This window comes from Dreissena polymorpha, chromosome 3 (genome assembly GCF_020536995.1).
Source record: "Dreissena polymorpha isolate Duluth1 chromosome 3, UMN_Dpol_1.0, whole genome shotgun sequence".
Classification (NCBI taxonomy): Eukaryota; Metazoa; Mollusca; class Bivalvia; order Myida; family Dreissenidae; genus Dreissena; species Dreissena polymorpha.
This window is the reverse complement of record NC_068357.1, coordinates 12093381-12164857: the sequence shown is the minus strand read 5'-3', so window position 1 is coordinate 12164857 and position 71477 is coordinate 12093381. Positions and strand designations below refer to the sequence as shown.

The 71477-nt window shown below is 35.3% G+C and overlaps 1 protein-coding gene across 1 annotated transcript; it reads right to left on the bottom strand.

The window, feature by feature from the left end:
* Positions 1-20901: 20901 nt before the first annotated feature.
* Positions 20902-69289, bottom strand: LOC127873002 (WD repeat-containing protein 81-like). The gene is made up of 28 exons (XM_052416538.1): positions 69115-69289; positions 63986-64164; positions 63278-63434; positions 61492-62775; positions 60835-61005; positions 59508-59542; positions 59238-59382; positions 56557-56750; positions 54842-55668; positions 51514-51713; positions 50093-50675; positions 48839-48978; positions 48184-48303; positions 46826-47111; positions 46187-46378; positions 44571-44688; positions 42556-42656; positions 41147-41342; positions 40085-40155; positions 38635-38694; positions 38242-38362; positions 37197-37299; positions 36031-36161; positions 35023-35084; positions 34101-34240; positions 33337-33442; positions 31439-31539; positions 20902-26392 (listed from the first exon to the last, which is right to left on the bottom strand). The coding sequence occupies exons 1-28, from the start codon at positions 69199-69201 to the stop codon at positions 26264-26266; spliced, it is 6039 nt and encodes a 2012-aa protein (XP_052272498.1). The 5' UTR covers positions 69202-69289; the 3' UTR covers positions 20902-26263.
* Positions 69290-71477: the final 2188 nt, after the last annotated feature.

Below are 71477 nucleotides of genomic sequence, written 5' to 3'. Positions count from 1 at the left end.
ATGCTAATCCTCAACGTTTAAACAAACGAATTAACACGCTTATTTCAATATTGACAACATCCTGAAAATGTCAATTTCAATGTCAAGGCAAGCCTCGCCGTTATATTATTCTAAGCCTTGCCTGATATATTACAAAACGATGGGACAGTAACCTGTTATTCTCTTTATAGCTATCGAATACGCACTAAGAGCTATCGGATGTGCACGTGCGCTTGGCTGTCGCTAAGTATCGCTAAGTATTTTAATTAATCAATGAGTTAAGAGTTTTATTTTTATTATTTGTATAGTTCAAAAATGTTATGTCATCTATTCTTCTAACGACGCAACGTTGAAAACTGTTTTTTTAACCCATTTATCCCTAGCGTGATGCGGCGTCTCATCAGGGTCTGCGCTGTTTGCTTAAAGGAATTTGTGTAAGAAATATTATAAAAATGGAAATAAATATACCAGACAGCCCTAATTTTGGAAATGAATTGTTCCAATTTAGAAGGATGGGAGAGTCCACTCGGCATAAATGGGTTAATTAGAAGCTAAATTTATCAAATCACCACCTATTCGCCGTATCTTTAAATCGCACTAGCTGGTCGTATTCGTTTCGGACCTGGACTTAAACAAATTATCTCAAGCCATCAAAAACTGTATGTTCCGGGACAGAGAGGCGCAATTAACTTACATCCTATTATTCCAAATGTAGCTAGAAAGTAGGTCAGGTAAACAACAAATCCGTTTCAGCGATATACAAACGCAATGGCTTTGTCGTCCTGAGGTAATCTTAAAAATTGGTTTAAATCAACTCAAATGTATTTAGCATATTAACTTAACAATGCGCCATTTTCGGCTTGTTTCAAAGTGTAAATGAAATGGTTGCAGTTAATACAGTGACCATGTATTCGGATACAAACTTACGTTCGAATCAGATGCCAAATGTTACGAAAAATATCTCAATGTTGCCTTAGGTGTAAAAGGGGCCTTTTTACAGATTTTGAAATGCTTTTAATTGATAAATTTAAAGATTGGACCTAAAAATCTCCAGTAAAAAGCAAGAATACAATTAACAAAAAAAAAGTAACCCTCCACTGGGCTCGAACAACTGGCCCCTGGAATCCTGGAGTAAAAGGTTTTCCGCTTAAACCACTCGACCATCCGTGCTCCTGCTATGTGTGGATGTATTTTTTATTTTTAAGCGTAAAATCACAAATAATGCAGACGGAGTTTTGCAAATCAGTATGCCTTAGCTACGCTAGGAACAGTAACCCGTGACTGCCTGTGTGGATAACTCCAGTAAAATTTAGCAGACGACAGAATGCTAAAAGCGTCTGCTTTAACCATCGCATCTGCCTGTTCTCACTGGTACAGTACATAGTGTGTATTTAACAGCTTGTAAGACAATGTTGGCCAGTCTAGTGTTTATCATTGAAATATGTACATATTGGCTGCTTTCAGGGAAAACGGGGCTTTATGCAGATCAAATAAGATTAGCCTGTGCACACTGATTAGCTGTATCAATGATTTGAGAAAAAAAAACACATCTCGACCTGTGTATTAAGACACACTCTTTATAAATTTGAATGGGTTGTGGTCATTTCAAACTTGTAACATAAAAAGCTATAACATAATTTTGAAAACTGAGTTGCGTCTAAGATTATACAACAGCGAACAAATTCAGTGCCTTCAGCGCTTTGATTACTTATATAAGCAATCCTCATAGTTTCCCAAAATATAACGACAACAACAGAACTCTCCAAAGTATTCAATCGTTTCGCGTCGCAACGCTTTATAATGTTCAGGTTTTTAAAACGTAAAAAGATGCATATAATGGCTATTTTAGAGATTGGTAAATGTTCAGTATTACTGTTTCCTCACAAATATCATAACTTAAACGAAAATTTGCGATTCTGAAACAACTTTTTTCAATTTTGTCAATTTACCAAAACGTGAAAATACCCCTTTAATATATAATTATGTATAGAATTGAAACAGAAATTACAAAAATGTGTTTGTTATTCCTCTTTAGTTTTTGTTTGCCAGAAGATGCGAGTTAAACCAATATGAAGCCATAATATGTATGAAACGAGAATTATTTATGCTAAAGTTACATTAAACATGTTTGTGTACGGTTTTAGCCCTGCCGTTGAACAACCACCATATCTTTGGTTCGCACACGCTGGTGGTATCCGTTTCGGATCCGGAATGTAACACATTATCTCCATCAATCAAAACATGTTTGTTCCAGGGCTAAGTGGTACATCTTATGTATGAAGTGAAACATCCTAAACGTGGCCTGATCCACGCCATACATTACGCTGGTAAAATACTTTTAGAAAACAAACATGTCATACGATAGACTAGTTGGTTTTAAAGGACAATGATTTCTAGTTGTTACCAGATTCAAGGATTTGCCATTTAATAGGGTTAATATGAAAATAACACGACAGTCGAACACATTAATTATTAACCATGTTATAACGGTCGCCTCCATAGCAGAATACCAAACATACAAAAGTAAATATTTTTCATAAGAAAATAAATCGGTCCTACTAAATGCTGCTAAGACGCACAAAGACACACAAAGACACACAAAGACGCACAACGACACACAAAAACGCACAAAGACGCACAAAGACGCACAAAGACATACACAATACATTTGTTGTCAATAACGGCAACGGTGTTTTGTTGGATTATAACTAGTCAAATTGCAAGCTATATGATATTTGTAACTACACTATAATATCTGGATTATTTAAATGCTAAACTGGTGGCACAGAATTGGTCTATAGATTTGTCCATGATGATGATTTTACTGTTTTCCAGATTGGTCTTTTTATTTTAACATTTTTAAAAAATCATTTTATTAAGAGACGTCTTTTGGTTACTGACCTTGAGTGGTCTCTTAATACAAGATTAACCCTAAATTTACAAAATTTGTGTATGTGTCAAAACACATTTAATGGGTGCATTGCTGTCTATGACGCATATAGTTGATAAATTATGAGCTTTAACATCATGCAAATATATTGTTCAACAAGAGTGGAGTATTTAAAGGATTGGTATAAAAAATATAATAGTGCTATTGAAAACGCCATGTTTAAATATCGCGTCATAAAAATTGACTTTGCTGAATCTAGTTAAACAAAATATGTGCACGTATATATTTTATAATAATGTTAATTTGAGTACCCCTAGGTATGTAAAGCATTGCAAACAATTTTGATTCGTCACGCAAGAGAGCGTGTTGTACACTTCTGCCATACAGGTGCTGGCATCTCCAGTATGTGTTTAAAGCAATTATTATGGTACATCCTAAGCAGATTTCATGCTTCAATGGAAACCATTTCTAGATTTATTGCTGATATGTAAATGTAATATAAGCTGCAAACGTGTATAAAGATATGGTGGACCTTTAATGGCCAGATAATTTAGGGATGGTATATCTCATGTTCTAAAGGAGGACAGGTGTGTAATACCCTAGAAGGCACCTAGCCAGTCATTAAAAGCATGATAAATTATTAACATGTCACATTTCAGTAATATTTAATTACTGTTGCACTTATTACAGAACGTATAAGAATGTTGCATGTTGGTGTGTATTTGGTATTGCAGACAATTTACCCATGTTTACTATCGATGAAACTCTATAAGCAAGAAAGACTGTGGACAGAAGAAACAAGAAATATCTTTTTAAAAAAGATATACGGCGTCTATTGTGGTCGGTGTTTATGAACGATCAAAAGTTATATCTATGAGATCAAAAATAGCGAATGCCTTTTTTCTGTGCAGTACACGCACATCAATTACGAGGTGTTGCTTCAGATTTTCCCGGCTTATTTCGCTTTATTAGATATTATTATGTCTATATTTACAAAATGGAAAAACACAAGAAGCATAAAAAAATGAAAGCATATAGGTCAACCGGCAACACTCGAATCTTATTTGATTCCATTATTAATAGTATCGTGAATTATCTAGCTCATGCTTAATAAATTCCTCTAAATGGATAAATATTTCTAATTAAATTAATCAAATTTGGTACGTATCATGCTATTGTTGAAAACACATTAAAATCTATGCTTGACATACCATAATAATATCGCCGAATATCTTTATTTAGTATCTTTCTGATCAAAATAAACTTCAGGTGCACATAGTTTACTCGAAAGCGTTTATATAACGATTTCTGTAACTGATCGCAAACTGACCTTGATACCTTGCGGGTTGGAATGCAATGCATTAAAGTGAGGTAACAATTCCACTGCTGGAACGACGGCTTGTGTAAAGCTTTAAACAATAACGCGTTTAATGGTCAATTTCGAAAACAATTTTAAATAGTTTCGTCAAAGCGTATATCAGGTTACTGAACAACAATACTTATATGATCTAAACTTCATGAGTGCACAGAATGCAATATCGTAGTAATTACCAAATATGAGAACACAGCCTTTAAGTGCAAACGCTCTGGCGCTGACGTTCTTCTAAATATAAAGGGGCACACACTCTGTATTGATGTCGAGAATTGAGTGTGAAACTGCTCTATCTCTCAAACCTTATTATTAGAGATATAATTGTTTCATGCTGAATACGCAGTTGACATCGTTGCTAAACGAACTGTAGTATCCCTTTTCATACCCTATTCTTCCCAAAAATAGAAAGTCGATGGAATAACATATGTTAATGTAAAATCTGTTTGTAGATTGCACGCTTTTTTACTGCGAAAAGTTGCAGGCCTACCGGCGGGAAATTTTATATTCAAATTGATTGGTCGCTTACAAAGGACAGGCTAAGGTGAAAAGCTGGCGTATACAGCTACGCCGAAAAAATGCATGTATCTAATACCACTAATATCTTACAAATACAATTACTCAAGAATCTTGAGTCAAGATGATTATTAAAATACACTTTGTTTTCAAAATGTTGTTATATATACTTGATATGTATCCACATTCCTTTATGCGAATCATGACTTACGATGAAAGGTATTTATTGGAGTTGATATAGTGTTTTTAATTTAGGGTGCCAATGTGGAGTTCTGTTAAGCCTGCAAAGTATGTTGTGGAATGCAAATTGCCCAAACCACTAGAAAAAAAACGCTAATAGGGTTAAGCACGTATTGGCATTGGGCCCATTTTACTATGCTACGTTTGCATATCTTAGACTAATGTACACATAACACCAAAATTCACCAATATAATGAGATGAAAACACACAATTTTGGTACTATATATCCTTTACTGGAAAACAGAGAATGGATCATAGTTCTGCCAAAATATATCATAGCCAAAATTCCTTTCTCATAAATCATATGCACAGGGTGGATCTTGTTAAAACACAATGCCCCCTATTGCGCCGCTTTGAAATAAAATTGCTATTTATCATTTGGCAGGTATAAAAATCATCTCCCTTTAAATCTTATCACTTCCCTTGAATTTTGTCCAATCCAACCGGGGGTGGGGGGTGGGAGGGTCTCACAGTCAATTATGACCATGTCAATCATCACTGACAACCAAGGCCTGTGGTTTAAAAGAGATCATAGCCAGAGTTGATCATATATCTATGGACATAAGTCCACAGTTATGTGATGAACATCAAAGAAATTATAATTATATCATTTTAAAAAAACAAATCAATCATTTGAGTTATAAATAATCAAAATAATAAATATGTACAGTAAATGTGAAAAGAACTTCAATTCTTGGTAAGGAAATATATAATACGAGATTTATAATTATATAAATTACTTCCCTTGAAAATAATTGTCTCTAACAAATCTCTATTTTTAGTAGCAAATAATTAAAAGCCACTACCGTGACTGTGATTGACCACTCGAAATGTGCAGCTCCATGAGATACACATGCATGCCAAATATATAAAGTGGCTATGTTCAATATTGAATAATTTTCTCCCTTTTTAAAGCTTATTACTTCCCTTAAATTTGTATTTTTTACCGTAGACCGTAAAGGATGACCTTCACCTTGACCTTTTACCACAATGTGTTTGTCAGAAACACAATGCCGCCTACTGCGCCGCTTTTATTTATTTAACAAAAATATATACGTGGGCAGGTCAGATAACTATGTCCATTTAAAGCTTATTACTTCCCTTGACTTTGTTTTTTCGACCCTAGACCTTGCAGGATGATGTTCACCTTGAAATGTTACCACTCAAAATATGCAGCTCCATGAGATACACATGCATGCCAATTATTAAGGTGGTATCTTCAATATTCAAAAAGTAATGGCCAATGTTAAGGTTTTAGCACGACGGCGGACGACGAGCTGGCTATGACAATAGCTCGGGTTTTCTCTGAAAACAGCCTCGCTAAAAATGAGATAAAGGGAAATATAAACGATAATCCAAACGCGAAAACCACTGACAAGGTTAATTAGTTAAATCAACAACTTAGGCGATGCCGATTTCTATCTTATTATTTTTTCGGAGGCCTTATATGTCGAACTCTACACTGACAATTAATGGAAATAAGTGCGCAAAGCGAGCGTACATTGTTCACACAGTCTACGTTGCTAAATATAAAGTGACGTCACAGCACTTGAAATTTTAAATATCGGTCATTTAAAGTACACGTAGTTTTGTCGTTTTGATGTTATTGATTGATTTGTACTGGACGTTTTCTGACACATGTCCCTTAATCCCAAACACGTCGAAGAACGTGGTGAAGTAGGCAGAGGTGATTTGTCTTGGTGTCAATCATGCATTTCATTAGCCGCGCAGACTTATTATTAATTATTGTGTCAAGTGCAATAAACGTTGTACACTGGACCATGAATGCGCATATTTTAATATACTTGTCCTTTACCCGTTAATCGTAAATTATGGGGTAAAACGCGCACATCTCTACATGTATTCCCAAAAAACGTTCCATCTTCAGTGCAAAAAATGGATATTAATTTTATACACAGTGAGCATTTCTACACCCTGTTGAATGAAATGAATAGCTTTATAGAGAATATTGCATAAACGACAATAAAAACAAGTCCAAAGAGACAGACACCGGTACTGACGACAAATATGATTTTCAAATTTCGAAAAAACTGCACGAATTAATGAACCTATACGTGTAACTTTATTCAAGCAAATATGTTTTAACTTTTACAACTTTGGACAAAATCGCAAAATAACCTTTTAAAAGTGGTGAATTGAGGCACAGTACCGCTCACACATCTCTTTCTAACACCATCAATGTAATTTGTGCGTCGTTATGTGTTTGATTTGCATTAATTAACATATTATAATGATTTATTGTAATATATAATAAAAGTATTAATAATTAGTTTTATGTATGTCATTGTGCGTCTTTGTGTGTCTTTGTGCGTCGTTGTGATTCTTTGCTTGAGTATTTAACTCTCTTTTTTCAAAAATGTTTGATTGGCATAATAATATTATAATGATTTATTGTAATATATTATATCGTCGGCTCCGTACGAAAATGTCGTAACTAGGTTTTGGCGCTAAAACAGATTTTTAAAATATCACGGTGATGATAAAAACCCGCTTTCCGTGCAAAAATGTCTAACCTCCTAGCCAACCAGGCGATTAAGCAGTAACCATGTGATTATTTGGGAATTTTTCATTTAATGCCGTACTTGTCCGTCAAAAACTCGTATCTCTATCTGTACTAAGTGCGGATGATCGATTTTGTGTAATCTCAATTCTTTTTGGAAGAACAGCTAATGTAAGTATTCTTAATATGTGTTGTATGTATTTAATAACACTTATTCACCGAATGTTATTGTATTTGATGGAAAATTTGTAAAAAAAAACAACATGAACATGAACATTGTAACAAGTGTGCGCTGTATTAAAAAAAATTGAATACATTTTGCATGCTGTATCTTCTTTTTAACTCGTAAAAAATGAATATATTTGATTCAACCGATGTAATGTATAAATTTGCAGATCTGTAATTTTGAGTGTTGTATAATAATAGTGAAGTGAAAATATCCTACTATCAACAAAATAAACGAGATACGACCTTTTCGCACAATGGCTTTTGTGACTTAATCGCTAACAGATTTGTTTGTCTTTTTTGTTTTCTAATATGTATATACATTGAAAAATACGAAATTCTACATATGTGTGCATCCGTCTGTAAGGTCTCGGGCATCTTTTGATGTTTGCTTTATATATCACATTACTATTGCATGGTACATTACTGAAGAGTGAACACATTGTTGAAACAGAAACTTAAATCTATCGTTATTTAAGATTATTTCTTTTTAACGACAACGCTATTAACTTAAAAATATAATAAGTTCAATTGCACTTCTGTGTTATTTCAGGACTAAACGTGTCGCCATAAAGTAGGCTGTCGTATTTCAGAATCTTTTATTTTTCAGGTACATGGCTGTTTCATATGGCTCAACTGGGTAACCTACCCGAATTCATTTGAGTTAAAATATTTTGCTCTGCGGATCCGCACGAACTACTTCAAAGTATAGCATTGACAAACATGAGATTTCACGAAATAGTACATACTAATTCAATTTAATGAAGGCACTTTTCTATGGACAATCAGCTTGAGCTGTGATCGATTTACAAATCATTCTGAAACTTTCGGTCGCATTCTTAGAATTTCTTTTTCCGTGTGCTCAATTACGTTTTCATTCCGCAAATATAGACTGTTTGATTGTTAAAGAACTCTGTGATGCCAGACGGTTGTATTGGTTGAACCTCACTGAGTGTACATTATCAATTGTGTGTTCCCTTCCGTGTCTGCCAAACATTCAAATACTAAATCTATCAGAATGTCGAAATTTGGTGGAATAAATCTTTGGAGTGATTTTGTCTTTGCAAAAAATCACCTGTACGTGCCATTCACAAACATAGGCACCTGAAACAATCGTTACTATATGTGATCCATTGACTTTAACGGTTTTGGATACATCAGGGATTCCATTAACCATTCAACATCGTTCAAGAATACTGAAACCAGGGTTGTTGCATTTACAATTAACACTGGCGAGTCAAGAAGATGAGATTTCGCTAAACAGATTTGTAAAAAGACGGTACAAAACGTTGTCTTTACATTTGTACAGAATTCGAAAGTAAATATGTTTTCTAGAGATAGAATCTTAGTAAATCTGGCCTTAAAAAAACAATCTGAGCCTCATTTTAATACTGACGATTCTAGGTCAGAGAGGAGAAGTTTTACTATACAGGGGCCAAAAAATGAGGAACGCGAATCTACAAGTGACGAAAAAGACAAGTTAACTGAAATCGACAAATCAACTTCTGAAACAAATGAAACCAGAAACGAACCCATTTCTATCGAGACAAAACTTGGTAATGATGATGAAATGTTAATAGCTACAAAACTTGATATTAAAAATAACAACCACCTATCGGATAACGATGAACCTTCTGATATATCATTTGATAACGATGTAGCAGACCCAGCTTCGAAAGACCCTGATCCTCGAAGCTAAGATATATGACTACACTATGGACAACAATGTAATTGACCACCAAAAAGTGATAGAAACTAATGTTACTGAAAGAAAAGGTTGCAAAAGAAAACAAGTTCCGAAAGATCATTTCAAAAGAGAAGTTAGGGGTGTTGAAAGATAAAGATTCAGATGTAAAATCGTATTGCGTTGAACGTGATGGACGATTGCTTTGTCCAAGAAATTGTGGGACAAAAGTGCACTAAAACCAGCAAAACAAGACAATGTCCAAACGTAGATGATGAACACAGAACGATGATTTTTGATAAGTTTTGGATAAACATGGATTGTAAACAAAAGAAATTAAACGTTGAAGGAGGTTAAATTTTATTTACACTTAAATGTATCATGCATATTGCTGGGCCAAGCGTGAGGTTGAGAGCTCTAAAACCGGTTTATACCCCAAATGCTTTGCATTGACCGTTCCAAGGCGGTGACCCCAGCTTTATTCATTTATGTGTTATGTATGTTGTTTTGTATTGTGCTGTTGTGTGCTGTTTTGTGCTGTTTGGGCAGTTGGTCACTTGCCTTGCCTTAAATAAAGGACCAACTAATTGTGTATAAAGAGAATTCAATACTGCTCCAGCAGCTGTAGTTTCACTTCTTTATATTGTTGTATTCAGGGGTCGGCTTAGTGTCAAATTTTAGGGAGAAGTCACTTCTCTCTTGAAAGGAAATTAGGGAGAAGTCAGAACGGATCAGGGAGAAGTGACATTTGCTGCTAGTTATACACGACTTGTATTGTATTATATAATTGTTATATGCATGCCTTCTAGAAGTACTTCATATGTTTATTTTATCCAATTAATACAAATAAAATTAAATAATCTTTAGTGTTTTTATAGCTAATTGTTGCTTCATAGTCCATATTTATAATCATTCCTGCTACACCCTACCCACCTACTGCTCACAAATGACGAATAGAATAATGTTATGCTTGAGTTTTTCAAACAGTATGGCATTAATATGGTTTAGACTATAACACTTTAAAAACGCTACAAGTTAACAGAGGATCTTACATAATAGTGAGCATTTTTTCCGAAAATAACACTTTCGCAATGCCAATTATCTATCATATATATATATAGATAATTTTAGGCATTGCGAAAGTGTTATATGTTTACTTCATTTACATCAAATAACGTCACAGCGTGTGAGTTAAAATACACCATCTCACTGTAATTCCAAACACGTGTTTTCGTTAAAATTAGCTGTCCATGGCATCTGCATTTGTAAAATAAATACGCGTTCTGTTCATTGCTATTTAAGAAATCATTGAAATTGGATTGTATGAAAATTTTGACTGGATTCACGATCATGCGTTATTATGTTTAGACTTTGCGAGTTATTCTCCAGTATGCAATACATACTGGTAATGTACCAAATTCTAGCCTGTACGATAAATGTCGTTTATGTTCCAGGGCTTTAGATAACTTTTGGGGTATATTGGGTAATCACCCCCTGTTTTTGAAAATAGGGTTTTTGTAAATTCAATAGAGTTTTAGCAAAAATGTTTACCCCTTACTTTTGAGCTTAATTGTTTTTTTTTATTACTCAATTGGGTTATTTAGGGAGTGATATATAAAATATAATAACAAAATCTACTAAGGTTACTATATTATTTATACACATGGAATTCAAAAAAGTCGTGTACATAACATCAAACAATTACGAGTGGCCATTTTGATTATTTCAGAAAATGAAAGTAGAAATCGGACGGGTCTACGAATAATTACAATAATATCCAAAAGATTGATAACCGCTCGAAAGACTGCCTTCTTTTTTTCATAGGACGGTATATTAACTATCTATCTATAAACTAACAGTCTAAAAAAATAAGCCCGGTGTTCGTAAGAATTGCGTTTCGTGACGCAAGTTTTTTTTCTGGAATTAAGTTATTAAATTTGTATTTGCGTTTTTGTACGCTTTATTATGAATTTACTTACGTTTTTGGTTATTTTGATTGCAAAATAACGCAAATACGCTTGTTATCTATAGCCTAGTGTAACTTTCATTACCGCCAGTTTGGCTAAAAATAACAACAATGTGATTTTGTACCAATGATTATTGTTGTAAAGTTTAATTGTGAACAGTACTTAACTTTATAAGATCTCGAAAAGTAAAACATCGTAAAGTGGCCAGAATCACCCACACCACCAGTATGTAACTTATCATATAACTAGTTAATTAATGTTGAAAACAACACAAAAAGCAAAAGTTAATTATTTTTTTTTACATTTTTGCATGTCTGCAATGGCTTGTAGTTTTTGATAGTTGAAAATACAAACGTGAAATGATCGTTAACAACTTTTTCCTCCTTGATATATACGCTGATGGTGTTATTTGTTTGCAGTAACTGATAATTGGAAACATTCGCACGTTTTCTTCTGGAATTAAATAACAAGTAGGTGCAATTTGTTATAATTATTTTCTAAAATAAAAGAAGTCCCCGTAGTGTGCGAAAAGGATAAAACTCTTTACTCAATACAATGAACCCACCCGAACTTCAATGCTAATCAGTTTTTGTTAGTATTTTTAATTGATGAATTTACACAGGATGAGAGCTTATTCTGATTGAAGTTGCAGAAGACCATATGTGGTATGTTATCACAGATCTGATTGGACATTCAACAATCTGATGTGGTATGTTATCACAGATCTGATGGGATAGTCAACAACATATGTGGTATGTTATCACAGATCTAATTGGATAGTCAACAACACATGTGGTATGTTATCACAGATCTGATTGGATAGCAACAACATATGTGGTATGTTATCACAGATCTGATTGGATAGTCAACACTCTGTTCGCTAATCAGAGACGTTAACAATGTATTGGCAAATCTGATTTAACCAGGTCAGTTACAGCGGGCACAGTCTACGGACTCGGTAGCGTAATTGACAGGTATGTTGCACTTGCAGATCCTCGTGTATTGATTTGCTTAGTCGCTCCCTACTGTGAACATGCGCTTGTTATTTATAGTTTGCAAATGGATTTACTCTGAAATTAGGGCGAAGTTTTTTTCTCCCTTCTTTATTTAAAACGCGAAGTTTGCTCCCCGTGGATGAAATTGTTTTGCCTCAGTCGCCCGAACCCTGCCAAGCAGCGAATGTTTTGCCCAATTTTGGAAAAGTACCAGGCCAAGCCCAATTGGGAAAAATGTGTGGAAAAAAAACTGAAATTTGGAAATATTGCATCGTAAGTCTTCAGATTGGGAATTTTGTGTATTTGGTTGTTTGCTCACAAATACTTTAAAATTGATAACTAAGTGTTGTCAAGTTGTCAATATTATATTTACTTAGGTTCAAGCCATAGGGATGCATAGGTAAAATAACTTAATGTTGCATTTTATTAAAAAAATGTTTTAAACCTGCAATTGTGACTTTTTTGGACATCAGTTGGGAAATTTGCATTTTTTCACAATTCGGAAAGAGCCGTTTTCCGGACCTTTATACAGAAGGAAACAAATTGCTGTCAAGTTTATGAAGGTTGGAAATAAATGAGGCCACTAGAGTGTATACAAGTTTTACTCACAGTATATAGTTACCCAGTTTTTGAGACTTTGTTACCAAGTTTAACACTCAAGCAATATATAACTAGGATACTAATCTGACCAAGTTTCATGAGTTTCCACAAGCTTTTCCTTTAATTTGACCATGTGAACTACATTTTCATCTCAGGCGAAACAGTCTGTATATAGTCTCAACACATGGCCTTCACAGTGTTCACAAGTTTTACTAAAATGTATTATAAGAAATACTGCCATTTTCAATGCACCATACACATTTGTACTCAGTTGAGATATCATAAGACTAAATGTTGTAATGATATTCAAGTTTCATAATGATTGGCAAAACAAGTTTTGAGTGTTAAGAAGGTTTTACTATAGGCATACCAAGAAAACTGTTACGCCCCCTGGTGGCCAAGTATTTCAATGTACTGGAACCATACACAAACATGAGCAGAGAAAATCTTGAGACAAACATTTTGAAAAACGTTTCATTAAGATTGAGCATTGTATGTAACATCACAATGTTCCAATATAACCATATATGAGAAACTGCTCAACTCCCTTGGAGCTATGTTTTTAAACAGCCCGTTACCTCTTTCGAACTCAACCAAGATTTCATTGGGAAACATTTTGTGACAAATTTGCATGAAGATTATGAATAAATGTGCCCTTTACTGAGTTAAAATGGCAAATTGTAGACAAACAGCGCACAACAGACAAAAGTGAATCATAAAAGCTCACCATGAGCTTTGTCATGTGCAGGTAAGCTAAACATGTATAGTATGCATAATAACTCAACACATTTATCTTAGAAATTACAGACTGGTATTCAGTGGAATGAACGCTGTCATTTTAAGAAGAACAATCAACCCAACAGACGTTAAGCTAGACGCAAGTGTAAAATTGAAGTGCAGGGAAAGAAGTTATTACCGAACCTTAATACTTATATATATATATATACATTTGTAAATGGTATTAATGTATAGCAAAGTATGGCAAGCGGTTCGACGCATAATCCCAAGAAACTAGGTTTCTCATGAGAACCTAGGTTCTCATAATGAGAACCTTGGTTCTCAGAATGAGAACCTAGGTTCTCATGAGAACCTAGGTTTTCAAATGAGAACCTTGGTTCTCATGAGAACATGAACCTAGGTTCTTGTGAAAACCTAGGATACCAAACGAGAACTTAAGTTCTCAGAATGAGAACCTAGGTTCTCATGAGAACCTAGGTTCTCATGAGAACCTAAGTTCTATGTGTCTATGAGAACCTAGGTTCTCATGAAAAACCTAGTTTCTCATGAGAACCTAGGTTCTCAAGCGTAAACCAAGGTTTTCAAATGAGAACCTAGGTTCTCATGAGAAACCTGGTTTCTTGGGATTTCATAAACCTTGGTTCTCATGAGAACCTAGGTTCTCATGAGAACCTAGGTTCTCGTGAGAAACCTGGTTTCTTGGGATTTCGTAAACCAAGGTTCTCATGAGAACCTAGGTTCTCATGAGAAACCTAGTTTCTTTGGATTATGCGTCGAATCGCTTGCCATAATTAACCTCCAGTTGTCTCCCATTGCTTGGTACACGCTGGCGGCATATGTGTAAAATGAATAGAAATAGGCGTGAAACCGTGAATGTTTCTCCCCAAGAGCATTTTCTGAACAATGTTCAGACAATGCTCAGTAATATTCTACGAAACTTATCTGTTGAATATTTGTGACAACAGGCATTAGCCGTCGGTGACCGCTTGTTGTTCATGTTTCCGTGCATGGGTGTTGTTGAGGAATGAAATTAGTAAAGTAATCGGTCGACATTGGTCTGAACACGTAAATAAAAAATTGAACTGTTTATGAAATACATCTTTAATTGTAAATATTATTTTGAGACTAAAAATTCAGATCAATCGTTACATAATACATTGTTACAGCATTGAATGAGTTTCAAATATTCAGTTCCCTTGTTCGGGCCTCAAACGACTGTACGGTACAGTTTTCTATTTTAGGTACGTCTGTGACCTACATGTAGGAAGCAATCATTATGGTATAAAGTTTTATCTCTATTGATTATGTGTAATAATGTTTTATTCAATCGTAAGATATCGGCAACATTGCAAGAAAAACTTATGCGCTAAAGACTTTGCAAACATATTTCAATAACTTGAGATATCTGCAAAAATAAAGTTCTTAACGGCGTGTTTTCATTCTGTCCAGCCCGTGTGTAATCATATGTGAACCCCAGTGATCCTGCGCCCTGAATAATGTGTCCCGTATTCCAAACGAGCAAGTTTACGCCGTCCGACGCGTAATTCTGAAAACCTAGGGATCTAAAAACCTAGGTTCTCTGAGAACCTAGGTTCTCATGGAACCTAGGTTCTCTGAGAACCTAGGTTCTCAGAGAACCTAGGTTTTCAGAGAACCTAGGTTTTAAGAGAACCTAGGTTCTCAGAGAACCTAGGTTTTCAAAGAACCTAGGTTCTCATGAGAACCTAGGTTCTATGAGAACCTTGGTTCTCATAATGAGAACCTAGGTTCTCAAGAGAACCTAGGTTCTCTGAAAACCTAGGTTCTCAGAGAACCTAGGTTCTCAGAGAACCTATGGTTCCCAAATGAAAACCACGGATATGGCAAGCAGCTAGACGCATAATCCCAAGAAACTAGGTTTCTCATGAGAACCTAGGTTCTCATTCTGAGAACCTAGGTTCTCATGAAAACCTAGGTTTTCAAATGAGAACCTAGGTTCTCATGAGAACCTAGGTTTTCAAATAAGAACCTAGGTTCTCATGAAAACCTAGGTTCTCATTTGAAAACTTGGGTTCTTGACGCCATGTGCAATCTTCAAGCGAGAACCTAGGTTCTCATTCTGAGAACCTAGGTTCTCATTTTGAGAACCTAGGTTCTCATGAGAAACCTAGTTTCTTGGAATTATGCGTCGAACCGCTTGCCATAGCAAAGCACATTATTTAAACTGTAGTTTAAACGTCCCATGGTGCTTATTATCAAATTGACAGTATGTAACCTTTGTGTCAGGACTTCTTGCTTGAGAATCTGTAAGCTTTAAGAGAACACTTACCTTTTGAATCTGAATAATAACAATTTATTCCCATACAAATAATCTGTTTCAAGGAAAAACACTAAGTACTATGACCCTAGTACATAGATTTATGGGGGGGGGGGGGGGGAAATAAGATTAAAAACATCATATACAATTGCATTTCACTACAAGAATTTAGCCCAAAAACATATTCAAGGGTACTTCTTTGAACAACCAATGTAATCAGATTTAAGAAGGGATTTTGCTTTTCAAAAGGCAAGCATTTGCAAAACATAATACCAAAAGTGAAAACTATTCTCTGTGGCGTTACACGTATCCTTACACAGGGTGCTTAGAATTCTGAAAGAAATACTTTTTGTCATATTGAGCCTTGAATGGGGTAAACTCAGTGTAAAAAGTAGCATTTCAGAGGTCATTAGACCCCAGGAAATGGCGTGTTTATACATGTGTATGGAAATTGCTGGTGCCCTTGAATATCTATGTCGAATAATTCTCAGTCTTTGGGCACATAAGAGCCTGTCGGTAAAAAGGGGTGAACTCCTTGTCAGCAAGCATCAGTCTGTATTATATACTCTATTGCTTGTGATCTGAACAATTGTGAACAATTAAAGGTTTTCTATTCACATATTAAATCAGTTTTAGGTCACTGAAAGTATTATCAAACAGTCTTTTTTATTTTCTAGATAAGTGATCAAGTGCTCAAATAGAGCTGAAAATCGTTAGTAAGTATTGTTAAAATATCATGAAACAGTGTATCATAACATGTACTGGCCCTTTATTGTCCATGTATTAGTACTGGTGACATACGCGAAACATTTAAATCAGAGTATGCAAAATCACAGACTTTTCATATGTAACCAAGCTGATAATGTCAATCCCATATTGTAGCTACCGGTATCTTAGTTTGAGATAAATGTTCAAAGTCAACAATCTGGCCTAAGATGTTTCGACAATAATGATGTTGATAACCCAAAATGCCCTATGGACGTTCTAACATTAAAACTGTGTTTTTTTTCATGTCAGGTGATTTTATGACATGATAACGTTCATATAGTTGGAGTGAATGTAAGATAATTGAAATATTATCTGACTTTATCTATTGTTTTTTTTTCCATGTATAGAACATCGGATGATTAACCCATTTATGCCTAGCGTCCTGAAAAAAGGACATTGCAAACAGCGTAGACCCAGATTAGACGCCGCATGATGCGGCGTCTCATCTGGGTCTGCGCTGTTTGCTAAAAGGATTTTCAGTAATTAATATTCTAAAAATAGAAATAAGTATACTAGACATCCCTAATTTTCGAAATAAATTGATCCAATTTAGAAGGATGGGAGAGTCCATTGGGCATAAATGGGTTAAACTATTTGTACTTTGCCCTAACATGTGATATACAGATGAAGGTTGCAAAATATTTGTCTGAGAAGCAGTTAATATTATTGTGTATGCAATCTTTGGGTTGATTTTCATGTCACAGTGGACACACTGATCCCAAGAATAAAATAGAACAAGCTAAGTAGTTCTTACAAATTCAATAAATGACATGTCAAAATATTGACTGAAAAATGGCCACAATAATTTTTGTTTCATATTCATGTTTAAACATAACTATTATTACACTATACAGTTCTTTGTGATTGCGCAAAAGTTTTAAAAAAAAACACGTTTTCAATAGATTTTATAGATTTTTCTATGATCTTGAATATTTTTATATAGAAGCAGTTCATTTCATGTACTTTTTGTGTTATCACTTTCTGCAAGCCGACTAAATGGTTCTAAATTTGCTAATTAAAAGTTTGGAATTTATAAGTACAGTTTTCCATTTTATCGCTTAATGTTTTCATTTTATTTTAGACTTCTATAAAAAGAGTGCTGTAACACGATTTTGAAATACCTGTTGTTTCTTGTTATGCATACTGCTTTTTAGTGCAGATAATTGGTCACAAAACCTGTACAGGTACGTTGTGGCGACTTAAGATAATGTCCAAATATATCTTTGTGCGTTACTTAATTTGATGATAGCCTACAAGTTCATGTTGTGGACATACATGTATGACTGTGACGCGATAGCATTTGCATGCTTTTATTTCATTTGAATTATATGATTTATTCCGGTATCTTTTTCTTCCGTCGACTTTTTTTAACCAGTCACGCACTCGAATGACTATTGCCGCTTATTTTAACATGAGTGGTCCATAAATATACAACATCATGATAGGTATCAGAGTTCCTTAGTGGATAGTATGGACATGTGACTTGGAAAAACAAGAAGTACGTTGTTAAATTAGGAGTTTCCATGATGTGTTACGTTAAATGTCACATTGTAACAGAGTACCGAGCAAAAGATGGTCATGTTTTTTAATTGTTTTATCTCATAGTCGAAAAGTTTTTTTTATAAATATTGGTTCACTTCTAAAAATAAATAACATTAACATGTTTTCTTTTATTTCTATGACGATTTAATTTATCACACAAAAAATGTTCATCATTTGTGCAGTAACGATTTCTCAGTCAGTGTGATGAGTATGTTGACATCAAATAATGTCAAATAAACGTTAAGAATGTGATTGTTTGTTACGCTTCTACGCTTCAATCTGACAGATATCAACATGAAGGTATAGATATATGGAAATACGCATTCAAGTCGCAAGGATAATTACATATTTCGAGGGAAAACTTCATATATACCCCCTTAAAAATGTCGTATCTGGCGTATCTTAATGATTCGTATGAATTGTGTTAATTGTTTCTGAGAAACTATCTTATCTCAATATATTTAAAGACGAAGCAAATCACAGCAGTTTCCAACATAAAATTTCGTAATGTTAAAGATGACCATTTGACAAATATTTCCTAATTTCAGCAGCTTTTAAAAAAGTCTTGAAGTTTTTTCCTCCTCCTGATGTGTAAAGATTTTCTAGTTACTACATTTTCGCACGGAGCCGACGATATTAAGTATTAATGAATATTTTGTATGTCTTTGTTGGTTTTTGTGCGTCCGTGTGTGTCTTTGTGCGTATTAGCAGCATTTAGTAGGACCTAAAATAAATATAAATATGTCGCAGCTCTATCTCGCAATTCATGCCAACTTCGTGAGTGTACTAAGTTTATTATTTAGAATGATTCTAATAGAAGCTACGTGACACACTCCAGTTCCTCATACAATAAGCCCCAGGTAGGACCTAATATACGTCGACATGCACTCACACGGAGATTTGTAATGGAGGGAATGTTGTATATATTACAATCCCGTGTAAAACGATTTCCGTTAAGGGCTAGAATTTAAAAATAATACAGTGATAATTGTAAATAATTTATTTTTAAATACAAAAAGCACAACAAAACATTGCACTAACCTTGATTATTCAAGTACATAATAAACATGTAGTCTGTAAACACACACACACACACGCGCGCAAATTAACAAAACGAGAACACTTAAGTAACTTCCATTCGGAATGTGCATATATTTAAAACAAGAGTTCCGCGGTCGGATACAGATCCCCCCCCCCAACAGGGCATGGACACAGTGACCCCAATTTCATTAGGGTTCGTCTACTGTCCAAGGTAAATGAACATGTGAAGAATCAAGCCAAAGGTCTATTCGTTGACACCCTTAGTGTGCCAGTGACCTTTGACCTAGTGACCCCAATTTCGATAGGGTCATCTACTGTCCAAGGCCAATGCACATGGGAAGTATCAAGCCAATCGGTGTATCAATTTACTAGTTAATGATCGGAAACGATTTCACACTAAGTGTGAGTGACCTTGACCTTTGACCTAGTGACCCCTTTTTCAATAATGCAAATGGGTGGTATCATTGTGTATCAAGCCAATTGGTCAATCCGTTCAAAAGTTATTGATCGGAAACAATCTATTATCTCTTAGTGTGACAGTGAACTTGACCTAGTGACCAAGATTTCATTATGCACATGGGAAGTATCAAGCCAATTGGTCAATCCATTCACATGTTATTGATTGGAATCAAACTGGTCTACAGACAAACCGACCAACATCCAGCAAAACAATATACCCCCTCTTCTTCGAAGGGGGGCATAATAAATTTAAAACAATAAAAATAAGTAAATTCCTACTGGATTATGATGAAAACTATTTTATCCACACTGAGTATTTTATTTGAATCTCATCAATGTAGATAACAGCGTTCTTAGTAAGGAAACCCTTCTTTACGCTTTGAACAATTGTTTTTATGCATTTACTTAAACTTTTAATTTTGCAATCACTAGAAGTTAATGAAGATTCATCGTCTCAACCCACGTTTACGCAAATACGCTATGCTTCCTGACTTACGGTGAGATATTTGGTAAGCAAACAGTGTATTTATCAATAATTAATGAGGTATAAAATTGGGTTCGTGCCCAATTCGGCACAGAAATTCAACAAAAGAAACAACGGATTATTAAGACGTTTACATACAGGCACTGTTTGGTTGTCAAATTTAGTCACCCAAGCTTTCTAGACCCCCTTCTCGGAGGATTTATACGTGAAGTATTAATTAATTGGTCTTATGATGGCTCATTAATATAAATGAACACGAAATTCTCTCAGCTTGTTCTCTCATGGCTTAAAATATTATATTGAGAACATACAGTGGGCTTCGACATTGAAATATATCATATTCTTTGGAGTCCTTGTCCTTCTATATATATATATATATATATATATATATATATATATATATATATATATATATATATATATATATATATATATATATATATATATATATATATTATTTATGTACATGCATATTAGTTTGCTTCCGAAAATGCTCACAGAAAATAAATTGTTTCTTTTTTAATTTTTTCTAATATTAAATGCTCGTATTCTCATTAAAAATGTCAGACAAAAAACAAGCCACAGATACTTAAACAATATTAATTAGAGCTGTTATCATGCTGAGAATATAAAATGAAATATCAACAAACAATCTACTATCTATTGATTTCACAGCATACCACTTTCAATACCCATTCTTGGCAAATATAGTGGAAAAATAGGCCACACTTCACAAGTTTCGGTGAAACGAACAGTAAAAATAGCCCAAAAGGTAGAACAAATCATTTCTCATTGTCTCTAGTTATTGTGGGGATTGTCACTTGACCTAATTGTCCAAAATCGGAACTTAAGTAGGATATAGATTAACGTTCTTGTTGATTACAGCATGGCAACAGCTTGGAATACCGAAAGTCATGGGCGTCAGCAATTGTGCCGATCTTAGTCTTAACCCTTTGCATGCTGGGAAATTTGTCGTCTGCTAAAATGTCGTCTGCTGAATTTCTAAAATTAGCATTTTCTTCATTTTTTTTCAAAGAATACTATCAAAATAGCAAACAGTTTGGATCCTGATGAGACGCCACGTTCTGTGGCGTCTCATCTGGATCCATACTGTTTGCAAAGGCCTTTAAAATCCGGTTCCAGCGCTTAAAGGGTTAAAATCAGCTAATAGCTAAAATCGTAAATAGTGTTTCAATAAGCTTTCATAAGGATTCATTTACACTTGTAAGCCATTTGGATGCATAACCCATTAATGCCTAGTGGACTCTTCGATTCTAATTAATTGGATCAATTTATTTCCAAAATTAGGGATGTCTAGTATATTTATTTCTATTAATAATTTAGAATATTTCTTACAGAAATTCCTTTAAGCGAACAGCGCAGACCCAGATGAGACGCCGCATCATGCGGCTTCTCATCTGGGTCTTAGCTGTTTGCCAAGGCCTTTTTTCTAGATGCTAGGCATAAATGGGTTAAAACCAAACACTTTGCAAGAGGGCCAGATTGGTCATAAAGTGCTCACCTGAGTTAAAGGACACCAATTGTTGAAGTGTAACTCAGCCAGAAAAGTTCCCGACCATACTGGGGATCCAACCCGGGACCTCCCGGTTCTAAATCAGGCAGACACTCTACCGCATCGCTATAAAAGCTAGCTCATATATCAAGGCTGTATAATTTCTCCTTATACCGAACCCTGCTACAGAAGACCTGATAAAAGGTCCCTTATTCGTAAGAGGGCCCTATAATAGACCTGAATGAACAAACCCCTGCGTCTATAGCGCACTGACTACACCACAAAACACTTTTGTATAACAAACACTGCTTTTGTCAAACACAATCTGTTGATGGTCAGAATTGAATTTCGACCTCTAAGTGTGACCCTTCATCTGTGAGGTAATGAGACAGGTGTTATATGGGACATTCAGTGTCCTCAGTCATTGTGGTAAAATGTTTCAAAATTGGATTGGTGAATGAACAAGAGCTGTGTTTGTGAAACACAATGCCCTCTACTGCACCGCTTTGAAGCCATATATTTGACCTTTGACCTTGGAGGGTGACCTTGACCTTTCACCACTCAAAATGTACAGCTCCATGAGATACACATGCATGCCAAATATCAAGTTGCTATCTTCAATATTGCACAAGTTATGACCAAGGTTAAAGTTTTGGGACAGAATGACAGACAGACAGAATGACAAACAGACAGACTGGCCAAAATCAATATACCCTCAATCATTCGATCCAGGGGCATAAAAAGTAACAGCCTGTATAAAATGCTTCATGGTCAAAATTGACTTATGACCTCTAATTGTGAACTTGACTTCTGAGACAGTTTTCACAAGAATTGCAGTCATCATGGTTGTCATACGTTGCTAGTTATCTATATTGATCATGATCAATAACAAAGTTATAGTTGAAAAAGTGTTATAGCCAACATAGATCTTTGGACTAACTTTGATCTTTGAAGTTTGACCTTGACATTTGAGGTAGAGAGAAAAGTGTAACACACGTCAGGTTGTCTTGCGAGGAATGGAATTTGTTATTTTTAATAATATTTTGTTCGTCAATATATGGCAAAGTTAAAGCTGAGAGAGGAAGGTTCAAGCTGTTTTATTGCCAAAGTGACCTTTAGACCTTAATGTGTGACCTTGAATTTTGAGAAAAGAACACTGATCTTTCCCACGAACTGCCTCATGGTTATCATTCCTAGAAAGTACCTTAAAATGGCATGATGATTGATAAAGTTACAATGCAAACCAGCTGTTAAGCGGCCAACTTGATCTTTGACTTCTTAAGAATGACCATGAACTTTAATGTCCAAAGCTATGTTTTAAACACAACTTTTTGTCTTATGATAGATTGCATGAGTGTCAAGTTATTTCACAGTCAGTCAATATATGGCTAAGTTATGGTGGAGACAGGATATTTAAAGCTGTTTTATGACCGAATATGAATCTCGACATTTATGTAATATCTTGACCATTAAGGAAGGGAGACAGTAATTGCTTAGATATTGTAAACTCAAGATGAACATTCTGACCAAGTTTTAGCAAGATTGAGTCTTGAATTGAGCTTCTCAAGTGATAAGATGATGTGACCCGGTAACCTAATTATTGGATGCACAAGACCAAGATAAGATCTCAATTTACATATTATCAAAATAAATTTTTGGATGCATGTGACCCAAAGTTACATGCATGAGACCCAAAGTGAAACTCCACCTAGATATTGTCCAGATATCAATTCAGACCAAGTTTCTTCAAGATGAACAAGATGTGTTTGTGAAACACAATGTCCCCCTATATGATGTTTGACATTGTAGGATGACCTTGACCTTGTGAAGGATGACCTTGACCTTTCACCACTCAAAATGTGCAGCTCCATGAGATACACATGCATGCCAAATATCAAGTTGCTATCTTCAATATTGCAAAAGTATTCATAAAATAAGCGATTTGGGCCACATATATTTGACCTCTGACCTTGAAGGATGACCTTGACCTTGACCTTTCACCACTCAAAATGAGCAGCTCCATGAGATGCACATGCATGCCAAATATCAAGTTGCTATCTTCAATATTGCAAAAGTATTCATAAAATGAGCGATTTTGGCCACATATAATTGACCTCTGACCTTTAAGGATGACCTTGACCTTGACCTTTCACCACTAAAAATGTGCAGCTCCATGAGATACACATGCATGCCGAATATCAAGTTGCTATCTTCAATATTGCAAAAGTATTCATAAAATGAGCGATTTTGGCCACATATATTTGACCTCTGACCTTGAAGGATGACCTTGACCTTGACCTTTCACCACTCAAAATGTGCAGCTTCATGAGATACACATGCATGCCAAGTATGAAGTTGAAATCTTCAATATAGCAAAAGTTATTGCAAAATGTTAAAGTTGGCGCAAACAGACAGACCAACAGACCAACAGACAGGGCAAAAACAATATGTCCCCCACTATTATAGTGGGGGACATAAAAATTTTGCCTCTAGAGTGGTAATGAGCTAAAAGATGATAAAACAAACCCCACATGGGATACAGGACACCAGACCAGGCCAGATGCCAGACATGTGGTGATCACAATAGCTCATCTTAAGGAAGCGCACCCGTAATGGGCACATATCCAAATATAATCTATGGTATTATTTTCTTAATCAGTATCATTTCACTGAACTACATGCAAATTTTTAGGTAGGCTTTCCATGCTTAAAAAAAATACATATACTGATTTTTTCAAAACCACCCCCACGCTCGGCTTTTGTCCAGTTTATTTTCACCCCTGGGGTATATAAAAGTTCCATAATTCATTCAAATTTCCAAATATGGGCATGCAGTTGGTGTGTACAGATGCAGTTAAGGTGTTTAAAGTTTAAACAAGATGAAATAAGTATTCTTTTACAGACATTTATTTTTTACAATTTTTTATCTATGGAAGAGCGCCATGAAATGTAAGTGGTTTCAGCCAAGTAAAAATTGGGTCGGTTAAAAACAAAGTGTCATTAAATTCAAAATAGTATCATTTAATTTATATTTTTTACTTAGATTTTATAGATACACTATATACAGCAAAAAATAGACAGATTTACCGTTTACTTTTTGAAATAAAAATAAAAATGGAACATGTATGATTCGTATTTTCAGCAGTAAATTACCCAATTTAGCCAAAACGTTGTTTTAATTAGAAAAAAAAAGAAGAATGTGCATGAAAATTGCAACATATTTACAATAAACATAGCCTATATGCTATATAAAATAAAATAAAGTTAGAAAAGAAATAAAACGTGTCGCAAAAAGTATGCGATGTCTGCAGGATTTGAACCTGCGCGGGAAGATCCCAAAATATTTCTAGTCCATCGCCTTAACCATTCGGCCACGACAACTTCAAATTTTTGAATGCTTAAATTAGATATTTATAAGTAAAAAGGTAAAAAGGGTCTTCGATCTTTGAAAAAATCGCGAAAATCATTTTTTCAGATAATATTAGGATCAAAGTCGATATGTATTGTGAAAATACTGTATTATTAAGGAATAACGTAAAAATATATCGAAATGCGAAGTTTGAAAGAAATAAAATTCATCTCTCGGAAATAACCAATCATTGAAGATCGGCAAGGATCGTAAAATAAATCGCGGGAAATCATTACGGGTGCGCGACCTTAAACACTTTCAACAACTAATTCATGAATGATTACTTATAATGAGGGTCTAATAAAAGGGTGCCCTCTTATTAAATGATTTTTTTTTACGCATTTTAACAAATGCACCTTCTAAGCCAATTGTATTTGTTAGTCATGAACCATGTTAACATAAGTAGCCTAAGGGTCCATTTTTGTAATTGGTCATTACTCATGTTAACATAACTGCATACTGAGTCCAGTGTTGCAATTGGTCATGAAGCATGTTAACACAGCAGCGAGATGAGTCCATTGTTGTTATTGGTCATGACCCAGGTTAACACAGCAGCGGGATGAGTCCATTGTTGTTATTGGTCATGACGCATGTTAACACAGCAGCGGGACGAGTCCATTGTTGTTATTGGCCATAACGCAGGTTAACACAGCAGCAGGATGAGTTAATTGTTGTCATTTGTCATGACCCAGGTTAACATAGCAGCGGGATGAGTCCATTGTTGTTATTGGTAATGACCCAGGTTAACATAGCAGCAGGATGAGTCCATTGTTGTTATTGGTCATGACCCAGGTTAACATAGCAGCGGGATGAGTCCATTGTTGTTATTGGTCATGACCCAGGTTAACACAGCAGCGGGATGAGTCCATTGTTGTTATTAGTCATGACACAGGTTAACACAGCAGCGGGATGAGTCCATTGTTGTTATTGGTCATGAATAATGTTAACAGAGTAGTCTATTTATTCATGAATAATGTTGACAGAGTAGTGTATTTATTCCATTCTTGTAATTGGTCATGACGCAGGTTAACACAGCAGCCGGATGAGTCCATTGTCAGCACCTAGGAGTAGTGTGCGGTTAAGTGGCAGGATCTCCATGCACGTGAGAACCCCTTTGAACACCTCCGAACGGAGTTTCGTTGAGGAAAAATTAGCCTGAAAATGAATACAAAGCAAAATTGTTTTAGCCTGTGAGATATTTACCTACACAGATCATAGTTAAGTCAAGGAGTAATTCACAGGAATGAAACAAAAGCTTTGTCACAAATGTTAGTGCTTTATTGTCTTTATTCAAGGGCAAATACAGTCGAAACCCGATGGCTCGAACTTGCTTAGCTCGAATTTCCGGTTGGCTCGAACTCTCATCAAAGCATAGATTTTTTATTGCTGCATATTCATATATAGAGAATAATAGATTAGTGTTGGTTATAGATCAGTTTATCATGCGAGGCTTAGAAAACAAAAAGCACGAGCCTTGGCTTCTTACATACATATAGAGAAAACTGCCCCATCCCCTGGCGGCCATGTCTTTTCACTGATCACGACCATTTTAAAACTCATCCAACATATCAATAAAAGCAATGTTTTGTTGCATGCGGTTATTTCATAATAGATCTTAGTTATGTATATAACTCGACTAAATTAAGAATAGGTTATCATTATCAACATATATGTGCCACGGAATACATACGTATAGTGAATTCATGCGTTTTTTATGGATTATCCGTGTATATTGTGTTAAAGGAATGTGGGTCCAAGGCAGCAAGCAATTGAATGTGATAGTTGCCAAAAATGGCAACACCGAACATGCGAAGCCGGTAAGTACCATTCATATCATTGTATACTATAATATTTCATAACTTAAGAAAAAGCCTATTTGCCGACTGCACTAGAATGTCAAACAAGTGGAAAGTGATACTCATTTTCTAAAGCTTGTCCGTTGCAAAACTTACATTTTCTATTTTCGCGTATTATGTTATTATAACGATCTCTTTAGATTTCTAATTAATGTAAAGATAATCGAAATCGTGTTAGTGGTGTGTTGTATTTCTTATTTCTGATTTGTTATAAAGTCAAGTAGTTATCTCAATGTACCAGCTTTTCTCAATATACCAGCTTTTCTTGAAGTTATTTAATAAACGTTCTTTATTTGTATTGTAGATGAAAGTCTGTTTTTGTGATACTGTTATCACTCGATCAAGTATTTTTAACCAATATCGGAATATATGTAATTTGCAATTATTAATTCAAATACGTTTAATTGTTCGCATGTTGATTTATAATAGTGGAAAGTCTATGTAGAGCTCTATTTCCGCGTTCATGTTTTTTGTTTTTTAATTATTTGTATTCTAATTTCTATTTAATTGTTATAAATTTTGTATAAGCTTATATTTTTTACTTTTAATGAGCTATGAAAGATATTGAACACAGCTGTCACCTAATTAGTAACAATACCCTATTTCTCACCACTAAAATTACAATAAACAGATAATCTGTCAGTCATTCAGAGCTGATGAGGGTTCTGATTATCGAGGAGTAGATAAGGCTATTACTGATAGGGGGTCTTTGATTATGTGTGAAAATATTGAAAAAAATATTTTAAAAATATAACGATGTATGTCTCATTGTGTACATATTGTAAAGCTTTGTTAATGTATGTAAATATTGAAATAAATATTAAAAGAAAAGTATGTAGATGTATGTCTACTTGTGTACATATTGTAAAGCTATGATACTGTGTGTAAATATATTTAAATACATATTAAAATAAAAGTATATAGATGTATGTCTATACTTGTGTACACATATAAAGCTTTGATAATGTGTGTTAATAATGAAATAAAAATTAAAATAATAATTAAACCAAGATGTGTTTGTGAAACACAATGTCCCCCTATATGATGTTTGACCTTGAAGGATGACCTTGACATTGTGAAGGATGACCTTGACCTTTCACCACTCAAAATGTGCAGCTCCATGAGATACACATGCATGCCAAATATCACGTTGCTATCATCAATATTGCAAAAGTATTCATAAAATGAGCGATTTTGGCCACATATATTTGACCTCTGACCTTGAAGGATGACCTTGACCTTGACCTTTCACCACTCAAAATGTGCAGCTTCATGAGATACACATGCATGCCAAATATGAAGTTGCTATCTTCAATATAGCAAAAGTTATTGCAAAATGTTAAAGTTGGCGCAAACAGACAGACCAACAGACCAACAGACAGACCAACAGACAGACCAACAGACAGGGCAAAAACAATATGTCCCCCACTACTATAGTGGGGGACATAAAAATATATAAAAGTACTTGAAATGTCTGTTATAATGTGCCGATAACGTTACGATGGTGTAAACAATATTTTGTGAAAAAAAAATTGTTGTTATTTTGTGAATATTTTTCGTTAAAAAGTATTGAACTTAAATCTGAAAGTATGTCTCATTTGTTTTATGCATAAATAACTCATTTAGAACCCATTAATACATCAATATTTTGACGAGTTGACTTCCGTGCGAGTTAACCAAAAAACGTGCGAGTTGACTACCGTGCAAGTTGACTACCGCGCGAGTTGACTTAGGTACGAGTTGACTGTAAACCGACAAAAATGCCCCGCCACCTGGCAGCCATGTTTTTTCACTGATTATGACCATTTTCGAGTTGTCCGAGATATCTATAAAATCGATGTTTAGACAAAATTTCATGATGATTAGGCAAAAAATGTGACTTCTAGAGTGTTCACAAGCTTTTTTTACCATATAAACATAAGGAAAAAGACCCTCCCCCTGGCGGCCATGTTTTTTTACCAATCCAAACCATTTTCGAACTCAACCGACGTATCCGGGAAACAAATGTTCTGACCATATTTCATGAAGATTTGACTTAAAAATGTGACTTCTAGAGTGATCACATGTTCTCATTATATACATATAGAGAAAACTGCCCCGCCCCCTTGTGGCTTTTTTTTCACCGATCTGGACCATTTTCGAATTCCTCCGAGATATCAATGAAACCAATGTTTTGTGACTTCAAGAGTGTTCACAAAGTTTCTCTATAGCAATATTAGGAATACTGCCCCGCCCCCTTGGGGCCATGTTTTTCAGTGGACCGAAACCACTTTGAACTCAACCAACATATCGTTAAGACAAACATTTTGACAAAGTTACATGAAGATTGGGCATCAAATGGGACTTCTACAGTGTTCACAAGGTTTTTCTTTTTTTGACCTAGTGACCTAGTTTTTGACCCAGCATGACCCACTTTCGAACTTGGTCGAGGAATCATTAGGACAAATGTTCTGACCAAGTTTCATGAAGATAGGACAATAAATGTGGCCTCTAGAGTGTTCACAAGGCAAATGTTGACGACAGACGCACGGCGGACAACGGACAAAAGGAAATCACAAAAGCTCACCATGAGCATGTTGTGCTCAGGTGAGCTAAAAATGCCCCAAAATGTTGATTTGCACAAGTTCACATCCAATTTAATGTGTTTGTAAGGTTTATCACTCAAGTAGAAGTACCTTTTGAATTACATACTACAGAAATGAAAAACAGAGTTTTTTCTAAAAAAGGGACATAACCTGGTTTTTGCAAAAAAGGATGTACCATTGTTCACATGCTGGTTAGTAGGTTTTGTAATTTCCATTACTATTTTCGTAACTACAGCAACAAAACTGAATGAGTTACATGTGACACACACAAACATCTGGCGAAGGGCAGTAAAAGGCCAATTTATAGGTGATCCACTGCACAAGTAGGGATATAAAAACACACTAAAAGATGTTCTGTAAAAAACATGAAAAAATTGCCGATTGGAAAAATGCTTCACCTTTTTACATTTTTTTTGCTGCTTGGGTGCACATTCACTAACTCATTCTTAGTACATTGAACACTTCACACAACACCTGCATTTGTGAAATACAATCCCCCTCCCCCCCCCCCGCCCCAATGCGCTTTGTAGCCAAACAGCAGCTATTTTAGAGAAAATTTCAATGTCCAATACCCATAACTTGGTAAAATCGATGGACCAGAACAACACACAAACTACATCATTCTGTAAGTCATGTAGGAAGACTAACCCTTTGCATGCTGGGAAATTTGTCGTCTAAAATGTTGTCTGCTGAATTTGTAAAATTAGCATTTTCTTAATTTTTTTTTCAAAGAATACTATCAGAATAGCAAACAGTTTGGATCCAGATGAGACGCCACGTTCTGTGGCGTCTCATCTGGATCCAAACTGTTTGCAAAGGCCTTTAAAATTCGGTTCCCGCACTGAAAGGACTAACATACCAAAAATCAGCTCAATATCTAACAGCATTGAGTAAAAAACCTCTGGAAAACGTTTATTAAATATAAAATGTATAAGTCCAAGCCCCATAACTTTTCCAAAAATCAATGGACCGGAAAAAAACTCACACTTTATCTGTAGGTCAAAGAGGTAGACTAACATACCAAAAATCAGCTTATTATCTGAAAGCATTTCAGAAAAAAAAACTCCACAGAAAAGAACATTTGGAAGTCCAATAACTTCGCCAAAAATCAATAGATAAGAACAAATTAGTTCATCAGTAAATCATGAAACTTGCATACCAAAAATCAGCTCAATATATGAAATATCTGAAATATCTGAAAGCATTGCATAAAAAAAAAAAACTCTGGCAATTGGTCATACTAGAGAAAATATCCAAGGCCCAAAACCTGGCCAAAAATCATTGGACCGAAACGAAAGTCACAATTCATCTTCACATACCAAAAATCAGCTCAATATCTGAGTGTTAAAACCCTCCAGAAAACAGAATGCAGAACAGACCAACTGACAGCATTCTGACTAACAGACGAACAATGTGACTGTTTTATGCCGTCCCTACTGGTAGGCATAAAAATGAAGACGGTTTGTGTAATCTCTTTTTGGAATTGATCTCTTATAATAACACCATTAGTTTGTATCATGAAGAAATAGAGTAATGGTTCTGGTTCAGTAGCATGTATAAAATATTCAAAACCAACCAAACGTCTTTTGTTTCACTAAAATGACAAGATTTTTTAGACTAAAAAAATTTAACAATAGAAACATGTAAAAGGGTAAGTAACAATGTGAAATTATAAAGGTCTTCTTGCTGGAAAATCTTCATATTACATATTATTGATGGACATTGAAAGATTGCATTATGAAATAATGATCTACGCATACCTGATTATCCACTGACGTGTGCACGCCTATCTTGTTACTGGTTGTGGCACTCACTATCTGGTTTCTATAGAAACCGACACAATGAATAGGTTCAGTTTGACCTAAAATGAAATAAAGCTGGTTGAATCGCCCATAGATTTAATATTAACAAAATTAAACAACTGATTTTTTAAAGCTTCCATTGATTTATACACAATCATCAAACAAAATTTAGCTAAAATTACAAATCAATTATTGCACTTTTCATCTCTTATTTAAAAAAAAATGTCTATGACTAATATAACGCATAGGAACTTACTACAACCTGTTCCTACTACAACTAAGTTCTACAACCTGAGTAGCTCACAAAGAGCGTTAGATTTTGCCTCCAAAGCACTTTGTCAAGATTCTAGCAAAGCCGTTTTTCATAAAACTATATATTCTTTTTATTATAACTTTATTTTAGAATATAAAGTTTTCTTACAAAATATATTTCATAACATTTTTCTTTACACAAATAATTAGTTAACAGGTCCCTTTAAAGCCCCAGTTTTCGGAATAGATCGTTGTTTTACATATAAATCGTATAGCGAGAAAAAAACTTTACATAAATTCATTGAAATATAATTTTTATCGAGGTTGACATCGAAAACCTGTTAAAAATCGGTTTTGAATCGATAAAATAATATATTAATGATCATAAATACATGCAGTAGGACAAAATCATTGCAGCGTGGAGAGTTATGCAAATGATAATGCTATTTTTAGCATTATTAGCATATAGAAGATAAATACATAGATTAAGCAAAATTGTAGCTTTGCAACTCAGTTTCAGTTCGTAACAGGTGTATTTGCATTTGTTCTTACCTTCTCTCTGCTAAATTCCCCCGTATCCGACATTTTGTTAGTTTAGGTTTGAAGTCAAGTGTCGAATCATGAATATTAATTAGGTCGTTTTCGTACTTTACCGTACTCGACCCCAAAATAAAAATTGCTATATTGTTTGTTTTCAACCGGTTTCAACCAGATTTTCAGTGATATCCTCAATAAAAACACGTTTTCTTAAGATTCTGCCCATATATTAATAAAAGATAAAGCTTTTTATGCTTTTAGTCTACAATATAAGATTAAGAAGTTCTCATATCCCCACAATTTCAAATAAATTCAAAACTTTAGCCTCGGCCATTGTTTTTCACACAGCCAATGACATAAATACTAACCTTTAGTATTTGCCATAACCTGTAGTAGGCGTCAATTTTGACATGCTTGTACATGTATTTCTTTTCTTGTTTTAGGTTGAAAATATTCCATCATAATACCTCATCACAAACAAAGAAAAGAGCTAGTCTTAGCTTTAAAAAATGTGTATCATAATTTCTTTAAAAAAATGTTTTATCCTTGAAAATGCTTGTATTACATTGAAAATGAATACCATAATATTCTTGTTTAAAATGGTTTTACCCATAAAACAGCTAGCCATAAATTGGAAATATCCATCATAGAACTTTGGTACCAAAAGGTTTTCACATCTAAATGCTTATCCTAGAGTGTTAAAACCATCTAGTATGTCGTTTAAAAAAGTTATTTAAGCCTGGTTAATGATCGTATTAGAATGAAAATAGACATCAAAGGAGTCGTGTTCTGTGAAAATTGGGCAAAATGCATGTGCGTAAAGTGTCGTTCCAGATTATCCTCTGCAGTTCGCACAGGCTAATCAGGGATGACACTTTCCCCTTTAATGGTATATTTTTTTACAGGAAGTCCCTTTTTACTGAAAATCTATTTTAAGCAAAAAGTGTCGTCCCTGATTAGCCTGTGTGGACTGCACAGGCTTATCTGGGATGACACTTTACGCACATGCATTATGCACAGTTTTTTCAGAACACAACTAAAAGTATTTCTATACAAAACATGTTTACCTTTGAAACTGCAGACTTCTTTGAAACTTGCGCCCTCTACACTCCACATCTTCATGGTCAGGTCAAAGGCAGTCGAGAGAAAGCATGTCTTGTTGTAACCTTTCATCTGCAGGCAAACATACTCAGATGGTTGACTGAGATATTTGCTTGAAACATTATCATAATCAATATTATTTTAACTCTTTGCATGCTGGGAAATTTGTCGTCTGCTAGAATGTTGTCTTCTGAATTTCTAAAATTAGCATTTTCTTTGATTTTTTTCAAAGAATATTATCAGAATAGCAAACAGTTTGGATCCTGATGAGACGCCACGTTCTGTGGCGTCTCATCTGGATCCAAACTGTTTGCAAAGGCCTTCTAAATTTGGTTCCCGCACTGAAAGGGTTAAATCAAAATTTAAATTGCTACTATGGTTCTAGTATGTCCCATCATCACATATGGGAACACATTTATTAACACTTATTAAAAATTCCTTAAATGCCTTATCCAGTTTTAGAATGAAAAAGCCATTTTTTCAAAATAAAGAGCTGTTCTGACCTGTGACATCAAATTTTGACCTTCCTGACAAAGGTACATTTTTACACACAACAAAACAATTTGTTATTTTAAAATTCTCAAATTCATAGGGAAGTCACAGTATAGCCAAGTTACGCACGAGAAATAAAGACCAACAGACTTCTAAAACAGCCTATTTCCAGACCAACCTCTCCCACTTCCTGCTGGTAGCAGTGGTACAATTAAAGCATGTGATAAAGTCCACTCACCTGGAGGATCTCCCCATCATGAGCCTTGAAGGAGCCCTGCAGCATTCCAGTGTGGGTGCTGAGGACAGAGATGACACCAGAGGAGAAACCCACCATCACCCAGGCCCCGTCTGAGCTGGTTGTCAGTGAACGAATGGCACCTGCATTACAAAGCAAAAACAAGAGATGTGTTTGTCAGAAACACAATGCCCCCTAATGCGCCGCTTTGAATTAATTTTTTTACCTTTGACCTTGACCTTTCTCCACTCAAAATGTGCAGCTCCATGAGATACACATGCATGCCAAATATCAAGTTGCTACGTTCAATATTGCAAAAGTTATGAAGAAGGTTAAAGTTTTGGTTAAAGTTTTGGGACACATACACGGACACATACAATGACAGACAGGCCAAAAACAATATACCCCCGATCTTTCGATCCTGGGGCATAATAATCAGATATTGGTGGTGGATTTTGAGCGACTTTCTATGGAGAAGATCATAGGGTGTGATCTTTACAAAGGGACAGAGAATATCATGTGTCTCTTAGTTCGAATGATTCAGTGGAAACCATCGAAACTGAAACATTTTAAAGTGCAGTTTAGAGGGAGATGCCAATTTAGAAGGAAATTTATTTATCTGAGTGTCTGTTGACTCTCCGTCAAACAATTGAACCCAAATACAAATAAGTTACAGTTTATATTACACACTTATACACTATTTTTTAAAATATACAAACAAGCCAGCATGTCAGAGAAAAATTACATGTCATTAAATCAGTGACTATTTACCAATAATTAATAAAACATGTTAAAAAAATATCGCAAGCATGTACACACATTTTTTTAATTTAAAACAAAAACATGTTGAGACATGTTCAAACATTTAAGGAAGATGAGATATGTCCTAAAAGTTTGTCAGCCGACATTGAAATCCACCACAAACCATGAGAGCCGATGACACATTTGTATTCATGAGCATATCTGGAGGCCCTCACATCCAGAAACCTGGAATAAACATGAAAGGATACAATCAGACTACAAGAACTGGCTACTGGCTACTGATGTTGCTCTATCTAGTCTGTTTTATTTTAATAATGTAGTACTTTGTGCATAAAGTGTTCTGGTACGGTCTTTCCCATAACTACCTTAATATCCTTGGAAACTTTCAATTACTATTTACATACAAATGTTCACTATCAAAAGGGTAAACCAATCATGTTCATTATCAAAAGTGTACACCAATACAAGGTAAATAGGCTAAGGTATGTATTCAATGATATATCTGCCATTTTTTGGACTTAGAGCTTTGAATATTTGAAAATGGCTGATATTAAAATGAAGTTTTTCTCAAATATGATAGACTTTTACATTGAAAACTGGAGGTAACTCTTTTCAGACTTGTATGAGAACTTTTACCCTTTTACTGCTTGTACACACACTTCGCATTAAGTGTGCAAGGTTTTGTTTTGCAACTCAAAAATAACTGATTACAGAGATCAATACATTCTGTAGACAAGGATCAAAGATTTTGATGGAGTTAATGCATTTTTGAAATAACAATTTATGGTGCGGTAAAATAAGGTCCAATAAGACATTCTTATGCCTCTAGCAATTACATGCATCATACATCAAACAGAATATCCAAAATGTCAACTACCAAAAGAGCTGCGTTATGCAAAAATGGGTTTTATGCTATAGGCCGCCAGTGTATTTCCAGTCCAGAACATCCTGCGTGGTTAGGAGAAACCCTGATCCCTATATAGAAGCCCTTGGTTTTGTGTTCTTATCAGTGGACCAAGCAGCTCCTGACAAGACTGGGCGATTGCTCTAGCTGGTCTGGACCTTCACTGTTCGTTTATGGAATAAGATCCTTTTTCACATAATTATGCTCAAAATTCACTTGTTCATCAGCTAGCAAGCGTTTTCAATTTCCCAATCCCTAAGCCAGTACCTGAGTGTGTTATCTGTGGTTGCCGTGACAACCATGTTGCTGGGGCTTGGCAGGGGACAGAGAGCAATCACTGGGCTGTACCTGCTGGACTCCAGCTGGCGCACTGTCTCACCCATGAACGGGTCCCAAATCTAGAAACGTGAGCATGAGATAAATATGGGACATAAAGTAAAATTAAACAACAGCACCGCATAGTGGGTGCCAACACTCGGCTGTGGGTGAAGTTTTGAATAAATGAAAGCTTGTCAGAAAAAAAAAGAAGAAGGGTTAGTGGCGAGAAGAACTCATCTAGAGACTATGCATCTGTAGATAGAATACTTTAATTTTAAAGTCATTTTTATGGTTTTTATTTCAGGCTACAGTGACCTCGACTATAAATTGTGATTTCTGTTGGTTAGAAATTATATAAAAATGTGAATGATAAATTGTTACAAGAAGGCTAACAAATAATAGGATAATACCAAAATAAAATAAACAGAAATAACCTTTGACCTAGAGACCCAAAAATGGGTGTGGCGTGTAAAACTCAATCAAGGTGCAGCTACATATGAAGTTTCAAAGTTGTAGGTGGAAGCACTTTAATTTTAAAGCCTATGTTAAAGTTTTATATTAGAGGTCACAATGACCTTGACCTTTGACCTAGTGACCCAAAAATGGGTGTGGCATGTAGAACTCATCAAGGAGCAGCTACATATGAAATTTCAAAATTGTGGAAGCACTTTGATTTAGAGCCAATGTTAAGGTTTTTCTCCGAAAACAGCAGAGCTAATAAAATCAGTTATGGTCATCTTAAAATTATTTCAAATGGTGTTTTATTACATATTATATTGAGAAAACCATGGACATTCGATAATGACTAACATACAGGCAGCTTTAGTTATGGTAAAAATGTGCTATTTAAGAATCTTTTGAACTATAACAATGTGGACTTTTTTTTCAAATCAGTAAATTGTCAAATTAACATTGTGTCAAATTAACATCGTGTCAAATAAACATTGTGTCAAATTAATATTGTGTCAAATTCACATTGTGTAACTTTAAGGAGGAAAAACTCATCCTGGTTATTATTACAATTTAAAATGAACTTATTTTGTTCATAACATAAGCAATAATACTCAAACATTATTGTTTGCAAAATTCTCGTTCATATAAGAACTCCACCATACATGTACAGTGCTGTCACATGAAGCCACCAGCCTCAGGTTCTCAAGGTAGGCTACAGAGAACACTGACTTCTTGTGATCACCATAGGTATACTGGCAACGACATCTGTGAACATGAACACAAAGACATGAACTTGAATATTTGTAGAAAATATATAGTATATGTAAAGTAAAAGATAAACAGTTATCAATCAAAGCAAAAAGTCTGATCATTCTAAGGGATTATATTTGTATAATTTTACCAATTAATATATCTGAATTGCATTAACTTGAAAGAAAGGTCCACGTATAAGCATCTAACACAGAAAATTAAAACAATACCTACCTCCAGACTAAAGTTATTGAGCAGAAACTACTTTTCTAGGTTTTGGTTACAGTGACATTGATCAAACTCATGCCAAATACAATACCAACCTAGGCTAGCATGTTTGCTACCTTCAAACTAAATTACAGCCACCTAATTTCATGTTACTGTTTTCATTTTTTTGCCTCAAATGCAATTCAAACAAGCATCTGCATGTATGCAACCTTCACACGGACTTTCACTAAAATTCCTCCATCTAAACTTACATTACTTAAGCAAAACTATTCTTCTAATTTTAGCAATAGTGACCTTGACCCTACTGACCGTCAATGCAATCCAAATCAAAAGTTCAAAAAGGGCATAAGTCTGCAGGTCAGAGTTATGGAACTTGGTCAGTGACCTCACACATTGGACTGAACATGTGTGAAGTTTCAATTAAATACATGTTGCAAAAACATTGCTATGGAGATGTTTTATGTTGACCTTATCAAATTTTCTAAGAACAAAATGGGGCATAACTCATTTGCGTCAGAGTTATGGAACTAGCAAAGTGAGTTCACAAATTGACCCCATACACATATGTGAAATTTTAATACTAATATTTGCTGAATAGCTGAGCTAAAAAACACAACTATTCAAATACAAACGAACAACCATATGAACTTGGCTGTAGTCGGTATGAGTTCACAATTATTTGTGATCATATATTTTCACGTTATGATCTTACATCCAATGATTTCATACCTTCCATTTCCATCTCCAAAGTTCTGAATGGACCAGAGTTTCACGGTTGTGTCCTTACTAGCACTTATGAAGGAGTTCTCACTGTCTAAACGTGTTAGAGAACGGATGCTGTTCTTATGACCTTTAAGAACAACAAAGCAATGTGTCAGTTAATACGGCTAGGCAATTGCGACCATGGTTTTACTTATTGCTATGAAAGACAAATTGTCATCATTTGAAATATTACTATCATCGCTAAATTATTAGAATGTTTTTGGAAAAATTAAACAATTGAGGAGGCTTCCTTAATTAACCAGAATAATGTGTCATTTGTGTCCTTGTGTTATAAAAAACAGACAGTTCAAAACTCACAAGTTAGGTATGGATTTTTTTATAGCTAATATGAAATACAACCTTGAAATATCTGTAGTTTGATTTGTTTGAAGTTGAACAGTGTGTCCCTCTCATTCAGCCCTGAAAATGAATGTTCTCATATTGATCATTTGTCTTTTATTTGGATATCGTATCACTATTCTACTTAACTTATATTACCCATAGTACAAACAGCCCTATGATAATCATGTGCTAACTAGTCTTTATTTTTAACCCTTTCAGTGCGGGAACCGAATTTTAAAGTCCTTTGCAAACAGTTTGGATCCAGATGAGACGCCACAGAACGTGGCGTCTCATCTGGATCCAAACTGTTTGCTATTCTGATAGTATTCTTTGAAAAAAAATGAAGAAAATGCTTATTTTACAAATTCAGCAGACAACATTTTAGCAGACGACAAATTTCCCAGCATGCAAAGGGTTAATGGCATAGTAACCTCCAAAATATGAGTCACAACAGTATAGTGGATATGGTATCTTCTAGCGATGAGGCAGTCTCACCTTCCATCCTCACTCTGGTAACGTTCTTAACCCTTTGCATGCTGGGAAATTTGTCGTCTGCTAAAATGTCGTCTGCTGAATTTCTAAAATTAGCATTTTCTTCGATTTTTTTCAAAGAATATTATCAGAATAGCAAACAGTTTGGATCCAGATGAGACGCCACGTTCTGTGGCGTCTCATCTGGATCCAAACTGTTTGCAAAGACCTTCAAAATTCGGTTCCCGCACTGAAAGGGTTAAGTTTTCCCTTAATAGACAACAAGTACTGATTCTAGTCAGGAAATGGACTTGACAGTGTGTCAATAAAGTTGTATGTTTTTATTGAAAATGTGATCATGTAAGATTTGAGGGCCACCAGACTTTCTGAAAAAAGGTACATTCTCTATAGAGAAGAACTAAAAAAACATGGATTGGAACAAATCATAAGATAAGGTCTATATCTAATTACTGAAAACTAGCCAAAGGACTTTCTTGTTAAGTATTTGTAAATAATAAATATGTCTTTAAAAAATTATTGTATCCACCTATAACACAAGCTCTTTAGTACAAAGTTGTAGTACTTAACTACATGCAAAATGTTACCCCAACCTTTGAGCTGGTGAAATGATTTATCATGGACATCTTTATACAATACCGGTAATCATTATTTGCGCCTATTTATTACAAAATCCCATCATGCACAATAAAATAATGGGCCAGAAATGAGCATGTACTGTTACAACATCCATATTAGGAATATGCTAAAGTTTTCTTTGTCCACAGTGATCTTGTACTCTTAAATGGCTACTTGATTTTTTATAAGAAGCCCATTTGTTTGAATGTTTTTTGGAAGCCTTTCATGCAAAACAAAGTTATGAGTCAAACATGCACATTCACCCACATACATACACAGACAAGTTAAACACTGCATGCACAGTATAACGGGTTGCCAAAATGTGAAAACAAATCACTGGGTAAAAAGGCTGTGTGCGTACCAAGCTCGTGTTCCCAGTAGGCCAGCCAGTTACCCTTAAGATGACGTTGTGTCTTCTGCTCCATTTCAGTGCTGGAAACAAGCAGATGAATTGTGTCTTGTTCTGTGAAAGCTGGTCATAATGCATGTGCGTAAAGTGTCGTCCCAGATTAGCCTGTGCAGATCAGAGACGACACTTTCCGCCTAAACTTGATTTTCGGTAAGGAGGGACTTTCTTGAAACTAAAAATACCATAAAAGCGGAAAGTGTCGTCCCTGATTAGCCTGTGCAGACACACATTTACGCACATAAGCCCAGTTTTCTCAGAACACGACAAAATTGAGCCTCACTCTGGGAAAACAGGGCTTAATGCATGTGTCCTCCTAGATTAGAAGTCCTAACATGCTCATCAAGGCTGACACTTTCCGCCTAAACTGAATTTTTGCTTGGAAGAGACTTTCTTAAAATGAAACATACCATAAAAGCTGAAAGTGTCTTCCCTGATAAGCCCATGGCTTCTGCAAAGGCTAATATGGGACGACATTTATGCACATGCATTCAACCCAGTATCATTGTCTAGTATGTATCAGTGAAACCGTGTGTGATATTTATTAATCATCCACTAAATTGTTAGCAAGCTGATTCAGCAAATTGAGACTACCATAGAGAATTATTATGTATTTAACCCATTTATGCCTAGCGTCCTGAAAAAAGGACATTGCAAACAGCGTAGACCCAGATGAGACGCCGCATGATGCGGCGTCTCATCTGGGTCAGCGCTGTTTGCTAAAAGGATTTTCAGTAATAAATATTCTAAATATAGAAATAAGTATACTAGACATCCCTAATTTTCGAAATAAATTGTTCCAATTTAGAAGGATGGGAGAGTCGATTGGGCATAAATGGGTTAATCATTATAATCACAATCATCAGTAGCAGCAGCATGATCAACCTTAACATAACTATTACATTTTTACAACAACTGATCATCAATATCTTGAATTCATTTTATAAAGCAAATCTGAACATATCGATCAAATCTATACAAAGGCAGTATGAAATGAAGGCGGGCAAACAACTTTACCTTTTAGTGTCATCCGGATCTATTCTCAGGATCCCTCTATGTTGAAAGTGCTTTCTAAGATGAAGAGTATCTGGAATGGTTTCCAGCTCTGCGGAGTCTTGTAGACAGATTTGGTTCCCAACTATGGCCACATTGCTGCCCAGATCTCCCTTCACTGCTGGGGCATTGTCCGCCTTCGTGTGTTCTTCACAAGATTCTGAATTGCATACAGACAAGTTTGTTGTGTTTAACTATGTAGCTGTAAAACTGCTTTTCAAATAGTTTAACTCATTAAAATAGTTCAGACTTTTATATGAAAACATAAGTATTTTAGTATCCAAATAAAATAAATTGCCCACTTCTCGTTGCGGAAAGTTTTTGAGGATGCTCTTTGGAAAAGTTTCAACTGTTTTGACTTCATCAAGTTTTTCAGTTACTGATTGCCTTATGCAGATACAGACATTAGGGAAAGCCTCTGAACCAACCGTGCATCAGCAGAATAGTAAACTTAGTTGCAAACAACTGGTTAATAATTGTTTTATCCTGCTTCATTGACACATTAAAGTCATTTTAAAGTTCACATTAAACATTTTGTGATAGAAGATTGCGGAATAAAACAATAAATAAAACATACATATTTTCATTTCTAGTGCTCTATATTCTTCCAATTAATGCTGTTGCTCACTTAACCCATTCTCACTTAAAAGCAAAGTAAAAATGGCTATTTGCAAACAGCATAAAACCAGAACAGCCTGCGAGTAACTCGCAGACCGTTCAGGTTTTATGCTGTTTGCTGTTCATCAGTATCTAAGGATGGGAAATGAAGCCTTAAAAAATTGAATTAAATTTAATTTATTAAGGGACTACAAATGCGAGAAAATACGTATCAAATGGGTAAAGGATTTCACAACAGCATGACTGCCCATGATGAGAATCAATAACATCTACTACAACAAAGAAATAAACCACAACCTTTGTTGTTACTAAGATTTAAATTGATAATTGGTCACTTTCACTTTTTATAAGGCGCTCAAAAATTTAACTTAGGATTTGTGGGGTGTAGGGGGCTATAAGTGCATTATAAATTGACACACTGCATTAATTTGTGATTAAAATCTATAAATATAGGCTTGGCTCAGCTTGTTTGATGTTTTGATAACAAATAATGATTACTCACAAAAATAAAGAGTTGAGAAATATCAATTTATATAATAACCATAGAAACTTAAATCATTATAAAATGCAAATTCATATCATTAGTTCATATCATTAGTAACGTTTTTGTGCACAACACACAACTTTGTTAAAATGATTGTCTGTGACTTACACAAAGATATCCGAAATATGCAGCGCACTTTACTATAGTACATGCAAATTGTTGATTTAATTAAGTACCTATAGTTATCATGATCAGCAATTCTATTAATTACCGCTGTCGATGTTCTCATTGTCGGTGTAGAGAGCACTGTCAAACTGGGCACACAGCTTGCGTATCAGGTCATCATTTGGCAGGCTTTCCTCCATATGATGGCTAGCAAACAAGGGCACTCCATTTTAGGTTAACAGTATACATTTCACTGTACATCAACACATTCATGTAGTTTCATTAGCTATTGGGGATTTTTTCCTCTTTTAGCAGGGGCTTAATATAGGCCCCTTGCACAAAGAGAATTTCTTTGAAATGATTCACGTTTCCCTAAATTTTAAGTATACCATGAAAAGTGAATAAACCTTTTCTCAGCTTTCTTAAAAAATATTCCATAAAATATCATTAAAAGCCTGCTCTTTACATCAAGAAAGAAAACACTGGAAATTTCATTTTTATTAAATGGTTTGTATTTTTAGCCATACTTGACTGTACTTTAGCCATATAATGGCTGTCAGTTTATCTGATAATACTTTTCCAGGGTCAGCTGCTTAAAACAAATCCAGCAGGCCTACTTACCATAGCAACTGATAAATTAACTTACTGTTATCAAAGCAACAGGGTGAATGGTTGTTCAAGTAGTTTACAACCAATCCCCACCTAAGTTTTGTGACTAGGCTGGGAATCAAACCAACTATCTTCAGACTGGTAGTCCTTGATTCTACTAACTGAAGAACCCAGCCAAGTAATAGCAGCTTGATTATATGTATTAAATATCAAGCTCATCAGAGACCATAAGTAAGGAGATATTTAATGTATGGTGGGCAGGCAGATGATCAAAATGAACAAGCAGAATGAGTACTCTGCGTTTAACTGGAAAGTATAGAGCAAGACATCATTAACTCTTTCAGTGCGGGAACCGAATTTTGAAGGCCTTTGCAAACAGTTTGGATCCAGATGAGACGCCACAGAATGTGGCGTCTCATCTGGATCCAAACTGTTTGCTATTCTGATAGTATTCTTTGAAAAAAAATCGAAGAAAATGCTAATTTTAGAAATTCAGCAGACGACATTTTAGCAGACGACAAATTTCCCAGCATGCAAAGGGTTAACTGGAAAGTATAGAGCAAGACATCATTATACAGTTGTTTTGTACAGATTTGTATCAGATTATAGTTGTTCATATTATTAGATAAACTTTTGTTTTCTGAGGCAAATCTCTGAGGCATCAAATGCAAACATCACTGGAACAGCCTTAATGAACATTGGTTTAGTCCAGTATCAGCCTGTGAAATCTACAGGCTAACCCAGGATTTCACCTACACATACAGAAGATCTATGGGTAGAATAGACTCAGAAACCATAGATCACACTTATACCAAACTTCTCACTGCAGTCACGTCCCTTGTAGGTTTAATTGTAACAACTGCAGCTACAAGTAAACTCCTACTTGATAATGAAATATTTCTAGTTTTCCATGATTACTTATTTAATAGAAATTGGTGAGCTGTGTCTACAGAACAGGACTGTTTATATGGTTACGGTCAAAAACATACATGGCAAGACAAAATAATTTATTTAGTTCTAAAATACCGTAAATTTCGAAAATAGGTTACATACAATATACACTCTATAAGTAACGCAAGTAGATTCACTACGCATGTACAATTTGAATTCCTGGGTTTACCATGTGACGATGATGATCAATCTACTTGCCTTATTTATAGTTAACTGGTAGTTACCTGGTACGAGTATCCAGTAAAATTTATTACCGAATATACTGAAAATATGAAAACTTAACAACTTTTTTCAAGTTATGTAATATACCAGTTGTGATATTTTAATCAATATAAACTAATAATTGTAAACAAATACATTATTTCAGAACTTTTCTTTTTTCGTCAATCGCGACGATAAGAATATTAAATACTCAAATTTTGAATTGATCATCATTGTGGTTTTAAATGATGGCAATGATTTTAAAAGAGACATGATTATAACCAGTCAGATCTGTTCAGAGGCTGGACAATACGAATATGCATTAAGACTGGTTTTCTTCCCATTGTCATATGTATGTACCTTCCAAACACGGAGGTGAGGGGAATGTATGCTGCCAAAGCCAACTCAGGGGTGTATGTCTGCCGAAACTCTGTCTGTAGAAGCTCTTCACTTGCAGATTTTCCATCAACAGCATCGTCTGAAGACGTAACAATCAAGAATATGAACATACAAAGAAAATATACAGTTTAGGTCTACAAAAGTTCCATTTCAATTTTAAGAAGATCATCAGAATTTTAAATGTACCAAACACTGACACACCACAATAATATAGTGTTTTTTTTTCTGAATTTAAGAATTGCACTAAAAAAATAAGAAAAGTCTGTGCTAAAATAAAATATGAACAGAACACAACAGAGTGAGTTTGTTCCAAATTCACAAGACAACTTCAGGATGAACTTACCTAACAAACCTGAGTAACTTTTAAAAACATTGTGCATACCATGGATATAATTCAGAAAAGTGAGCTCAGCCATTAACAAATTTATAGCTTTGACAAGCACATATTGTTATATTATTGCTTATTGTTTGCGTGGAATTAACAGAAGCTTTCATACCTATGTATAAAACCTGATGGGAGCAAGCCTGATTTTACTTATGTGAGGTTTATACAGTTGGATGACTTTGTTTACTGGGTACAAATTTACTTAAGATCTGTATAGCCTCTTTTTGCCAAAATATTAAATTCATGTTTAAATGTCATCAGTTCTTACTTAAATGAGTTTGTTTGTAACTAATTCATTATGTTCAAGTTTGAAATTTAATGAAAATCGAGTAAATAATTGATTGCTTAATACAAACATTGTTATGTAGTTTATCTACTCCTGAGGCATCACTATCTATCATATGTATAGAAACAATGATGGTAAAACATGTATTCCCCCACCCACCAAACTTGCATGGCTTGTATTATATATCAGTAGTTTGTTTATCAACATTGTTGTTATTCAGCACTATTTCAGAACATGGATAATATGGTTATATCAAAAATTGTTTATATCTAGTGATAAGTTGAGTTGCATATACCGGTATGGTCTATTGAAAGTCTGCTTTAAGGATTGTTATGATGGATGTTAACCCTTTGCATGCTGGGAAATTTGTCGTCTGCTAAAATGTCGTCTGCAGAATTTCTAAAATTAGCATTTTCTTCTATTTTTTTCAAAGAATACTATCAGAATAGCAAACAGTTTGGATCCTGATGAGACGCCACGTTCTGTGGCGTCTCATCTGGATCCAAACTGTTTGCAAAGGCCTTTAAAATTCGGTTCCAGCACTGAAAGGGTTAAAGATACTCAAACTGACTATTGTTCCCAAACAATTTACAAGCCCCTGTTACCTTCACCTTTTACCTTAAAATTGATAGGTATCTTCCACTCCTCCCAAGACACCACAAAAGCAATTAGCCTTATCATTGGTCAAAGGGTTGTCAAGATATTGTGCAGAAACAAAATGGCCTCTGGAACGACCACCAGACCAACTGACCACCGAACATGGCATGACAATAAACAAATACTAGCACCATTTTGGAAGTATCTTTGCAATTTTAAAAGTGTAAGATTGAAATGATTTCTTCAGACATATTGCAAGTATTTAGGGAAAGAAGCTCAACATGTTTTTTAAAAGTTAAAAAAACTAACCTCTGTCGTCACTAATGTGAGTATCAGTCAGACTGTAATTGGATCGAAGGTTCTTGCTTTTTCGCATCATGTGATCAGATGGGCTGCCTTTTGCCGCGAGTCTCACTGGAGAACCAATCATGTACTGCTGGGTGTAAGCGTCCATCTTGATTTGGAGGAATGAGTCATCTACTGAACCACTCTCCATCAGACCTGCCGGCAACCAGGAATACAAGATACATATGGACCGTACTCTGTCAAAAAAGGGTTCAATGTATGTGCGTAAAGGTTTGTCCCAGATTAGCGCATGCAGTCGGCATAGCAGGCTAATTAGGGACACCACTTTCCACCTAAACTGTTTTTTTTAAAGAAGAAGACTTTCTTTACAAGAAAAATATCATAAAAGGGGAAATTGTCGTCCATGGTTAGCCTGTGCGGACTGCATAGGCTTATCTGGGATGACACTTTACGCAAGAAATAACATGTTTATGTTGAAAATTACAAAGTTTATTGAAAAATTATATTTAAAATTAAACAATTATATTGAATATATTAAATATAAGTCTTCTTTTCTGATTGACAAAAACCAGATCATCCTTGAAAAATACAAATTTAATCTAATCTAACCTATGAAAAACTATCGGATAAATTCTGCTTTACCTTTTTCGCTGATGTTGCCCGACTCTTTCAGGATATCCACAGAGCCACTGGTAAGTATCGGGTTCTCCGGCGAGTACACCTGCTCAAACGGCAGAAAGAACAGCTGCAGCGTCCTTGTCATCTTCTCCCGAGTCATTTCAAAGCCGAGTCGCAGTCCAATGATGTACAAGACATCAATTATCTTGTATAGGATTAGCGAACGCACTACGGGGCCACTTGGAAATGAGATAGATGATGTGGAGACAAGCTTGATGATTGGTCGCAATGCTTCCATGAGGACAGTGTCCTGTGATAAAAAACAAAACATATTCATGTGACATTTATTTTCGTATAAAAATAAAATGTTATCATAAAATAAAACGAAACGAGACATGTGTCTGTTGGGCATAAACAACATCACATGTCTCTTATTTGAAATACATTTGTAATGTCAAACACACTCAAACCAAAGTTCAGTGGTGCATTTTTTAACATGCTGGTAACTATGTCTCGTATGTTTCATCCCTCTATCAGCATACATCTTGGGTTATGCATCAAAAAAGTAAAAAAATGTATTTTAGGGTTAAAAAGGGCCAAAATTCCAGAGACAAAAATACAATCCAAAATGATGGAGATTCCCAAGTTCAGGCATGCTAGTTAACATGTTTTGAAAGTTTTATCCAACAAGTAGAACCATCAATTTTGCCAAGTACATGTAGTCACATGCAAAGAATAGTTGGGATTTTCATAGTGTACACATATTTTGTACATGTATGAGTTGTTTATTGTACAGCAGAACATTATTTAATATATATCAAACTTAAATTTCAATGATTTCCTGGTGACCTATTTAAGAAAGAAAAAGTATTTTAGTTTTGTTCCAGTTATTTAAAAATGTTCATCAACGTTTTATTGATTCTGAAAAAACAAAAACAACTAAGATCATATATAATCGCTTTAAGAGCTTCATGCAAAAGTATAATACAGCCATTAATTGGGTCATATATAAGTTGCATTCTTAAATTCTAAACAAGAGCACCGCATAATGGGTGCCACGCTCTGCTACGGGTACAGTTTTGAATAAATGAAAGCTTGTTAGAATTTTTTTGTTTGTTTTTTTGTTTAAAGGTCACAGTTCCCTTGACCTTTGACCTAGTGACCTAAAATTGGTGTGGCGTGTAGAACTCATCAAGGTGCATCTACATATGAAGTTTCAAAGTTGTAGGTGGAAGCAATTTCATTTTATAGCCAATGTTCAAAACCTTAACAAAATGTTAAGGTTTTAGCACGACTCGGACGGCGGACAAAAGACGACGAGCTGGCTATGACAATACCTTGGGTTTTCTCAGAAAACACCGAGCTTAAAAACACATTTATACTTGGAGCATCTGAAGGAATGTTTTATCTGACAGCAGTGGAATGACATCCCTTAGCAACACCACTGCAGCAACCAGCCCCGCCTCCGCTCTGATAGTGAGACGCTTCTTGGCAACATGGATCTGCAAGGAAATTATCAACATGGCCTCATGAGAAATATAAGCATCCACCAAAAATAATTAAATGCATGCTAAAATAGCACAATTTCATATGATTGACAATTACATTAATTGTACTCAGAACTATTTTATTTTCAAGTGATGGATTTAATTTCATTTACGTTTGAATGTATTAGGCTGAGCTTGCAGAAACTACACAGTTTATAATAACCAAATCAATTTACATGATGTGATCACTTTATCTGATTAGTTTTTCATGTATTTTAGTTGGCAATTGGCTCACAAATTACAATTTCTGCAAAGTTTATTTGTTTAAAGTACTTGTGAAATGGGAATTTAATATTTCCTCTTAAGGATCTACTAGTTTTGAAGACAATGTATTTATCCATAATTGTTGACCACAAAATAAAGATTTTTCGAAAAACTATGCAATTTTAATTCAATGAAAATAAATGGTTTACAATATTTCCAAGTGTGTGAATATGGTACAAGGAGAATGAAGGAAGAATCACTTTGATAAAGCTACAATATTGCATACTAGGTCAATTATGCATGGAATGTACTGGATCAGGATCACGTGCTCCCCATACAAACAAGCCACGTAGTTGAGACATTCCAGCACTTTATGTGCGTTCAGGTCTCCCTGCACTTGACGAGTAGACTTGGGAAGATCAGCATCTGAAAGTATAATTTGGTATAGTTTATGTATTTTTTATCTTAGGCATTGACCCTATTGTATGAGAGTCAATGTAATATTGTAAAAAAATGCATCAGCAAAGTGCATCAATGTACTGTAAGCATTTTGTGAAAGATGTTGACAAGTTATTAATAAAATGAAATATTAAAAGAGGTTACCCAGTAATTGTAAAATAATGATGAGAAAAGTTTCATTTTCTACAGTTAAAACAGTGTTGACAGAGTATTATATATTATCTAAGGAATAATTATAGCTTTAATAAATAATTAACATACTTCAAAAAACTAATTTATCTTTTATAGAAATATTAGCAAGTTACAAATGTTCAACACGCAACCCTTAATCAAAAGTAAAACAAGAGACAAAATTTTTCACAAAACCGGGAAGCGGACAACGACAACGAGCGAGGCATGGCATTGTAATGCGCATGGGGGGTTAGAGGGTTAGGGTATGTGTAAGGGTTAGGGGTCGGGTTTGGGTTAGGGTAAGCCTTAACCCATACCTTAACCCTAACCTGACCCCATACCCTAACCCTAACCTAACCATAACCCAGGGTTATCGCCCCTATACCATGCCTCGCTCGTTGTAATTGTCCTCTTCCCCACAAAACCAGGTTTTCATTGTGAAAAAAAGTGATAAAGGGAGAGAACTCAAACTGAACTTTTGAACTGAACAAAGAAAATTAACCCCCTTTGTTTTAAAATAAATCTATTTTTAGTCGTGGCGACATTGACCTTGGAGATATTGATGCGATTCTTTCGTGCGACACACCGTCCCATGATAGTGAACAAATGTGCCAAATAATTTTAAAATCTCAATGAATGACATAGTTATGGCCCGAACAAGCTCATTTATGGCCATTTTTGACCTTTGAACTCAAAGTGTGACCTTGACCTTGGAGATATCGATGTAATTCTTTCGCGCGACACACCCTCTAATGATGGTGAACAAATGTGTCAAATTATTTTAAAATCTCACAATGAACAACAAAGCTATGGCCCGCCTGCCCACCTACATTTGCCAATCTAATAACCAGTTTTTTCCTTTGAAAAACCTGATTAATGACACCGTTGTTAAAAATATAACACAAATTACTGTTTTCTTGCAAAACTATAATCTGTTCATCGCCAAGGTAACACAATGCCAGCATCCGCACCAAGTTCTTGGACAGGTATTTCGCACTGAGAAGTGGACCCAATCTATGAGACAACCATTTTATGCTCTCTGCAGCAACATCACATATATTTATTGTCTGGCTTTGGTGAATCTGTCGAAACTCATCTGTTTCACTTCGGATCATGTTGAAAACAGACTTGGACTCACTGTCAGCATCTATTTCTTCTTCATTTTTCCTCGTTTTTAATTGGTCAGTTTGAATTTTTTGTTCTGGCTCTGATTGGTCCATTTGAATAGTTGTCTCTTTTGATTGGTCCATTTGTATTTCTATGTCTTTTGATTTGTCATCCAATTCAAAGTCAGGCTCCTCCTGCTCAAAGCGCACAAAATGTCCATTTTTCTCCCTCTTTTCAGTAGAAATGTCTTCATTGGTCAAGTATCTTCCACTTGAATCTTCTGACAAATTCAGAATATGAGAAACACTATGCACAGAGGCACAATCCAGACTTCCACTTCCACCTGCATCATCTGTTCCAACTTCGTTTTCACTCAGCTGCGACAGCTAAAAAATAGCACCAGTATTTCATTGGGAGCATGCAACATTCAAGACATATGTTTAACTATAACACAACAGCATATATGAATACATGTTGTAGCAAAAATATTCAACAGTACATTAAAAACAAACTGTATTCTCTGGCCTTTGGGATAACAATCTATGTCTACATGTAAGCTAACTTTTAATACTAACAATTTACAACTACCCTTAAACAATGATTAAAGTGTTGAAATAACATAAAACTGTATAATGTAAGATTTGCTAGTTGTATTTATAATGGACATTATGAACAAAATGTGATTGTACACATAGAGTGCTCTGATTTTTACAACACAATCAATTATTGTTCTTTTGATTTCACTATGCATAATACAAAAAATAAAATAAACTTCACTAACAATGTCAGCACAATTCCTCCAAATTCATTTTAAAGTGAAAATAATTTGGATGTGTTTAGAAACAGTTGCCACGACCCTGACCCAACAGGCCCTATGTCATATGCAATCCCAAAGCAAGGTCTCCCTTGAAAGCTTACTATATGCAAAATTTGAACAAAGTTGTAAACTTTCCCATATTCAACAAACCATTCACAAACTTAAGTTTAAACATAAATAATATTCTTCAAATTGAATAATTGCTTGCATTTTGAGTTAAACTTTGCATTAACCACCTCAATAAACAGCATTCTTCATAGAGAACACTTACTGACATAATCACCTGTGGAAGCCAATATAAATTCAAATTCTGGAAATATTTTTCTTGATTCTATTTTTCAATCCTAAGTCTTACAATTGTTTGGTGAATACGGGCCCTGGATGATTTAGCACAGTCTGTCCCCTACCTGGTCAGTACTGAGGGAGTCCACTGACAGGTTGTGGTGTCCCATAGAGGGGAAGCTTGTAAAGTCCCCCTCACCGGAGTTGTTTCCCTCTCCAGAGTAACCTCCCTCTCCAGGATCCACGATATCGTCTAAATCGTCTGCATACGGGGGATCTGTGTCCTCAGTGTCCTGCTGGTCTGGTCTCACATCATCATCTTCACCTGAAATCAATAATATACTATGCTTGCGTCTACATGCTGATAGTCAATATGGTAAATATAGTTTGTAGTCAATATGTTAAATATAATTTGCTGCCATAATCTTTTAAAATTGGTTTTTATAGGAAATGAATGCCTTAAAAATTCTGCTGGTTGTCACATCAATATGCAATTCAAATAACCAGGTTAACTATTTAACAAATTAATAAATTGTTTTTTAAAGTTACCTGCAAGACAAAGTACATGTACATGTGATGTCTTTTTTGTAAAAAAATGGCCAAAAATCAGAAACAAGAGGGCCATGATGGCCCTGAATCGCTCACCTGACTCATTAAGATCAGATGAAAACTATGACCTCTATTTTCTACACAATGTTTTTCTATGATTTGACCTAGTGACCTAGTTCCTGACTCTAGATGACCCAAATACAATCCCAATCCAGATTGCATCAAGATAAACCTTCTGACCACAGTTTATAAATATTGGATGAAAACTGTGACCTCTATTGTCAACACAAGGTTTTTCTATTTATTTGACCTAGATTTTTACCTCAGATGACCCAAATACAATCCCACCCAGATTTCATCAAGAATTCTGACCAAATTTCATAAAGGTTGGATGAAAACTGTGATATCTAATGTCTACACAAGGTTTTTCTATTATTTGACCTAGTGACCTAGTTTTTGACCCCAGATGACCCAAATAAAATCCCAACCCAGATTTCATCAAGATAAACATTCTGACCAAATTTCATAAAGATTGGATGAAAACTGTGACCTCTATTGTCTACAGAAGGTTGTTCTATTATTTGACCTAGTGACCTTGTTTTTGACCCCAGATGACCCAAATACAATCCCAAACCGGATTTCATCAAGATAAACATTTTGACCAAATTTCATCAAGTTTGGATGCAAACTGTGACCTCTACTGTCTACACAAACAAATTGTTGACGGACGGACGCACGGACACACGCAGGCACGCACAACGGACGCCGGACATCACACGATCACATAAGCTCACTGTGTCACTTCATGACAGGTGACCTAAAAATATGTGTCGGAGATAAACATGAACAGTTGAGGTTAAAATCCCATAGAAACAAGGGCTGTTTGTAAAACATGCATGCCCCCCTATATGGGCTATAAGTTGTAGTAGCAGCCATTGTGTGAATACGTTTTTTGTCACTGTGAATGGTGGTGGTGGTGGTGGTGGTGGTGTAGTAGTAGTAGTAGTAGTAGTAGTAGTAGTAGTAGTAGTAGTAGTAGTAGTAGTAGTAGTAGTAGTAGTAATAGTAGTTGTAGTAGTAGTAGTAGTAGTAGTAGTAGTAGTAGTAGTAGTAGTAGTAGTAGTAGTAGTAGTAGTAGTAGTAGTAGTAGTAGTAGTAGTAGTAGTAGTAGTAGTAGAAGTAGTAGTAGTAGTAGTAGTAGTAGTAGTAGTAGTAGTAGTAGTAGTAGTAGTAGTAGTGGTGGTAGTAGTAGTAGTAGTAGTAGTAGTAGTAGTGGTGGTAAAGTAGTAGTAGTAGTGGCAGTAGTAGTAGAAGTAGTAATGGTGGTGGTGGTGGTGGTGGTGGTGGTGGTGGTGGTGGTGGTGGTGGTGGTGGTGGTGGTGGTGGTGGTGGTGGTGGTGGTGGTGGTAGTAGTAGTAGAAGTAGTAGAAGTAGTAGTAGTAGTAGTAGTAGTAGTAGTAGTAGTAGTAGTAGTAGTAGTAGTAGTAGTAGTAGTAGTAGTAGTAGTAGTAGTAGTAGTAGTAGTGGTAGTAGTAGTGGTAGTAGTAGTAGTAGTAGAAGTAGTAGAAGTAGTAGTAGTAGTAGTAGTAGTAGTAGTAGTAGTAGAAGTAGTAGTAGTAGTAGTAGTAGTAGTAGTAGTAGTAGTAGTAGCAGAAGCAGTAGCAGAAGCAGTAGCAGCATTACAAGACCAATACTTAAGAATGATCAAAAGGGAAAAGGTAACCTAGCACTGGCGGTAAATATGGGGCTCATTTACAGGTCAGATTTGGAATCTCTGTTGTAAAATGAGATTTTGAATGAATTAAAGGGAGGCAAATCTGTAATAAAAAGAACATGCATAAACCGTAGTTGTTTCCCTTGTTTGAACCATGCTAAATCCTTACAAGTTTGGAAAGAATTGGATGAAAAATTTGGACTTTATTGCATAAACACCATTTTCTCAATTCAAGGGGAGGTAATTCTGTACTTCATGGACCAATAATGCTCATTTTTTGTAGGGGTTGTGTTCTCATTGATATAAAGACACTGTGCAAATTTGGAAAGGATCGGACAAAAAATGTGGAAGATTTTTGAAAGTTTTCAAAAAATAGGCAAAAACGAATAAACATGCAAAGTTCAACGAGCTCCTGCGGCCATGTTTTTTGACGAATCAAATTTCTTTGAACAACTTTTTCAGGGGAGCCTTCAAAGGTCATCCCTGTGAAATTTTTTGAAAATCTGATGAGCGGTTTCTGACAAGAAGATTTTTTAAGGTTTTTACCATATATGGTCATGGCGGCCATCTTGGTTATGTGATCAAATTTTTTTTAACAATTCTTTTGTCCCATGACCTAGGGATGCTCCACATGAAATTTAGTTGAAATTGGCTCAATGGTTTAGTAGAAGAAGATGTTTACAAATTGTTTACAGACAGACGGACGGACGGACGCCGGACGGTGAGTGATCACAATAGCTCACCCCGAGCTATCGCTCAGGTGAGCTAAAAATACAAACAAGGTTTCCGAAGTTTCAAGTGATAAATTTGATTTAATTGGGCAATCTAAAACTAACACTGCATGAAAGCTACATATCCCTTTGCATGCTGGGAAATTTGTCGTCTGCTTAAATGTCGTCTGCTAAATTTCTAAAATTAGCATTTTCTTTGATTTTTTTCAAAGAATACTATCAGAATAGCAAACAGTTTGGATCCTGATGAGACGCCACGTTCTGTGGCGTCTCATCTGGATCCAAACTGTTTGCAAAGGCCTTTAAAATTCGGTTCCCGCACTGAAAGGGTTAAACATACAATTTCAGCGCAAAAATCTCAATCATAACACAAGTTATTGAGAAGAAACGTTTTTTTCTTTCTTAAATAATATTTATATGTATCTACTCTTAAGTATTGTATGAATACCAAATGCATACCTTCAGTAATGGCATCCAAATTTTGCTCAATTGGTTCATGAACTTCCACTGCATCATCATCATTCAAGACTGTAGACTGATCAACATCGTTACCATCACCATTTGGAAACATTTCTTCATCTCCTTCCTCCGTATCGTCTTGTAAGTTGTCAGGCAACACTACAAAGTTCTTATAACCTGCAACGGCTTCCACAAGCAGTGTACTGAAGTTAGGTAGGAAAGTTTCTAAACCTAAGTTTTGAAGCAACTGGACCAGGAATGACCTGTGATACAACTTCATATGTTTCGGGGTTGTTTCCTCACCATTGAAGACGTGGGAAAGAAATGGTAGCAGGTGCTTCGATAAAGCTTTGGGACCAAGTTCTTGACCTACATGACTTAGAATTGCCCATGATGCCTGCACTGTTGTGACAGAGTTCCCAAACAATTCCTTGATGTAGGGTAAGAGTAATTCAAAACCCTCTTTTGTGAGTTTCCCATGATTTGTTCGTAAATAGGTTTCCAATATTTCCACTTTCTTTCGCATGAGTACTTTCTCAGCTTTGATTTTGTCCACTCTTGATTTTGTAGAGTTCATTTCAGAATTTACTTCTAGGTCGATAGTTTTTATTTTATTTAAAATGTCGAACAAGTCTGAAAAATATGGCGGGAATGGGATCACGTCACAACTCGTCTGTAAAAGCTGTGCTGGGGTGGGTGGGGGTAAACCCAGAGAATTGACCATTGGGTACTCAAACAACAAACCGTTGCCCATTTGCTTGTCATCTGAAGCAAGTTCTGAGAATTCGTTCAGACGAAGAAGTATTACCACAGCTGTCTGAATAACCCTGAAATTTGAAAGACACATTTATTTTTTTTAAGTTATGGATAGAAACATGAACAAAAAGATTAAGAAATAAATTCATGAAGAAAAGTACTCCAATTTAAGTGCACAAATTATAGAGGATTTCTCATAAATAAATTGCCTTATCATTTTTATTATAGAACAAAAGATGTTTGTAAAACATGTATACCCCCCTCAACCTACATAAAGCTATGAGTAATGAAACTGGTTGGAAAAGATTTTCAATAGTAACACCATGTAAAAAATCAAAGAGGTTGACATGCTTAAACGCATCTAATCCATCCATTTTCTCTCAATAAGTTAAGTGTCAAATTGTATGATGCTATTTTATCACAATTCAAAGTCTTTTAAAGGGATTTTTACATTGGTACATGTAATATGTGACTTAAAATTACTATTATACCATTATAATGCATGATACAAGCTCCTGCGACTATAAAATTCAACCCATTGACCTTAAAGTCAATTAGGCAACTTCCTTCCTCAAAAGTAACCATCAAACCAGGGTGCATGCTTGTAGGTCAAAGTGATATATAGACATCAAGCAGAAATAAAAAGGTCCACAAAGCAATCATCCTGCCAATAGACAGACCAACCTACCAACTGACCAAAAAACTGGTGCAAAACAATACACCCCCTCCTACTGGGAAGGGCAGCATAAGTGTAGTATTTATACACAGTCTGCATTAGCCATGGGTATATACTCGTGTACTTTTTTTAATTATAAAAATGTACAACAACAAAATGGAACTTTATCATATTGAAATTGAATGGCAAAAAGTGTTTGTAATACATTTTAAAGCTAAATGTAATAATTGCACGTAAAGCATGAATAGGACAACTATACAGACACAAATTAGGAAAATCAAACCTAGGTATTTTGTGTCTATTTTTGGCATAAAGTCGACCAATCATATTGTAGCGATCTCTCAAGCTGGTTCCTCTACCCTGAACCAACACCTGTGGCACCAGGAATATCTCGCACATCACACACGCAAAGTTCTGCATGTCTTGCCATATTGTTCTCATGTGGTCATGCAGGTCAGAAAATTTCTTCTCTCGTGTCTGATAAAAAAAAAATTCTTAATCCATGACATGTTCCTGCATTAAGCCATTTTATTTGGAATTTATATGAAGTATGTCACCTCAAACTTGCTTTAATACTTGGATGTAATGGTATATGGCAACATGTTTATTGTTATTGAAACATCTCAGCCGTTCTTAAATGCTAACTTTAAATAGTCATGTGATAGTAATGTCAACAATATTTGTTAATTTAACAATTTTTCCTGTTTGTAATGGTGATTCCTTATACAGTAAAAATTATCTAACCAAAGCCACAGTATATGTCACACACATTACACTTATATCAACAAATATTTAATTATTCTAAATTATTAAACTGAAGTGATAACATTTTTAGGCTGATACATGCATTAGATTAAACAAGAGCACCGCCTTGCGGGTGCAGACCGCTCATCTATTTTCCTTTTAAAGGTGAAGGGACTCTCAATTTCAATCACAAATGAGGGAGGGGTGTAGTGAAGAGGAGTGTATAGTGTGGGGGTGTGGACATTTATTACATTATCTTCCAAAAATGCGGAAAAAAAAATGAAAAAAAAAATATAAAAAATCGGGGGTTGGGGGGTGGGGGGGGGGATTCTTGGGTGAGATGGTTGGACGGTATTTCAAACATAAAATAATAAAAACAAGCAAATTCGTTGAATTGATATCCCCCGCCAATATGCTTCTGGACACAAAAGTGTTATATTTGACACTAAAAAAAGCATTTTTTTTAAATACAAAGGGCCATAACTCTGTTATTATCAGATGGTGTACACCTCTTCTGCATATATATACTCATACGAAGTTTCAAAGAAATACGCCAAATCACTTCCAAGATATGGCTCCTGACACAAAAGTGATGGACGGACAGCCGGTCAGACAGCCTGACAACGCCAAAACAATATCCCTCTGCCTCTGGCGGCGCATATATACTCATACCAAGTTTCAATGAAATCGGCAAAAGTACTTCCAAGATATGGCTCCGGACACAAAAAATCCTATAGTAAAAAGCATTTTTTCAAGATACAAAGGGCCATCACTCTGTTATTAACAATTGGTGTACAATGCCATTTGGCGTGCATCATCCTCTTATGCATATATATACTCATACTTAGTTTCAATGAAATCCCCCAAAGCACTTCCAAGATATGGCTCCGGACACAAAAGTGCCGGACGGACGGACAGACAGCCGGAAGGACGGACGGACGGACAACGCCAAAACAATATCCCTCCGCCTCTGGCGGGGGATAATAAATATTTGTGTTTTTTTAACCGCTTCAAAAAAAAAAAAAATTGGGGTGGTGGGGTGGGGGGGGGGTATAGTGTGAGGGTGTGGTGGTCATTTGTGAGATAATCTTAAAAAAAATAAAAAAAAATTAGGGGGGGGGATTCTGGGGAGGGGGGGAGGGGGGGAGGGCACGGGGGGATGGTTTGGGTGGAGTCTATTGTTGTTTGTCAGGTAAGAGTAGTTTTGTCAAAGTATCAATCAAATCTAACCATAAATAAAGAAGTTATGGCAATTTTAGAAAAATTTAATAATTTGACCTTGAGAGTCAAGGTCATTCAAAGGTCAAGGTAAAATTCAACTTGCCAGGTACAGTAACCTCATTATAGCATGAAAGTATTTGAAGTTTGAAAGCAATAGCCTTGATACTTTAGAAGTAAAGTGGATCGAAACACAAAATTTAACCATATATTCAAAGTTACTAAGTCAAAAAAGGGCCATAATTCCGTAAACTTGACAACCAGAGTTATGCAACTTGTCCTTTTACTGTACCCTTATGATAGTTTGCGAGTGTTCCAAGTATAAAAGCAATATCTATGATACTTTAGGGGTAAAGTGGACCAAAACACAAAACTTAACCAAATTTTCAATTTTCTACGTATAAAGGGCCCATAATTCCGTCCAAATGCCAGTCAGAGTTACATAACTTTGCCTGCACAGTCCCCTTATGATAGTTAATAAGTGTTGCAAGTATGAAAGCAATAGCTTTGATACTGTAGGAATAAAGTGGACCTAAACACAAAACTTAACCAAATTTGCAATTTTCTAAGTATAAAAAGGGCACATAATTCTGTCAAAATGCAAGTCAGAGTTACATAACTTTGCCTGCACAGTCCCCTTATGATAGTCAGTAAGTGTTGCAAGTATGAAAGCAATAGCTTTGATACTTAAGGAATAAAATGGACCTAAACACAAAACTTAACCAAAATTTTCAATTTTCTAAGTATAAAAAGGGCACATAATTCTGTCAAAATGCACGCCAGAGTTATCTAACTTTGCCTGTCCAGTCCCCTCATGATAGTTGGTAAGTGTTCCAAGTTTGAATGCAATAGCATTGATACTTTCTGAGAAAAGTGGACCTAAACGCAAATCTTAACCGGACGCCAACGCCAACGCCGACGCCAAGGTGATGACAATAGCTCATATTTTTTTTTCAAAAAATAGATGAGCTAAAAAACACAATAAATGATAAAAAGACGTACCTTTCCTCGATTTGTATTTGGGGGTAGACCACTACTGGCATTCAATGTGAAGGAATGTAAAGCCTCAAAATGTTCCAGAGCAGCTGTTGGGTCAAAGTACTCTGGAAGCTTGATAGTATCAAAATCTGGGTCTCTAACAAATTGACTGAAAACAAAGAGACAAATTATCATAGGAAACCCAAGAAATGTTATGACAACAGATCCCTCTTTAGTAGGAGTGACAAAAATAATCTAGTATCAGAATAAAGGGCCAAAATTATTTTCAATTACCTGTCTGTGGAGCTTGCATTGGACAATGAACGCATCTGAAATAAAATAACAGATAAAATATTCACTTTTCAGGAATTTTAATATATAACTTTTTTTTTTTTTTATTAAAAATCAGTTGAAAAATACATGCAATATTTAATAAGACCCATAAATATATGATCATACCTATGAATGTATTGGTTACATTTGACCCCCAGATTTCATGACCATTTACAAGAACCAGATCTCATGACATTTCATAAACCCAAATTTCACAACGATTAATTGCACTCATACTTCATGATTATTTAAATCACAATAAATTAAATTACCCTTATTTTACCAAATATTTACCAAAAAAAAATTAATTCACAAGATTTCACGACCCATCATTACCCCAGATTTCATGACCCATCATTACCCCATATGTCATTATATACCCATCACTACCCCAGACTTCATGACTCATCATTACCCCAGACTTCATTACTCATCATTACCCCAGACTTCATTACTCATCATTACCCCAGATTTCATGACCCATCATTACCCCAGATTGCATGACCTATCATTACCCCATATTTCATTACTCATCATTACCCCATATGTCATTATATACCCATCACTACCCCAGACTTCATTACTCATCATTACCCCAGATTTCATGACCCATCATTACCCCAGATTGCATGACCTATCATTAACCCAGATTTCATGAACCATCATTACCCCAGATTTCATGACCCATCATTACCCCATATGTCATTATATACCCATCATTACCCCAGACTTCATTACTCATCATTACCCCAGACTTCATTACTCATCATTACCCCAGACTTCATTACTCATCATTACCCCAGATTTCATGACCCATCATTACCCCAGATTTCATGACTCATCATTACCCCAGATTTCATGACCCATCATTACCCCAGATTTCATGACCTATCATTACCCCAGATTTCATGACCCATCAGTACCCCAGATTTCATGACCTATCATTACCCCAGATTTCATGACCCATCATTACCCCAGATTTCATGACCTACCATTACCCCAAATTTCATGACCCTTCATTACCCCAGATTTCATGACCAGTCATTACGCCTGATCTCAAGACCAGTCAATACCCAGTTTTCATGACCCTTCATTATGCCAGATTTCATGACCGGTCGTTACCCAGTTTTTATGATCCTTCATTTACCCAGATTTCATAACCCTTCATTATCCTAGATTTCATTACCAGCCATTATGCCATGAGTTTCATGACCTGTCATTAGCCAGTTTTCCTCACACTCCATTAACCTTTATAACCCTAGATTTAAAAAAACAACACCATAATTACCCCAGACTTTATGACCCTCACAGGCAGCAGTGAGAGTGTTTTGTGACCATGTAGCTGGTGTGGATGGGGGTGTTGGAACAGCTGCAACACTCCATGGTTCTGAATCTTTGTGTGACCGTCAACCAGACGCAAATGTACGTTTTTTGACTCCTCTGCAGAAGTACCGCTTAGCTAAAAACATAAAGTGAATGAGGAGAACAACAGAAAACAAGCATAAATGAACTGTTTAAAAGATGATTCTTTAAATGTGCTCATATTTGTTTAAATTTGCTCCGATTTATTATATTGAATTATTTTTATGAAGTATGTAACAACATTCTGTATGTACAAACAATCAATTTTTAGCTTTATCCTGTACCATGAAATATTTGTTCTCACAGTAAGCTAAATAATACATTGATTTCAGTATTTTTAGAAAATGGTTTTCAATGTCAAAAACACAATATCAATGATTCAATATATACTATAGAACAGACACTTTCCTTAATAATATCAGTAATTTAAGGAATATTTGCTCAAAGCTGTACTCAAATGGAGAAAATTTGGGAACTCTGCAACAAATGCAATAATGTGGAAAAATGGTTTGTTTTTAAATTATATGATGGATCTTTCTGTTAACAAGATTCATATGAACAGAAAAGATTAGGCAGTACTAACTTTATAACCAAATGTTGTATCAATCCAGTGATGGATCTCTGATGAAACCTGTTTACTCTCCAACATGGAGATATGTTTCTCCACAAACTCTACAGGAGAGGAGCACCACCAGGGCAACTCAAGGCTCGGTAGATCCTCGTGTATTGATGAGAAAATACTTGGGTCCGTAAAGAATTCTGGGATACACTCATCAGGAGTCCACTGGTACATGCGCTCGATACTCGATGGATACTCGTTCGGAACCCATTTCGATCTGACGTATACGCACAGCAGATGTTTGGGAGTGCGTCTTGCCTTGTACACGTAATACGTGATGTCTGACAACACGTCTGAGATGTGGTGCGGAACATGTTCGCTGTCTTCGCCAACACCTGTCATGGAGGTAAACGTAAAGTCAAGCTGACTGTCCCCTTTGTTCAGTCGGAATTTAGACATCCGAAGGTCTCGGAGACCGGAGTGGGCACTCGAAAAATCCATGACCCATGGCAGGACAGGGTGATGGTTGGGATCTCCCAGACGGCGGCCTGCTAAGAAGTTCAGATACATGAGGTACCTGAAATTACTCATTTTATGGTTCACCCAGTCCTGCGTTATTGCACCAAGATTGTTTATATCAATGCTTAAAACACGAAACTCATCCATAACATTCAGAGCTTCTGCTAAATGAGAATCTCCTTCACTTTTATGTGAAGACTGCCTGAAAGCCAAGCTATCAATATCACTAGTACTTAGTGATATTGACTCACTAAGCACTGAACCAATGCTAACATCATCCATTTGAACAGTGGTTGCTGCAAAATCGTCTTCTGATTTGTTCTTGTTTATGGCAGCAGTTGAGCTCAAAGAGTCGGTGTTGTGACCTGGGTCTTTATAAATCTGGAAAGACGCTGAGTGTGGGTGGGTACAATAAACCCACAACTTTTCGTCTATTCGAACATTGTCAAGGGTCAGTTTACCTACACCAACACCCAGGTTATGAAAATGACCCATTGATTGAAGTATCTGGTACAAGATGAACAAAGGTTTTGCGTGAGAGTGTTCAAACACAGCTGGGCTGTACGAAACAAGGTCCCATAATGAGTATGCAATGTATGGCTGAACTATGTAGAATGTGCTCTTGGTTTCTATTACTGCTATGGTTGCTATGGCATTGTTGCGAAGGGGGTTGTCATGGTGACCAGGCTGGTTGCTTGGCAGGTGCTCACTGTCATGGCTTTGAGATGGTATCGATATGTAGACCTCTGGACGCAGCCTCCGAAGATATGATTGCATTATGTGAGTAAACTGAAATATGAAAAACATAAACAGTCATGTGAGATAAATCTACAAAATGAGTTTATATTTTAAAAATATGGACAATCTCAAAAGAGGAATGACCATTAGAAAAAAGCAGGTTTGCAATGTTTAAAAACAATTTAAACGATCATTAAAAATAATAATTCCACAATATTAACCTGATATCATAATATGACTTCATTAATTTTATGGATTTCCGTGGGTCAGCTCTACGACAAAATCCAATTTTTAATTAATGTTTATGTCTTTAATCTCTTATAAGACATTACAAGAAAACCCACTTATCTAAGATCCAACAAACATTACCAATTTGTAGTTAAAAAAAATATCATATAAACAAAATAAAACGAATCCGCAGTATTACATTAATTTACCATAATGTATAAATCAGCTAAAAGTCTTAATTACAAAAGATCAGTTTCATTGAATCGGTAGAATATTAAAAGGCACACAATCTGAAATCCTCTTGAAAAAAACAACAAAGCCTTACTTTCTCCTCTGTTTCCTTGACTGTTTCATGATCATAGCGGCCATACCGAAGATGAGCCTCTGCCCAAAGGTTCCGGAAATTGTCGCGAGCTGTCTGCTTTAAATGCTCAAAACATGACTTTACTGGGGAGGTGTTGTAAAAAGGACCTGAGTGTAATCTGAAAATATTGTATTGATGTATGCAATACTGTGATTTTCTTCAGAGTTGAGAAAGAAGTCGCTCTGTGGCTCTGGGATTTGGAGACAATATATCCAAAAATATGTAAAGTGCATTATTTTAAGTATTCTTGTTTTGGGATGATGTCAAAATGTATTTTCAGTCCCTGCTGTAAAAGGTTACAACACAGTATTATGTCTACTTCAGTAAGTTCAATCTAAATAACTTTGTAACCTCAGGCGGCTTGGAAAATGTAATTGTCTTACAGTGCAATCCATTCTTAAAGTAGTTTCTAATCCTATTTAGATTTAATATCATTGTTCCATATCATTATCATGCTAACAAAAATAACAATGAAGTTTTAATTAAAGCATATCATCTTGCACTGAATAAAACCTATTTATTTTACCATAATTGGAAATTGAAAGGTGATTAAAGTACTTTCACGTTTTCTGCCGGGTAGAATCTGTTATCATTATAACTTTTTATCTGTTCAACCCTCAGAAGTAATTAAAGCTCATAATAATTATCTCTATATAGAAAAAATCTTACCTTTTGCATAGGGTGTCATTTTTATGCACTATTTTGATAGAGACCCTAGCCCAGTGTTTGGGCAAAGACTCGTGGGATGGCGCAAGTAACAGACTTGCATCATCTGAACCAATCAGCACTGACTTGGGGCAGTCCTGTAGGATGCCCTGACGTAATGATCGCAACCAATCGTCATGGACCTGAAGAATGAGTAAAAGCTGCATGTTATACCTGATTTCTCCATTCTACTTAACCCTTACAGTGCGGGAACCGAGTTGTGAAGGCCTTTGCAAACAGTTTGGATCCAGATGAGACGCCACAAAACGTGGCGTCTCATCTGGATCCAAACTGTTTGCTATTCTGATAGTATTCTTTGAAAAAAAATGAAGAAAATGCTAATTTTAGAAATTCAGCAGACGACATTTTATCAGACGACAAATTTCCCAGCATGCAAAGGGTTAACATGCAATTTCTGTGTTAAACACGACAATAAGGTAATTAGCCGACATGATTAAATGCAACATTTCATCAACAGCATTATCAGGGCGTTGATTCAACTGGGTTTTCAGGGGTTTACACACGGGCTGGACAGAATGTAATCACACCGTTAAGAACTTTATTTTTGCAAATATCCCAAGTTATTGAAATACATTTGCAAAAATATTTTGTGCATTGAGGACAGTTTTTCTTGCAGTTTGTGCCATTGTCTTAAAGTAGAAGAATAAATCATTGAATACGTCTGAAATAGTTGACAAAATGTCACGTTCCGTGAAACATTACCGTGTAGTACAAATCGAATTTTGAATAAGAACACAGTGTTATTAAATATATTAATTTTGATGTACTTCACATTGCCATAAGCAGCATATAAACCTATCTTTTATGCACTAGTTGAAATTCTTACAAAAAATTGTTTTAAAAAAATAATTGAAATAAAGCACCACTAACAGTCATGTTTAAATGCATTAAAGTTAAAAGGGGAAACCCTACAAAGTCACGTGACCATGCGCCCTGATTATACTAAAAATTTTAATTTTTTGTTAGATTAGCTCTGATCATTCAACTATAGGTAACCTATCCACATGCATGCATGCAAAATAATGGACATTTGATTACTCTTGGATGCCTTTATGCTTCCAAGACTCATTAAGAGTCATTCAGTCCCACTAATCCCCTAATCATAACAGTGTACTAGTTAATAAGCATGCAACAAGAAAAGCCAGTTACTATTGCCTGTAACAAAGGACTTATTAATTGGCATGTGATAAACGGGGCCCACTTCCTGCAAATGACTCTCAAGTTATGGTGAGTTACCGCCTCTTGAAGTCCTCCCACCGTGATTTATTGCAGACAAGTATTTAAAATATATCAGAAAATGACAGATGCAAATTCTTAATTTATCTTTTTTCAAACTCCAAATATGGTAAATTGCCAAATAGTCATTTTCGGAAAAAAATACACCAAATTTCATCTTCAGCAAAACGGTTTCAAAGTATTGGATTTCTGTGCCTAAAAAAATTAAGAGATTTAACATTGAAAAAAGTCAATTCATTATTGAATTCTTCTAGTGGCTTTGAAAGAAAATTTCACAATTGTGATTGCCATATCTTGCAGCCAACTGAAAATAAAGAAATAAAAGTTAAAGATATAAAGAGGGATTCTAGTCCAAACACAGATTTATATGCATCTTCCATGACGTATGTGTATATATCTTGGTGTGTTTTGTTTGTTTGTTTATTTTGTACATGACTAATAACAAATTCCTTGAAAATTATGTAACATAGAAGACTAGAAATTAATAAATCATTGTATTTTTTAAATAATACATATAAATGTCTTTAAAGTAGTTGGATTAATTTATGACTGACACATCTCATTAAGCATTCCTAACTGTTCTAGTATTTTTGAGCTAACATGGTAATTACCATTGATACACAAGAAACATGACTTTCTGTGACAGGCTGCCAATATCAGGGACCACAAAGGAAATAAGTGAAATCATTTTCACTTTTTTGTGTTATCCCTGGAAATGGCTAGCATTTCATGGTAATATTTATTTATTTGAACTTATATTTGTTATATTATGCCATGTATTACTTAGGTAGTCATTCATCAGTATTTGTTAGTATGTATCTGTGTTTGTATCTTTCCATGATTTGTGTATCAGTGCCAAAATAAAACTACTATAAGCAATAGGAATGGTTGTCATGTAATTTGTATGAATTTTTTTTTTGATGCAGGAGAAATTTTAATGACCAACTATTTCATGGATACTACTTCCAATAAGTACCGTAATTACGTTTTCGGACACCTCTTTTTTTGCAAAAAATTATTTTCCGCGACTCTAAATTTACAGACATACAGGTTTTCGTCGCTAATCAATGTCTCTTAATTTTTGGACAGTTTATTTTACGGCACTTTTCTATGACTTAGGCCCTGTTTTCGCTTATCTTGTGACCATTCGATCATGGATTTTTACTACAGGATTAAGGTCATAAAACCTTTGAGTCATACATGCCATAATTTTTCAGACCAATTCCGGGACATTGAGTTAAATTGTCCGGGACTTTTGCCGATTTTCCAGGACATGTACAAAATGTAGCGATATTTATAGACATATGCATTTTTGGTACGTTTTTTTTTTGTTTCGCATCGTTAATTGCAAAAGTCCGAAAGCCTATCCGAAATACACTTGATCTATTAACGTCAAATTAAACATTACTACTTCCGTTTCTAGATACAAGCCACGTGTTTTCAGTGTAAGCGTTCTAAACATAGATGGTGACGTCACTGCGTGTTGTTAAGACCGGTGTGTAACACGTAGTTGTTGATAGGCCTTTATTCATTTATAACATTTATATAATAAAAAATACAACAATACAGTACCGTTAGATCGTCAACTCAAATCAATTCACAATACATACAACCAAGCACAATAAAACAAATACAACAAAACAGTACCGGTAGATCGTCAACTTAAAATCTGGACAGTCACACATTTTTTACTCAGCGATGTTGGACTTCAGATGTGTTAACAACTATCCTTTGCTCACGCAGCGGGAAATAATGACGTAGTAAATTAAAGTCAATTAACAACCGCATTAAACAATGCCGCCTTTTCGGTTTGACCACGAACGTGAGACAATCGATATGATAACAGAGCCCCTGTTAATTGATCGATTTTGACACGTAGCGTAGTCTGCCTATTCGGGTAGGCATTGTCATGGAGACGCTGCAGATATAAACAGATTCGAGGTGCAGTTAAGCCTAAGATAAGGTACATGTATATATGGATTTTGTAAATTCCGGGACATTTGACAGATTTCCAGGACAGCGGGACAAGTTCTTCATTTCCGGGACTGTCCCGGACAATCCGGGACGTATGGCATGTATGTTTGAGTTTATGCCTAAGGGCAATGGACCATTACATTCGCGTATAAATTGGGTAAATAACAATGTTTACGGGTTGAAAGTAATGGATTCACCTAACAGCATTTGAAACCGGGTCGTCCTATTAAGGAAGCACAATGTTTTCTGTTTTTACGTTTTTGTTCTTTATCATTTCAGGCAAAAGTTAGTAAAGCTGTGAAGTTGTATTTATTTTTTAAAGCACAAAAAGAAGAGTTAATAACGAGAAGTATTTACATTGATTTCTTGCATTTAGTTTAATATATTTATAATTTTCGGACACGTTAATTTTTCTCTCTAAATTTCAGACATCAGTAATTTCGGAATATTTTTTGTATCTAAATTTTGGACACGAAAAAAATAGTTATTTTTAAATGTCCGAAAACTTAGAGTAATTACAGTAGTCACAATACCTCTGCAACTTACAGTCTGTGCTAAAGAAAACACAATCAGAATTCATCTTGTGTCAATGTCTGGGGGCAACACATGTGAACTGTCAAATTTAAACTGCAATTAAACAAGAAATATCTTTAAAAAAGATATACGGCGTTGATTGTGGTTGGAGTTTATGGAAGGTAAAGATTTAAATGAATGAGATCAAGGATAGCTAATATCTTTTTCTGTGCAGTTTTTAGCTGCATCAAACGCAGTACGGGATGTTACGCGGAGTTTTCGCGGCTTATTTTACATTATTACATATTGCTGGTCATAAACCTATAGATACAAAAAAGAAAACCAAAGTCAACCGGCCACACGCGAAGTCTCCGTACATATTTTAAATATGTATACGCGCGTTCTTCGAACAAACCTGTTTGAGTGGTTTATCGGGAATTGCTACGTGTATTTGATTCGATTATTAACAGTATCGAGAATCATCGCGCTCATACTTAATACATTAGTCAATATGCTGCAATAATACATTAGTAAATATGATGGAATAATTCTTGTTAATTAATTAAAAATAATATTTATCATGGTATTGTTGAAAACACATTAAGAATCTATTATTGACATGCCATAAAATAATATCGCTGGATATCTTCATTTCACATCTTTCTGGTGGTAAAGAAAATTCTGGTTCACCTAGTTCACGCTATAGCGTCTTTATTATATAACTATTATATAACTGACCGCGAACTCCGAACAGCACAGAAGGTCTGACCTGTATATAAACTCTGACATTCAAACACACTAACCGCGAACTGACCCCTTATACCTCGCGGGTTGAAATGCAACACATTAAAGTGAGGCATCGCTTCCACTGCTCTTTATACTTTTACATATAACATGTTGACAGGAATATGGAAGTCAGTACTAAATATGAGAACATGGCCTTTAAGTACACAACGTTCTCGCGCTGAAAATCCTCTGAAAATAAAAGATGTACGCACAAACTGTATTGATGTCGAGATTGAGTGTAAAACTGTTCTATCTATAAAGCCTTTTTATTAGAGATAAAACTGTTTCATGCTGAACACGCAGTAAAACAGTGTTACAAAGACGCGGACATGTTTCCAATGTTCTAGTGGTATTATCAAATCAGCCAATGCAGTCAATGAAGTGTATTCATCTGTACTTGGCCGCGGGAAGTTTTATTTGAATTCTATTGGACGCTAACAAAGGTCAGGCTAAGGTGAAAAGCTGGCGTATTCAGCTGACGCCGAAAAAAAATTCACCGCGAATATATTTTACGTAAGCGAGAATAACAAGAAATCTTCATGAACACTGAAATTAAAACTGACCAAACATATAAATCTTGATGGCGACACGCGCTTCTGATGATGTTTTGGTATGAAAAGCACATCTCGTAGTAAACTGTCCCCTGACATTTAATAAGGCTTTTTGGTGGGTACTGATTTCACATAAACAAAGAAATAAAAATATATTTCGAGGGGAGGAAATTTATTTATAGTGGCAAAAATGGAAGCAAGGGAAGTAACTATGTTTGGAATATATTTAAATAGTTAAATTGAGGGAAGTAATTCTGGTATAGCCTCGGCGGCAATCTCCACGTAGAGTTGTCGTTCCTTGCTCTCACAGTCAAATCTTTGCGCAGAGGTTTCTGCGGGTAGAAATCCACAGTGTATAAACCAATTGTATCATCCCAGGATGTTGCGATGTGATTGCCATGGCGATATGAATACTTGGCATACGTGTACTGTACGTGCGTTGCTAGAAAGGTAAATTATTTTCCTCTTTTGTCATTAATATGACGGTCTTCAAACAGTAATTAATATTCTGATTTGAATGCCGATTTCTCGGGCATGCTGTTATTCATTGTATAATATTGAAATAAAGATGAAATGCGTTACTGATCACCGAACATCTCATCACATTGTCATGATCTAGTTTTGAAATCTTTGTTGTACTAACGTTTTAACAAATAACAAGAACTATTTATCTATCAGATGTTAGATTAAGAATGTGCACTTTCGATCAGTACAACGTATTTTCTAGGGATTTTTTCTTCAGATATATGCATGTAATACTACACACGTGTGCTTCTACTTCTGTATCAATTATTGCATAAACTGAATCAATCGTTTGTATGATTATAGCGATTATTATGTTACATAATATTTATTAAATTATGTATCAATTATTGGGATTTTCAATATGTGATTGAAGTTAACATTTCATTATTTCGTCCTCCTAAATGTTTTAAACACCTACGAAACAGTTGCATTCACTTCATTGATTACCTTTGGCGGTTAGTCTTGGTAAGAAACAACGTTAGAATGTGTTATCTATAAATAGATAGCTGGCACACATATGCATATACAAGTGTTGGTTAATAAAAGTGAAGAGACTGTGGAGATTTTTTAATACTCTTTTCGGTTTAAGGAATATAATTTGCAGGTATTTCTGTCCGCTATTTATTTCAAATTTATTTTAGCTGAAACTTCGTTCCATATTAATATGCATTCGTGATATAGCCACTGTTGCATGGCCTATATAGTAAATACGGGATTTCAGTTATTCGCACACGTTGGAAAAATAATGCACATTTTAAATAATCCAAAATCAAGGTTACCCTTTTATTATAAAGTTGAAGAAAATATCGTTTCTTGTTTCTCTCTCAGGTCATACGTAATTTAACACAGATTGCAAGTACAACAGTTATGCTGCTGCTGGTGGTGTTGCTGTTGCTAATGATGATACCAACTTTACTGATGATAACGAGGTTATCATCATCATGATGGGAGTGATAGTAATGATTACATGTATTTTGGTGATTTATATTAACTCTCTGCATTTCTTGGGAAGCATTAATATAGAACTAAATTATTGCTATTTTACAGAAACATGGCGGACGAGTCAATAGAAGTATTTGGCTTGGACGGTAGTTTTGCTACGATAAATTGCACGTTAACCCATATGAAAACTATCTCTGCTGAAACACCACTTGACCTGAGTAAAAACATGTCCCCCATCAGCCAACCAAAGTTTCAGTGGTGATTCTTGTTCACATTTTGAAATTCGCATTGTTTTCGTTTCATTATTTGGAATAATACTTGAAGATTTTAACTCTTTTGGTGTGATTTGAAAGTCTTTGGAATACGGTAATAGTGGTTTGTTGGTAGCACAGTATTTTGAGATTTTAATTTTCAGGTTTCTACTTTCATGTTTTGATGTGCAGTGATTAATTGTGTGTCCGAAAACGCTTTTAGAAAAATTACAGTAAATGAATTGGAATTCTTCCATTGTGCCTAAAACAGACAAAAAAACAAGACTTAATCAATTATTGTTAAATACAATAAATGATACAAAATCTGCAAAAATCGGCATAGATTTATCGCAATTATTCATACAGAATGCATATAATGTAATCACAATCAATGATACAGCATCACTGCAATATATGATGACAGTCATTTTAAAAACCATCTTGTGTATTTTAATCAATATCTTAGTATATTCAAAATGCCGATAGATTATTTGTATCATAACAGTTATTTGACTTCAATTGCAATATATTATATACAAAAACATGTATATTTCGATACAGATTTTAGACAAAAAGGATATTTTGGCATAGAGCAACATGTGTTTTCCAATGCTTTCATAAACAACAACTTCTTCGAAGCGGATTTATACGTTCTCA

What these genes read in the sequence shown, in the direction of transcription:
- LOC127873002 (XM_052416538.1), bottom strand. Translation starts at nt 69,201, where the DNA reads ATGTCAGGGGACAGTTTACTACGAGATGTGCTTTTCATACCAAAACAT. An exon ending in CATGTGACAGCACTGTACAT is followed by an intron (nt 36,162 to 37,196) that starts GTATGGTGGAGT and finishes TCACGTTTCTAG; the next exon opens with ATTTGGGACCCGTTCATGGG. An exon ending in ACCACAGATAACACACTCAG is followed by an intron (nt 35,085 to 36,030) that starts GTACTGGCTTAG and finishes TGTTTATTCCAG; the next exon opens with GTTTCTGGATGTGAGGGCCT.